Source organism: Panulirus ornatus, chromosome 17, assembly GCF_036320965.1.
Source record: "Panulirus ornatus isolate Po-2019 chromosome 17, ASM3632096v1, whole genome shotgun sequence".
NCBI lineage: Eukaryota > Metazoa > Arthropoda > Malacostraca > Decapoda > Palinuridae > Panulirus > Panulirus ornatus.
In genome coordinates, this window is record NC_092240.1 from 39,198,741 (window position 1) to 39,261,419 (window position 62,679).

The window sequence follows — 62,679 nt, forward strand, 5'->3', positions numbered from 1 at the left end:
AACTATGATACAAACACGCATACCGACAGTAAAGAAAAAAGGTAAATTTAGTCCAAAAATCAACTCCAAAGAAAATAAGTTTAATATACACAAAAGCCGGGAGCATTATTACGACGGGCGGTTGACTTTGCAAAGCGACAAAGCTTCGTATCGTCGTATATAAGAATGCTAATTGGCTGGCCGGTATGACTATGCGAGGAATTACTGAAACGTTGAAAAGGTGACCTTCTCTAGGGGACCCCCTTGCTATGGACCCCCTTGCGATGAGACTTTACGACGGAAAAAAATCGTTGTTACATATTTTATATCTTATATTATCATTTATGCATTAAACGCATTCGAGAATATCATCATCTAATGCTAAAGAGATAGGAATTCCAATAAAAGTTACAGGAATATATTTTTTCAAGACTGGTGCGAGTCTTACTGCTACTTGAGAATAGTCTTTTCTCGAAAAGGAATATCCTTGTAAGTTAAGAATAGTCCTTAGGAATTCTTCAAATATACAAGACAAAGGAAGAGAGTACAAGAAGGAATTGGACCGTTACAAAACGAACATGACAAGGAAATGGCTACCATACTAGATAGTTACATTAACTCCGTATACACAACTCCGTATTCACAACATCTGGAATATCGAAACCAATGAAAATGTTTCAATGATCTGATGAGGAAGAGTTGAAGGTTAGAGAAATAATGAGCTCTGGAGTACTTGGATACCTGGAGCAATTAAATCTCAACAAGTCCAACGGCCCAGATAACTTAGTTCCAAGATTTTGAAAGGAGGTCATGAGACAAATGATATACCCCATAACCAAAATATTCAACAAATCTCTGTTGCCACCTGACTCATATATATAAAGAAGGAGACAAAAAGTGTACCTTGAACTACCGCCCAATTAGTCTTATGTCAGTTTTAGGCAAAATGATGGAAAGAGTGATATGAGATGAAATTGTCACGTTTTTAGAAAACTTGATTATATCGGACAACAAACACGGTTTCCACTATAGAAGATCCTGTCTGACGAATTTACTGGATTATTTTGATGTTGTTTATTGAAATTGGGACGAAAAAGTACCATCTAAAGTAGTATATTTAGATCTTCAAAAATACTTTCGCTAAAGTACCTCTATAGACTTTTACATAGATTCAAAGCTCACGGAATCAGTGAAGAACTCCATACATGGATCAGAGACTGGCCTACTGGAAGAAAGGCTAATTCTTTCCATAATACATATGAATGACCCAAAACTCGGTCTCATATCTAAGATCTCCAAATTTGATGACGATACTAAACTAGGAGGTAGAGCTGTAAACAGGTGGGACTGCGAAATAAGTCATAGAGATCTCAATTTACTAGCAGAGTGGTCAGACAGATGATAAATTGAATTTAATGTAAACTAGTGTAAAGTTGTGCACTTTGGAGCCAAGAATATACCTTACAACTACAAGCTATTCGGAAACTCTCTAACTAAAGAAAATGAAGAAAAGGATCTTGGAGTTGTCATTAGCCAATATCTGATGCACACAAAACAGTGTCAAGCAGCAAGTTAAAAAGGTAGCCAAATGTTAGATTTCATAGAGGAACATAGACTACAAGACACCAGAAACAATCCACACACTTTAAAATTCTCTAGTAAGACCACACTTTCGATATGCAGTTAGGTTCTGGTCCCCAAACCATTAAAAAGACGAGGAAAAATCATAGCAAGCAACAAGACACACGACAAAATTGATCCCATCCTTTAGAAATCTAGCATACGAAGAGAGGATAAAACGATTCGATCTCTTCTCCCTTGAAACACGTAGACTTCGAGGTGACTTAATCCAAGTGCTCAAAATTCTGAACAAGTTTAATAAAGTAAATCCGAACATCTTTTCGAAATATAAGAAAATACAATTATCAGGACAAATGAAATAAAAGTCAAAGCTAAAAGATGTAGTACGAAAGTGGGATAAAGCTTCTTTTCCTGTAGGTGTGCTGAGCACTGGAGTAAGTTACCGCGAGACGTAGAGAATGGTAAAACTATAAATACCTTTAAAAGTCGTTCAGACAAATATCTTATAGATTCAGGTATACTTTGAGAAAACGTCAAAAATAAACGTATAAATGACAGCGATAATAGGGACACTAGAAGGCCAACGTGCGGCAGCGGGGAGTCGGTGATAGCGTACTAAAGTACTGAGTTGAATTACTTTTCTTATGTCAAGTTAATTTTTCTTTTTTGTCAGACAACCCAGTCGTGCTCCAATCAGGCCTCCTGTTGTCTGTCTTTCTCATGTAAATTCAGGTAAACTCCCAAGAATACAATTACACAGAAGTAGATTGGACCCCAAATCCCCTGGCATCCGGGTCTGGTTAACTTCGAGGGAGCATAAACTGCAGAGGCTAACAGCGGTAACTAACACACTCACAGCACAACAATGTTCTCTCTGTTATCTGCTTAACGAATAATAAATGTTCTGTGAATTTTTTTTTTCCTTTCTCTATCATACCTTTTATGCGTAGTATTATTATGCTTTAAAGTTGTTTGCGGCAGGGGTGTGTAATGCTTCCTTGGGTAATTTCCTTATGGATGGGGTGATTACGGAGGGAAATGCAAGAGCTTTGGAGAGATGGGCGAGTATGCAGTCATTGGGGATGAAAGGGCCTGGGAACTGAGTCAGTTGTTGTTCGCCGATGATTCAGCTCTGGTGGCTGATTCGAGTGAGAAACTGCAAAAGTTGGTGACTGACTTCGGAAAAGTGCGTGAAAGGAGAAAGTTGGGAGTATATGTAAATAAGAGCAAGATTATCAGGTTCATTAGATTTGAGGGACAAGTTAATTGGGAAAGTTTGAATGGAGAAAAATTGGAGGAAGTGAAGAGTTCTAGATATCTGGGAGTGGACTTAGCAGCAGATGGAACCATGGAAGCGGAAGTGAGTCACAGGGTGGGGGAGGGGGCGAAGGTTGTGGAAGCAAGGAAGAATGTGTGGAAGGAGAGAACGTTATCTTGGGGAGGAAAAATGGGTATGTTTGAAGGAATAGTACTTCCAACAATGTTATATGATTGCGAGGGTGGATGTGTTGGAAATGAAATGTTTGAGGACAGTATGTGGTGTGAAGTTGTAGTACTTCCAACAATGTTATATGATTGCGAGAGTGGATGTGTTGGAAATGAAATGTTTGAGGACAGTATGTGGTGTGAAGTTGTTTCATCGAGAAAGTAATGATAGGGTAAGAGAGGTGTGTGGAAATAAGATGAATGTAGTTAAGAAAGCAGAAGAGGGTGTGTTGAAACGATTTGGACATATGGAGAGAATGAGCTAGGAAAGATTGACAAATGTGTACGAGTAGGAAGAGAGGGAAGTGATTGGTTCTTAGTGAATGTCTGTTTGCGGTAGGGGTGCGTGATGGCTCCATGGTTGTTTAATTTGTTTATGGATTGTGTTGTTAGGGAGGTGAATGCAAGAGTTTTGGAGAGAGGGGCAAGTATGCGGTCTGTTGTGGATGACAGGGCTCGGTAAGTGAGTCAGTTGTTGTTCGCTAATGATATAACACTGTTGGCTGATTCGGGTGAAAAGCTGCAAAAGCTGGTGACTGAGTTTGGTAAAGTGAGTGAAAGAAGAAAGGTGAGAGTAAATGTGAATAAGAGCAAGGTTATAAGGTACAGTAGGGTTGAGGAACAAGTCAATTGGGAGGTAAGTTTGAATGGAGAAAAATTGGAGGAAGTGAAGTGTTTTAGATATCTGGGAGTGGAGTGAAGGGCCATCAAAGAGCTGTATGGTGGTGGTTAAGTTTGTCTGGATGTTGATGACAGGTGCTTTCTCTCTAATGTGAATGGCTTCTGATATCTGTAGTCTCACACGATCACTGCAACTAGTAATAATGTTGGTGTTGTTCACTATAATCTCCCTTTTTAATCTCGTTTTCCATGCTTTTGTTTATGATGTTGTTTGATTACACCTTTTTGTAAGTGGAGCGAGAGGCAGCGGCTTAGGGTCCAGGATCTATATCCAATGTAGTTTATTCGGTGGGGCTGACAACGCGGTAGGTCGCTCTCAAAGTTTCAATGATACCGATGTGGTATATGATTACCGATGCAATATTGTGGACTGTCACCCCCACCAAATAAACCAGTGTTCTGTAATCTCTGTTCCTGGCTATGAAACCTAACATTTGGTTGCCTTTCTCAATTGCTGCTTGACTGTTTACTGCACTTCTGATTATTGCTAATGACAACTCCGAGGTCCTTTTCTTCATTTACTTTAGTTAGAGAGTTCCGAATAGTTTGTAGTCGTAACGTATATTCTTGTCTCCAAAGTGCATAACTTTACACTTGTCTGCTTTAAACTTCATTTGCCATCTGTCTGACCACTTTGCTAGTACCTTCAGATCTCTGAATCATTTCGCCGTCCCGCTTGTTTCCAGCTCTACCTCCTAGTTTAGTATCATCAGCAAATTTAGAGACCTTATGTATGAGACCGAATTCTTGGTCATTTATGTATACCATGAAAAGAACTGGGCTTAGGATCGACACTTGTGGCAACCCACTCGTTACGTCGAACCAGTTTTATATTACATGCTTCTTTCTTCCGGTAAGCCAGTCTCTGATCCATGTACAGAGTTCTTCACTGATTCCGTGTGCTTCAAGTTTATGTAAAAGTCTCTTGTGAGGTACTTTATCGAAAACATTTTGGAAATTTAGATATACTACATCAGACAGTAATTTTCGTACCAATTCTGATAAAAAGCATTAAAGAATTCCAGCAAATTCGTCAGGCAAGACTTCTATTGCGAAAACCGTGTTGATTCCCCGATATAATATTGTGTCCTAGAAACGTGACAATTTTATCTCGTATTATTTTTTCCATCATTTCACCTAACACTGACTTAAGGCTAATTTGATATATAGGAGTAACATTTACTGGATCCCAGTCAGTTGGCACCTGACCATCCGATAGGGATATGTTGAATGTTTTTGCTATGTGGTGTGTTAGCTGTCTCCTGATCTCCTTTAAAGGTCTTGGATCTAAGTTATCTGGGCCGTTGGATTTGTTACGATTTAATTGGTCCATGTATTTAAAGACTTCAGATCCTTGAAATATCTTCATTAGTTGTGGTATTCGAGATGTTTCTTCTATTGTGAATACGGAATTAAAAGAATGATTTAGTATGGTTGCCATTTCCTTGTCGTCAGTAGTTAGTGAATCATATTCGTTTCGTAATGGTGCAATTCCTTCTTTTACTTTCTTCCTTTGTCATATATATTTGAACAATTCCTTGGGATTATTCTTGACTTTCTAGGAATTTCTTTTTCCTTCCTCATACTCACACCGGTATATGACCTTCATGTAATCTCTTTGGATTTTGATTAATTCCTGATGTTTTTCATCGGTTCCCATTGATTTGAATTTCTTATATGTTTTCTTCTTTTGGCGAATTAGTCCTTCTATTCTCCTATTCACCCATGATGGTTTTGAAGTATTGCAAGTTCTCTTCGTTATTTGTGCATTTGTTTATTTTCAGTCTCGAGTAATATGTCTTTCGAATTATTCTATATTTCCTCTTATGTGTAAACGTCAAGAAGTTTTGTCCAATTGGTAGTTTGAATTTCGTGTCTAATATTTCAAAATTTGCTCGCCTGTAATCTGGCATCAAGATTTTGTCATTTATTTCATAATCTAAATTCATCTCTAACCTAATAAAACTATGATTGCTGTTTGAAAAACTTTCGCCTACTTCGCAAGAGTTGACTAATTTTGCGTCACTGGCGAGGAAAAGATCAAGTATGTATTTACCTCGAATTAGTTCATAAATTTACACTTCTCGAGAAACTTCTCAAATCAGTTTCGTTAATTTGTTCTCTCTCGGTCACCTGTTAACGTGTTCCAGTTTATGTTTGAACCGTTGAACTCTCCTACTATTATAACTTCTTTACTCTTTACTATAGTTCTAATTTCATTGTATAGCATCTTTACTTTTGAACTTGTCGGTAATGTCAATATAAAGAGTCGTGTATGTGTTTACTTTCCTTATCTTAATGGCACTTAGATTATCACCGTAGATCAAAACTTCACCACCCACCCTGTACAAGCGATCTTTCGTAAGTATAAGCTCCCAAGAGGCTAAACCATCTCATTTTGTGGGCACTATTTCAGATTCATTCGTACAAAACAATGAGGAGTCGTTTTAAAAAGACAAAATCCCTAAATGTAAAAGTATCCTTATAGATTAGTGAGTTTTGATGTGAAATCGATGTTCACCAACGCCCCGGTAAATAATGTTTTAACCTTCCTCCTAAACATCTTGGGAAACATCATTGAGGGCACCCCAGTAAAAACATAATTAAACTAATAAGATTATGTGTCGATAATTCATCTTTTGTGTTTGAGGGCAAACATTGCACACAACAATTACGTATTGCCAAGGGTAATCCCCTCTCCCTTGTGTTAGCAAATATTAACATAGAGCTTTTTGAAACACTATAAAGGAACGAAACATAGTTTGGCTCCGATATGTAGACGACCTACTTTACTTTTCTCCTAACAATTTACCCACTGATGACTTTCTACATAAATTAAACTCATTAGCGCCCTCCATAGAATTTACTCATGAAGTCCAAATGAATAATAAGTTTTTCCTTTTTGGATGCAGAGGTCATCAGGGATAAAGGTATCTTGAAAACTAAGCTTTACAAAAAACCTACATATATACTACTGTTTATGTCCACTATCATTCAAATCATCATATCAATGTAAAAAGATCAGCGTTCATATTCATGTGCCTGAAAGCATATAGGATTTCAGATTCTGAATTGTTAGATGATGAAGCTGAAATGATAGAGAACATTGGACAGAAGCTAAGGTACCCAATGAATATACTTAACCAACGGCAGAATATAGCAGACACTTTTCTATAATGGCCAAGATAATAAGCCAGAACGTCAAAGTAACCAAAGAACCCTTGTCCTTCCCTTCCATAATAATTTTTTCGAATGTGTTCACATTCTCAAAAAATTTAATGTGCATGTAGTATTCAAATATGACAACACCATCAAGAAAGCCCTCATCAAAAATAACCCAACAAATGATACAGGTTTTATCTATAAAATCCGATGTAAAGATTGTAAAAAATTTTACATTGGGCAATCGGAGAAAGATTTGGGAACTAGGATCTCATAAATATAGTGTTAGGACGGCCCAACAGAGCAGCGGCTTATTCCAACATAAGGCTGCTTTGGATCACCATATCGACTGAGAAGGAACTAAGACCATAGATAAATCATATTCAGTCAGTGAAAGAAATGTAACTGAATCATGTTTGATCTGTGATACATTCGATCATAATGTAAATATGTCCTTTGGCCATCTTAAATGCGACAAACTGTTAACTGAAATTAGTATCAAGAAGCATTTCCCAGAATAACCCTGTCCACACACCATGTAAGAGCAGGAGGGTCAGACACGTCCGGTCACATCAGTAGACCTCACTGCCCACCTGTATCAAATTCACCTCTACCAGCATCGTGTAGATCCATACAAGGAATTATAGTTTGTGGCTGACCCGTATACTGCGCTGTTGTACAAACTAGAGGATCCATGGCAAGGGTATTCACAATGGTCGGGTGGTTGAACACGAAGTTATGGTACTCCATGACGGTAATATCCTGACGAAAATTTGGTCTTGCTGTGGGAAACCCTCTTAGTCCGACTCTTACTAATTCATATATGGAATATTTTGAAACTGAAATTTAATTTCAAACGATAATCATCCGAAAGTCTGGTTTAGAATGTGGATGATGTGTGGTCCTTGTGGCATCCTCCCAAGATTGTGATGTTTTCTTTGAGGAATTAAATAACATCCACCCCACTATCAAATTCAAGATTGAACGGGAAACAGAAGGCAAACTGCCCTTTCTAGATGTTTTGATAACTAGAGAATCTGATCATTTGTCCTCTAAAATCTACAGGAAGCCTACCAACTCTGAGTTATATCTTTTATTTCTCAGTAAAGATTCTTCTATAAAAAATTCTGTAGTTATGCCTATGTTTTTAGGACCACTACGGATATGTGATCCCATTGGCCTGGTAGATGAATGAAGTCTTATAAAACGGATCTTTATGCAGTTATAATATCCAAATTGGTTTGTGAACAAAGCTAACTGGAAAGCTAGGAAGACATTTTATGTTTCTTGTGTGACAAATAAGGATAAGTCTAAATGTTTAGTGTTCCCCTATTCTCCCAACTTAGCTAATCTAAGACATGTTCTAAAAACAGTGCTTGTAATGTTGCTTTCCAGTACAATAACACCATTAGCAAGACCATAATAAATAGTAACGCAAATCATGCAACAATTGGGAGTGTTTAAGACGTCAAATGCAAGGCATGTAAATGTATTTACGTAGGCCAGACATAAAACTGTAACAGAAAGGTGTTATTGGCACCGACATTCAGTACGCAGGGAGGACCAAAATATGCGATCGCTAAACATTGTCATGAATATGATCACCCCCATAGATCTTGCAAATCCCGTTATTTTATACACCTCTGCTGATTAAGCCATACGCAACGTCGTTGAATCTATCTTAATTGCAAATAATAAGAATAATTTGTCCTCGTGCAATTCTAAAGTCCATCCTAACATTAACCAAATCATTACGAGAGAACTGACAAAACACAAAAACAAAAAAAAAAAAAAGAATGTCGTTCAAGACACACCAAGCTACCCACGTCAGCCCCCACTACGTGACCACCTTTAATCACTCACTCATATAACGGTTACGACCAGACAAAGCAGACAGTGTTTGGTCTTTAAAAAATGGTGTTGGACGGTGCGAAGCAAGTGTGATGTTGAGATTTAAATAACATTGTTAAGTACTGGCACCTGATGAGATGATAAATGAATAAAAAAATTTCATGTTCAATTATATATATATATATATATATATATATATATATATATATATATATATATATATATATATATATTTTCTTTTTTTTTTTCCGCTGTCTCCCGCGTTTGCGAGGTAGCGCAAGGAAACAGACGAAATAAATGGCCCAACCCACCCCCATACACATGTATATACATACGTCCACACACGCAAATATACATACCTACACAGCTTTCCATGGTTTACCCCAGACGCTACACATGCCTTGATTCAATCCACTGACAGCACGTCAACCCCGGTATACCACATCGCTCCAATTCACTCTATTCCTTGCACTCCTTTCACCCTCCTGCATGTTCAGGCCCCGATCACACAAAATCTTTTTCACTCCATCTTTCCACCTCCAATTTGGTCTCCCACTTCTCCTCGTTCCCTCCACCTCCGACACATATATCCTCTTGGTCAATCTTTCCTCACTCATTCTCTCCATGTGACCAAACCATTTCAAAACACCCTCTTCTGCTCTCTCAACCACGCTCTTTTTATTTCCACACATCTCTCTTACCCTTACGTTACTTACTCGATCAAACCACCTCACACCACACATTGTCCTCAAACATCTCATTTCCAGCACATCCATCCTCCTGCGCACAACTCTATCCATAGTCCACGCCTCGCAACCATACACCATTGTTGGAACCACTATTCCTTCAAACATACCCATTTTTGCTCTCCGAGATAATGTTCTCGACTTCCACACATTCTTCAAGGCTCCAGAATTTTCGCCCCCTCCCCCACCCTATGATCCACTTCCGCTTCCATGGTTCCATCCGCTGCCAGATCCACTCACAGATATCTAAAACACTTCACTTCCTCCAGTTTTTCTCCATTCAAACTCACCTCCCAATTGACTTGACCCTCAACCCTACTGTACCTAATAACCTTGCTCTTATTCACATTTACTCTTAACTTTCTTCTTTCACACACTTTACCAAACTCAGTCACCAGCTTCTGTAGTTTCTCACATGAATCAGCCACCAGCGCTGTATCATCAGCGAACAACAACTGACTCACTTCCCAAGCTCTCTCATCCCCAACAGACTTCATACTTGCCCCTCTTTCCAAAACTCTTGCATTCACCTCCCTAACAACCCCATCCATAAACAAATTAAACAACCATGGAGACATCACACACCCCTGCCGCAAACCTACATTCACTGAGAACCAATCACTTTCCTCTCTTCCTACACGTACACATGCCTTACATCCTCGATAAAAACTTTTCACTGCTTCTAACAACTTACCTCACACACCATATATTCTTAATACCTTCCACAGAGCATCTCTATCAACTCTATCATATGCCTTCTCCAGATCCATAAATGCTACATACAAATCCATTTGCTTTTCTAAGAATTTCTCACATACATTCTTCAAAGCAAACACCTGATCCACACATCCTCTACCACTTCTGAAACCACACTGCTCTTCCCCAATCTGCTGCTCTGTACATGCCTTCACCCTCTCAATCAATACCCTCCCATATAATTTGCCAGGAATACTCAACAAACTTATACCTCTGTAATTTGAGCACTCACTCTTATCCCCTTTGCCTTTGTACAATAGCACTATGCACGCATTCCGCCAATCCTCAGGCACCTCACCATGAGTCATACATACATTAAATAAACTTACCAACCAGTCAACAATACAGTCACACCCTTTTTTAATAAATTTAATATATATATATATATATATATATATATATATATATATATATATATATATATATATGTATATATATATATATATATATATATATATATATATATATATATATATATATATATATATATATATATATATATATATATATATATATATATATATATAAATATATATATATATTTATATATATATATATATATATATATATATATATATATATCTATATATATATATATATATATATATATATATATATATACATATATATATATATATATATATATGTATAACTAATGGTGAGGTGCCTGAGGATTGGCGAAATGTTTGCATTTTGCCATTGTACAAAGGCAAAGGGGATAAAAGTGAGAGCTCAAATTAGAGGTATAGGTTTGTTGAGTATTCCTGGGAAATCATACGGGAGGGTATTGATTGAGAGGGTGAAGGTATATACAGAGCATCAGATTGGGGAAGAGCAGTGTCTTTTTAGAAGTGGTAGAGAATGTGTGGATCAGGTGTTTGCTTTGAAGAATGTATGTGAGAAATACTTAGAAAAGCAAATGGATTTGTATATAGCCTTTATGGATCTGGAGAGGGCATATGATAGAGTTGGTAGAGATGCTCTGTAGAAGGTATTAAGAATTTATGGTGTGGGAGGCAAGAGGCAAGTTGCTAGAAGCAGTGGAAAGTTTTTATCGAAGGTGTCAGGAAGTGGTTGATTTTCAGTGAATGTTGGTTTGCGGCAGGGGTGCGTGATGTCTCCATGGTTGTTTAATTTGTTTATGGATGGGGTTGTTAGGGAGGTGAATGCAAGGGTTTTGGAGAGAGGGGCGAGTATGCAGTCTGTTGTGGATGAGAGAGCTTGGGAAGTGAGTCAGTTGTTGTTCGCTGATGATACAGCGCTGGTGGCTGATTCATGTGAGAAACTGCAGAAGCTTGTGACTGAGTTTGGTAAAGTGTGCGAAAGAAGAGAGCTGAGAGTAAATGTGAATAAGAGCAAGGCTATTAGGTACAGTAAGGCTGAGGGGCAAGTCAATTGGGAGGTATGTTTGAGTGGAGAAATACTGGGGGAAGTGAAGTGTTTTAGATATCTGGGAGTGGATTTGGCAGCGGATGGAACCATGGAAGCGGAAGTGAATCATAGGGTGGGGGAGGGGGCGATGATAGTGGTTCCAGCAATGATATATGGTTGCGAGGCGTGTCCTATAGATAGAGTTGTGCGAAGGAGAGTGGATGTGCTGGAAATGAGATGTTTGAGGACAATATGTGGTGTGATGATTTGATCGAGTAAGTAATGAAAGGGTAAGAGAGATATGTGGTAATAAAAAGAGTGTGGTTGAGAGAGCAGAAGAGGGTGTTTTGAAATGGTTTGGTCACATAGAGAGAATGAGTGAGGAAAGATTGATAAAGAGGATATATGTGCCAGAGGTGGAGGGAACGAGGAGAAGTGGGAAACCAAATTGAAGGTGGAAAGATGGAGTGAAAAAGATTTTGAGTGATCGGAGCCTGAACATGTAGGAGGGTGAAAGGCGTTCAAGGAATAGAGTAAATTGGAGCGATGTGGCATACCGGAGTCGACGTGCTGTCAATGGATTGAACTAGGGCATGTGAAGTGTCAGGATAAACCATGGAAAGTTTTGTGGGGCCTGGATGTGAAAGGGAGGTGTGGTTTCGGTGCATTATACATGACAGCTAGAGACTGAGTGTGAACGAATGTGGCTTTTGTTGTCTTTTCCTAGCGCTACCTAGCGCACATGCGGAGAGAGGCGGTTGTCATTTCATGTGTGGCGGGATGGCGACGGGAATGTATAAGGGCAGACTGTATGAATTAGGTACATGTGTATATACATATATATATATATATATATATATATATATATATATATATATATATATATATATATATATATATATATATATATATATATATATATATATATATATATATATTCTGAGTGCAGAATGGAAAAAGGTGAGAACAATGGAAGTAAGGGGAGTGGGGGAGGAATGGGATGTATTTAGGGAATCAGTGATGGATTGCGCAAAAGATGCTTGTGGCATGAGAAGAGTGGGAGGTGGGTTGATTAGAAAGGGTAGTGAGTGGTGGGATGAAGAAGTAAGAGTATTAGTGAAAGAGAAGAGAGAGGCATTTGGACGATTTTTGCAGGGAAAAAATGCAATTGAGTGGGAGACGTATAAAAGAAAGAGACAGGAGGTCAAGAGAAAGGTGCAAGAGGTGAAAAAAAGGGCAAATGAGAGTTGGGGTGAGAGAGTATCATTAAATTTTAGGGAGAATAAAAAGATGTTCTGGAAGGAGGTAAATAAAGTGCGTAAGACAAGGGAGCAAATGGGAACTTCAGTGAAGGGCGCAAATGGGGAGGTGATAACAAGTAGTGGTGATGTGAGAAGGAGATGGAGTGAGTATTTTGAAGGTTTGTTGAATGTGTTTGATGATAGAGTGGCAGATATAGGGTGTTTTGGTCGAGGTGGTGTGCAAAGTGCGAGGGTTAGGGAAAATGATTTGGTAAACAGAGAAGAGGTAGTAAAAGCTTTGCGGAAGATGAAAGCCGGCAAGGCAGCAGGTTTGGATGGTATTGCAGTGGAATTTATTAAAAAATAGGGTGACTGTATTGTTGACTGGTTGGTAAGGCTATTTAATGTATGTATGACTCATGGTGAGGTGCCAGAGGATTGGCAGAATGCGTGCATAGTGCCATTGTACAAAGGCAAAGGGGATAAGAGTGAGTGCTCAAATTACAGAGGTATAAGTTTGTTGAGCATTCCAGGCAAATTATATGGGAGGGTATTGATTGAGAGGGTGAAGGCATGTACAGAGCATCAGATTGGGGAAGAGCAGTGTGGTTTCAGAAGTGGTAGAGGATGTGTGGATCAGGTGTTTGCTTTGAAGAATGTATGTGAGAAATACTTAGAAAAGCAAATGGATTTGTATTTAGCATTTATGGATCTGGAGAAGGCATATGATAGAGTTGATAGAGATGCTCTGTGGAAGGTATTAAGAATATATGGTGTGGGAGGCAAGTTGTTAGAAGCAGTGAAAAGTTTTTATCGAGGATGTAAGGCATGTGTACGTGTAGGAAGAGAGGAAAGTGATTGGTTCTCAGTGAATGTAGGTTTGCGGCAGGGGTGTGTGATGTCTCCATGGTTGTTTAATTTGTTTATGGATGGGGTTGTTAGGGAGGTGAATGCAAGAGTTTTGGAAAGAGGGGCAAGTATGAAGTCTGTTGGGGATGAGAGAGCTTGGGAAGTGAGTCAGTTGTTGTTCGCTGATGATACAGCGCTGGTGGCTGATTCATGTGAGAAACTACAGAAGCTGGTGACTGAGTTTGGTAAAGTCTGTGAAAGAAGAAAGTTAAGAGTAAATGTGAATAAGAGCAAGGTTATTAGGTACAGTAGGGTTGAGGGTCAAGTCAGTTGGGAGGTGAGTTTGAATGGAGAAAAACTGGAGGAAGTAAAGTGTTTTAGATATCTGGGAGTGGATCTGGCAGCGGATGGAACCATGGAAGCGGAAGTGGATCATAGGGTGGGGGAGGGGGCGAAAATTCTGGGAGCCTTGAAGAATGTGTGGAAGTCGAGAACATTATCTCGGAGAGCAAAAATGGGTATGTTTGAAGGAATAGTGGTTCCAACAATGTTGTATGGTTGCGAGGCGTGGACTATGGATAGAGTTGTGCGCAGGAGGATGGATGTGCTGGAAATGAGATGTTTGAGGACAATGTGTGGTGTGAGGTGGTTTGATCGAGTAAGTAACGTAAGGGTAAGAGAGATGTGTGGAAATAAAAAGAGCGTGGTTGAGAGAGCAGAAGAGGGTGTTTTGAAATGGTTTGGGCACATGGAGAGAATGAGTGAGGAAAGATTGACCAAGAGGATATATGTGTCGGAGGTGGAGGGAACGAGGAGAAGAGGGAGACCAAATTGGAGGTGGAAAGATGGAGTGAAAAAGATTTTGTGTGATCGGGGCCTGAACATGCAGGAGGGTGAAAGGAGGGCAAGGAATAGAGTGAATTGGAGCGATGTGGTATACCGGGGTTGACGTGCTGTCAGTGGATTGAATCAAGGCATGTGAAGCGTCTGGGGTAAACCATGGAAAGCTGTGTAGGTATGTATATTTGCGTGTGTGGACGTATGTATGTACATGTGTGTGGGGGTGGGTTGGGCCATTTCTTTCGTCTGTTTCCTTGCGCTACCTCGCAAACGCGGGAGACAGCGACAAAGCAAAAAAAAAAAAAAAAAAAAAATATATATATATATACTATATATATTATCCCTGGGGATAGGGGAGAAAGAATACTTCCCACGTATTCCCTGCGTGTCGTAGAAGGCGACTAAAAGGGAAGGGAGCGGGTGGCTGGAAATCTTCCCCTCTCGTTTTTTTTTAATTTTCCAAAGGAAGGAACAGAGAAGGGGGCCATGTGAGGATATTCCCTCTAAGGCCCAGTCCTCTGTTGATAACGCTACCTCGCTAATGCGGGAAATGGCGAATAGTACGAAAGAAAGAAAAAAGATATATATATATATATATATATATATATATATATATATATATATATATATATATATATATATATATATATATATATATATAAGTATACATATGTAAGTTATCCCTGGGGATAGGGGAGAAAGAATACTTCCCACGTATTCCCTGCGTGTTGTAGAAGGCGACTAAAAGGGGAGTGAGCGGGGGGCTGGAAATCCTCCCCTCTCGTTTTTTTTTTTTTTTTTTTTAATTTTCCAAAAGAAGAACAGAGAATTGGGCCAGGTGAGGGTAATCCCTCAAAGGCCCAGTCCTCTGTTCTTAACGCTACCTCGCTAATGCGGGAAATGGCGAATAGTTTGAAAGAAAAAGAAATATATATATATATATATATATATATATATATATATATATATATATATATATATATATATATATATATATATATATATATATATGTTTTGACAAAAATTGGAGAAAGGTTTTCAAGCAAGGTGACAGCAAGCTTGTGCTCGTGATAATTTTCGCAAGTTTGTTAATTAATGATTCCCTAGGACGTTTACGGCGTCGACCTTGAATCATTAATATGTGAGAAGTTATGTAGTGGACGGTGGTGACGACATAAACCGCACTGTGGCATTTGCTGACTGAAAACACACGGTGACCTCGACGCCTCTTGATTCCATGTTATGGAGGAGCCAGTGTCGGTGCTTTGAGAATTCAGATGATGATGCCTTGGATGATGTCGAGAACAACAGACTGAAAGCAAAGCTCGTCAGTAACCGTGATCCGAGGACAGCTGAAGGAATTCTGTACCAGGAAACCTTCACACTGTAAGCGTTTTGCAGATGTCAGGGTAACTAATGTTGCTGATGCTGTAAAAGAGGTGGCCATGGTGAGCATGTGTACCAGTCAACTGTGCTGTGGTTCATTTGACCTTAAGTACATTGCAAGCATTGTATAGTTCCCTGCTTTACTTATGGTATGGGATTGTTTCCGTTATTATGGTGTTGTGGACCTTCAAAACGTCGCAAAAGAATGAAACCTCAAGCTATTGTGTGGCCATCTTCCAGATTCATTCAAAAAGCGCATAGCTGAATTCTTCATGCAGGATGCAACTCCCCAAGACACTGCCAAACTAGTCACTGATTGGTTTAAGGACTGTGCAGTGAAGTTTTTCAGTGACTGGCCCAGGAAGTCACCAGATTTAAATCTAATAGAAAACTAAAGAGGACATCCCTGGGGATAGGGGAGAAAGAATACTTCCCACGTCTTCCCTGCGTGTCGTAGAAGGCGACTAAAAGGGAAGGGAGCGGGGGGCTGGAAATCCTCCCCTCTTGTTTTTTTTTTTTTAATTTTCCAAAAGAAGGAACAGAGAAGGGGGCCAGATGAGGATATTCCCTCAGAGGCCCAGTCCTCTGTTCTTAACACTACCTTGCTTATGCGAGAAATGGCGAATAGTTTGAAAAAAAAAAAAAAAAATATATATATATATATATATATATATATATATATATATATATATATATATATATATATATATATGTGTGTGTGTGTGTGTGTGTGTATTGATAGATTCATAGCGAGAAAAATTTGCTTAATGCATAAGCTAAATCTTTTAGAGATTTTCTTTTTCATTGTCAACTACAACGTCGACACCTCTTCTCCCTCCACATCGCCTAAAACATAAAAATCCTGCAAACAGTATGGCGATGCAGCTGACCACTCCTCCCGTAACAGATTAAAAAATGACCAGAATGCTTTCCCTGGGAACCCATCCTTTTCCGTGTTCTCTGGCTCTGTCTGGCGACGCACTGGCTAACCCGCCCCTAACCGAAAATTCAAAAAATCTGAAAACCTTCCGTGGGAACCAAAGATCATATAACTAAAAGATGCACGACTTCAGCTTTGCCGCATGAGGAACGTCCTACCCAGTTCAGCCCTCTGCTGACGGTAATACCATGACGTCACGAAGCATTGCCATGGCGACATGGAAACCTGAGGTAAACAATGTGTCGTCTGCTACACTTTTGCCTGCTGGTGTATGAAATGTTCCAATAGTTAGTTTGACTATAAAATGTTTAGTTATTGATGATTGTCTTTAACACTGTATATTCACCATTTGGTTATTCTTAAGTTTGCAAGTGATAATGACATGGAAAGAAATGAGAAAAAAAAATCATATTCGCGTTTATCTATAAACTGTATGAAGGAAAGAAATTACAGATGTACAATTTTCTTATATTTTCTGTTCCGTAAGTGTGTGAGGTTGGTCCTTCTATTTCATTGTTTCATTAATCTATCCTTATAGTTCCGCAAATTCTAACATTGCAATAGTTTTCGACAATTAGGTCAAGGGTATTGTGGCATTCTAGAAAGATTATACTAGACGTTTGTTTTAAAATGTTTTCTTTTAGTCTTTCATTACATTCAGTCTGTGGGACACTTGCAAAGATCTGTTCAAATTTTACTTCCACAGATACAGCAAGTCAAAAACATTATCTGATGATACATTTCAACTTCCTAACCGTTCTGCATTTTCTTGTGCTCTGAAATATGTAATCAGTTTATTGCACGAAACCACAGATGAATTGATTACAGGACTATGGCAATCTTCGCAGTTTACTTTCTTTTTAACTTTTCTGACAATGAACCTCCAATATAATGGAGAATGCTCTCCTTAACAACACCAGCTGGTTCATTATTTCCTCGGGCTCATCTATTGATTCATCACAGCTATCTACAGCACAGCTAACCTCTGGACTTGCTTCGGTAATACCTTTCACTGTTTGTTGGAAAATGATGAACATGAAGACTTGGATCTATATATTTACTACTAGGCAAAAGGGAACACAACAAACGTTGCAACCGCGTACTATAGAAGACGCCATGACGACTCTGTCATTCGATTGTGTTCGAAGCGTCAAAGCGCGACCTCGACCTCGAGCTTATGCTTATAATATTGAGTTCGTGGATTTTGTCAAAAGATATATACTTGAGGGGCACGTAACATTACAATAACAACAAAAACATTTTGAAATATACTGATGATTAGGTGGGAGGTACACTATTTTGAATTTCATTATCCCAGTGAGTAGAATAATGAAGGTTTCGGTTAATGAAAAAGAAAAGCCTATGATTGGTAGTACGTCCCTATGACGTCATAGACGATTAGTATAACCACCAGAGCGCACTAGTGAGGCCAGCAGGTACGCTGAATTTGAAGGGCTCAATCATCTATTACTTAAAAGATCGTTGGTGGGAACCTATCTATTCCCGCGTTATCTGGCCCTAGATTTTGTGGCATTGCTCACTTTTCTTATCAAAACAGTAAAGTCAGCCAATATTACAGTAAAACATTATTTTCAATGTTAACTACAGGTTGGATCAAATGAACTAAATTATGTCAGGTGGTTCCCGCTCAAGCACCTCCATTTGTGACCCATGACCAAACATGACCTCGGGTCTTTCCACGGTCACCAACGCTATCCTTTACGTGTTCCTCAAGTTTGTCTCACGCTCGTACATCAGTCATTAGTGAGACAACCAGCGGGTATAGCACAGTGAGCGACAGTGTTCATTATATTACTGTCATGGAGTACCATAACTTCGTGTTCAACCAGCCGACCATTGAGCAAACGCTTGCCATGGATCGTATAGTTTGTGCAACAGCGCAATATACCGGTCAACCACAGACTGCAACTCCTTGTATGGATCTACACGACGCTGGAAGAGGTGAATCTAATACAGATCTATGTCATCCAACCGCAGTGCCTGTTACACCCGTGCAGAACGAGTTTACCGTAGCTGACTGGCTTGACAAAGTAGACAAGGTCTGTGCTGAGGCAGAGGCTGCATTCCTCGACGCAGGTATGAGCAATACCTTACTTGTTCTTTCGGGTGAGGACGTGGAGTCTGTATTACCATCACCGTACTTTGAAGAATCTCTTTTTGATTTGGACGATTTCCTCGGCAGTACATCATCTCAACCCAACTGGAACCATGTGGCACGCAATAACGACTATGGAACCCACTATCAGCACGCTCAGGATGTGACTCACACTGCAGACACTCTCCAGCAATCCACATCTGCTCAGGTACTCGCTGCCAAGCAAGAATTTTCCCCTGACACAGATTCACCTGCTCCAGCGCAAAACACTGCCATGTATACAGTGTCAGCAGACGTAGGTCCCATCACCATAAGATATAGTCTTCCGGAGAAAACATCAGCATATAAAAGCAGTAGGGCTGTGTGTCATATTTGTAACAATAGGTTCGAAAATAAGTACAAGCTGAGTTTGCACATGAACAGTCACACTGGCAATCGCCCGTTCGTTTGTGATATTTGTGGTAAGCGGTTCATGCGTAGTACCACCTTGAACGCCCACGGAAATGTCCACAAGAAAGCTGAACTCAAGTGCACACATTGTGACCGTAGTTTCAAGCGTCAGCCAGAGCTTCTGTTGCTGTTTACTTACGGAAGTGTGCCTCAGGCAAAGGGAATTTCGTCGGACCCCGACAGGGTTTATGCGTGATCTTTGCGGGGAATTCTTAGCCAGTCGTACACTCGTACAAGAACACTGTCAACAGATGCACAAGAGTCCACAGCAGGTGTGCCCCGTGTGTGGAGAGGATTTCACACATCTGAAGAGGTTTAAGCTGCTTGCCCACGCCAGGGAGGCTCATCCTGATTACGTCAAAAGTTTGCAGTTCAGAAGATAACTATGTCATGAGAGTTTGGAAAATAACGGCCAGACTTAGAAATGACCTTACTTAAGCGATAATGTCCAGAGTCTTAAGGTTTTTGACCTGTGCCCTGCATAGCAAGGAAGACTTTATTCGTTAGTGTTTAAGTCAATTTTGTTTTCTAAGAAATGCAACTTAATAAAGACATGATTTTAAACGATATTGTCAGTGTCTTATGGTTTTTTTAGCTTTACCCTGTTTAACAGGCTGGACTTGATTCTCTATGTTTTAGACAATTTCCATTTCAAAGGAAATGCAACTTAAAGAGGATGTGATACTGTCAGTGTTTCATGATATTTGTCGTGTATCCAGATTGACAGACTAAACAAAGTATGTTCATTTGTGCTGAAGTCAATTTTGATTTTAAAGCAAAGGCAACTTATGTTTTTAGTAAGTTTTACATGATTCATGTTTTACTTCCAAAGACTTATTTTGGCGCTTACTGACTTGCCTCGTAACTTCTCAACTTGGCTTATGTAGATTTCAGTTATTTCCTCTGATTGGAGACTAAAGAGGCACATTGTAACTGATGCTTCTTGCACATTTATCTTATATGATTCATGTCATTATTTTCCATTGTTTTCAAATTGCTCACTTGACCCCTTCAGGTTTTCTAGTTAAACTAGATGTATCTTATTGTCTGTCAGCTACTTGGTGAGATATTTGTCAGAAGTAAAGATGGAGATGAAAAATTCGTTTCTTGTTTACCTTTTTCGATCATATGATGTCCTTACATTACTCTTGTCTTGTTCTTGTTTGATGTGGATGAAATACTGATGCTTAGACGTAGTCAACCTTGTCAGTGAAGGATTCCTGCATAATCTTAGTGAAGGGAACGTCTTTCAACAGAAGGAGAGTAGTTAGTTCCCTCATACTACTTGTACAATACAACATTAACCAATTTTGATACTATAGTTAAGCTTTGGGTTATAGTATCAAAATTTTGAAATATCTGGATTTGGATATAGTACGACTGAATAAAGAGCTGGATATGATACGATTGAATAAAGAATTGGAACTGATACGATTAAAGAATTGGATATGATACGATTAAATAAAGAATTGGATATACGTTTAAATAAAGAATTGGAAATGATACAATTAGATAAAGAATTGGCTATGATAAGATTAGATAAAGGATAGGATCTGATACAATTAAATGAAGAATTGGATATGACACGATTAAATAAAGAATTGGATATGATAAGTTTGAATAAAAGATTGGATATGATAGGATTAAATAAAGAATTGGCTATGATACGATTAAATAAAGAATAGGATATGATACGATTAAATAAAGAATTGGAAATGATACGATTAGATAAGAATTGGGTATGATACGATTAGATAAAGAATTCATGGGTTGATCGGACTTTCCTTCCATCCACATACATTTAGACATCTCTTGACAGCTTGTTTCTTATTTTCCCTCTGTATTATGTTTCTCGTGAGCGACATTACACTACGTTTTCATTTGTACGCTGTGTTCCCTTATCAGTATGGTATACCCTCCCTTATTCCTAATTTAGCCTGGGGTGACTTTATCTATCTCTGAGACATTTCGGTCAAAGACTAATCTGGGTGTCTTTATCTATCATCCTTGCAACATAGTCACGCATAAATTCAACATAATTTCACTATACTCACATCCAGCTTTATTTTCTAATTACACACTCATAATTTTCTTGTGAAACATAAATGAATATAGATAACCCACACCTTTGCTTGATATATATATCTAATGACTAAATGAATATTACGAGAATGAACGTAAAAAGAGGATTACTTGTTATAAGATGAATGCATTAGATGTGCATAGATATGAACAACCATTCTCTCTTAATGAGCCCTTTATTCGTCTTCCTTATACATTGTTCTTATCTCTAATGTGCAAACTGTCCTGAAGTAATAAGCATTACATTATCAAGTGAATACATATATATCTATATATTTCTTTTTATATCTATCTCTTATTTGTCGTTGTCTCCAGCGTTAGCGAGGTAGCGCAAGGAAGCAGACGAAAGAATGGCCCAACCCACCCACATACACATACATATACATACACGTCCACACACGCACATATATGTACCTACACATTTCAACGTATACATGTATATACATACACAGTCATATACATATATACATCTGTATATAATTCATACTGTCTGCCCTTATTCATTCTCGTCGCCACCCCGCCACACATGAAATGACAACCCCCTCCCCCGCATGCACACGAGGTAGCGTAAGGAAAAGACAACAAAGGACACATTCGTTCACACAGTTTCTAGCTGTTATGTATGTTTTATATATATGTATATATATATATATATATATATATATATATATATATATATATATATATATATATATATATATATATATATATATATATATATATGTGTGTGTGTGTGTGTGTGTGTGTGTGTGTGTGTGTGTGTGTGTGTGTGTTTGATAGAGTAGCATATATAAGGTGTTTTGGTCGAGGTGGTGTGCAAAGTGAGAGGGTTAGGGAGAATGCTTTGGTAAACAGACAAGAGGTAGTAAAAGCTTTGCAGAAGATGAAAGCCGGCAAGGCAGCCGGTTTGGATGGTATTGCAGTGGAATTTATCAAAAAAGGGGGTGACTGTATTGTTGACTGGTTGGTAAGGTTATTTAATGTATGTATCACTCATAGTAAGGTTCCTGAGGACTGGCGGAATGCTTGCATAGTGCCAATGTACAAAGGCAAAGGGGATAAGAGTGAGTGCTCAAATTACAGAGGTATAAGTTTGTTGAGTATTCCTGGGAAATTATATGGGAGGGTATTGATTGAGAGGGTGAAGGCATGTACAGAACATCAGATTCAGGAAGAGCAGTGTGGTTTCAGAAGTGGTAGAGGATGTGTGGATCAGGTGTTTCCTTTGAAAAATGTATGTGAGAAATACTTAGAAAAGCAAATGGATTTGTATGTAGCATTATGGATCTGGAGAGGGCATATGATAGAGTTGATAGAGATGCTCTGTGGAAGGTATGAAGAATATATGGTGTGGGAGGCAAGTTGTTAGAAGATGTGAAAAGTTTTTATCGAAGATGTAAGGCATGTGTACGTGTAGGAAGAGAGGAAAGTGATTGGTTCTCAGTAAATGTTGTTTTGCGGCAGGGGTGCGTGATATCTCCATGATTGTTTAATTCGTTTATGGATGGGGTTGTTAGGGAGGTGAATGCAAGGGTTTTGGAAAGAGGGGCAAGTATGAAGTCTGTTGTGAATGAGAGGGTTTTGGAAGTGAGTCAGTTGTTGTTCGCTGAGGATACAACGCTGGTGGCTGATTTGGGTGAGAACCTGCAGAAGTAGGGTTGAGGGACAAGTCAACTGGGAGGTAAGTTTGAATTGAGAAAAACTGGAGGAAATAAAGTAATTTAGATATCTGGAAGTGGATTTGGCAGCGGATGGAACCATGGAAGCGGAAGTGAATCATAGGGTGGGGGAGGGGGCGAAAGTTCTGGGAGCGTTGAAGAATGTGTGGCAGTCGAAAACCTTATCTTGGAAAGCAAAAATTAGTATTTTTGAAGGAATAGCTGGTTCCAACAATGTTATATGGTTGCGAGGCGTGGGCTATAGATAGAGTTGTGCGGAGGAGGGTGGATGTGCTGGAAATGAGATGGTGTGAGATGGTTTGATCGAGTAAGTAATGAGAAGGTAAGAGAGATGTGTGGTAGTGAAAAGAGTGTGGTTGAGAGAGGAGAAGAGAGTGTTTTGAAATGGTTTGGTCATATAGAGAGAATGAGTGAGGAAAGACTGACAAAGAGGATATATGTGTTAGAGGTGGAGAGAACGATGAGAAGTGGGAGATCAAATTGAAGGTGGAAAGATGGAGTGAAAAGGATTTTGAGCGATCGGAGCCTGAACATGCAGGAGGGTGAAAGGCGTGCAAGGAATACAATGAATTGGAACGATGTGGTATACCGGGGTCGACGTGCTGTCAATGGATTGAACCAGGGCATGTGAAGCGTCTGGGGTAAACCATGGAAAGTTCTGTGGGGCCTGGATGTTAAAAGAGAGCCGTGGTTTCAGTGCATTATACATGACAGCTAGAGACTGTGTGAACGAATGTGGCCTTTGTTGTCTTTTCCTAGCGCTACCGCGCGCACATGCAGGAGGAGGGGGTTTTCATTTCATGTGTGGCGGGGTGGCGACGGAAATGAATAAGGGCAAACTATATGAATTATACACATGTGTATATATGTATATGTCTGTGTGTGTGTATATATGTATACGTTGAGATGTATAGGTATGTATATGTGCGTGTGTGCACGTGTATGTATATACATGTGTATGTGGGTGGGTTGGGCCATTCTTTCGTCTGTTTCCTTGTGCTACCTCGCTAACGCGGGAGATAGCGACAAAGCAAAATAAATAAATAAATGAATATATATATATATATATATATATATATATATATATATATATATATATATATATATATATATATATATATATATATATATATATATATATATATATATATTTATATGTATATATATATATATATATATATATATATATATATATATATATATATATATATATATATATATATATATATATATATATATATATATATATATATATATATATATATATACATATAAATATATATATATATATATATATATATATATATATATATATATATATATATATATATATATATATATATATATATATATATATATATATATTTCCTTTCATACTATTCGCCATTTCCCGCGATAGCGAGGTAGCGTTAAGAACAGAGGACTGGGCCTTTGAGGAAATATCCTCACGTGGCCCCCTTCTCTGTTCCTTCTTTTGTAAAACTGAAAAAAAAAAAAAAAAGAGAGGGGAGTATTTCCAGCCCCCCTTTTAGTTACCTTCTACGACACGCAGGGAATACGTGGGAAGTATTCTTTTATATATGTATATATATATATATATATATATATATATATATATATATATATATATATATATATATATACATATAAAATTTAAAATTTATATATATATATATATATATATATATATATATATATATATATATATATATATATATATATATATATATATATATATATATATATATATATATATATATATATATATATATATATATATATATATAAAAGAATACTTCCCACGTATTCCCTGCGTGTCGTAGAAGGTGACTAAAAGGGGGGCTGGAAATCCTCCCCTCTATCATTAAATTTTAGGGAGAATAAAAAGATGTTCTGGAAGGAGGTAAATAAAGTGCGTAAGACAAAGGAGCAAATGGGAACTTCAGTGAAGGGCGCAAATGGGGAGGTGATAACAAGTAGTGGTGATGTGAGAAGGAGATGGAGTGAGTATTTTGAAGGTTTGTTGAATGTGTTTGATGATAGAGTGGCAGATATAGGGTGTTTTGGTCGAGGTGGTGTGCAAAGTGAGAGGGTTAGGGAAAATGATTTGGTAAACAGAGAAGAGGTAGTGAAAGCTTTGCGGAAGATGAAAGCCGGCAAGGCAGCAGGTTTGGATGGTATTGCAGTGGAATTTATTAAAAAAGGGGGTGACTGTATTGTTGACTGGTTGGTAAGGTTATTTAATGTATGTATGACTCATGGTGAGGTGCCTGAGGATTGGCGGAATGCGTGCATAGTGCCATTGTACAAAGGCAAAGGGGATAAGAGTGAGTGCTCAAATTACAGAGGTATAAGTTTGTTGAGTATTCCTGGTAAATTATATGGGAGGGTATTGATTGAGAGGGTGAAGGCATGTACAGAGCATCAGATTGGGGAAGAGCAGTGTGGTTTCAGAAGTGGTAGAGGATGTGTGGATCAGGTGTTTGCTTTGAAGAATGTATGTGAGAAATACTTAGAAAAGCAAATGGATTTGTATGTAGCATTTATGGATCTGGAGAAGGCATATGATAGAGTTGATAGAGATGCTCTGTGGAAGGTATTAAGAATATATGGTGTGGGAGGAAAGTTGTTAGAAGCAGTGAAAAGTTTTTATCGAGGATGTAAGGCATGTGTACGTGTAGGAAGAGAGGAAAGTGATTGGTTCTCAGTGAATGTAGGTTTGCGGCAGGGGTGTGTGATGTCTCCATGGTTGTCTAATTTGTTTATGGATGGGGTTGTTAGGGAGGTAAATGCAAGAGTTTTGGAAAGAGGGGCAAGTATGAAGTCTGTTGGGGATGAGAGAGCTTGGGAAGTGAGTCAGTTGTTGTTCGCTGATGATACAGCGCTGGTGGCTGATTCATGTGAGAAACTGCAGAAGCTGGTGACTGAGTTTGGTAAAGTGTGTGGAAGAAGAAAGTTAAGAGTAAATGTGAATAAGAGCAAGGTTATTAGGTACAGTAGGGTTGAGGGTAAAGTAAATTGGGAGGTGAGTTTGAATGGAGAAAAACTGGAGGAAGTGAAGTGTTTTAGATATCTGGGAGTGGATCTGGCAGCGGATGGAAGCATGGAAGCGGAAGTGGATCATAGGGTGGGGGAGGGGGCGAAAATTCTGGGGGCCTTGAAGAATGTGTGGAAGTCGAGAACATTATCTCGGAAAGCAAAAATGGGTATGTTTGAAGGAATAGTGGTTCCAACAATGTTGTATGGTTGCGAGGCGTGGGCTATGGATAGAGTTGTGCGCAGGAGGTTGGATATGCTGGAAATGAGATGTTTGAGGACAATGTGTGGTGTGAGGTGGTTTGATCGAGTGAGTAACGTAAGGGTAAGAGAGATGTGTGGAAATAAAAAGAGCGTGGTTGAGAGAGCAGAAGAGGGTGTTTTGAAGTGGTTTGGGCACATGGAGAGGATGAGTGAGGAAAGATTGACCAAGAGGATATATGTGTCGGAGGTGGAGGGAGCAAGGAGAAGAGGGAGACGAAATTGGAGGTGGAAAGATGGAGTGAAAAAGATTTTGTGTGATCGGGGCCTGAACATGCAGGAGGGTGAAAGGAGGGCAAGGAATAGAGTGAATTGGAGCGATGTGGTATACCGGGGTTGACGTGCTGTCAGTGGATTGAATCAAGGCATGTGAAGCGTCTGGGTTAAACCATGGAAAGCTGTGTAGGTATGTATATTTGCGTGTGTGGACGTATGTATATACATGTATATGGGGGGGGTTGGGCCATTTCTTTCGTCTGTTTCCTTGCGCTACCTCGCAAACGCGGGAGACAGCGACAAAGTATAAAAAAAAGAGAGAGAAAAAAAATATATATATATATATATATATATATATATATATATATATATATATATATATATATATATATATATATATATATATATATATATATATATATATATATATATATATATATATATATATATATATATATATATATATGTATATATATATATATATATATATATATATATATATATATATATATATATATATATATATATATATATATATATATATATATATATAATAGTGATGGGTGATTTGAATGCAAAGGTGGGTAATGTGGCAGTTGAGGGAATAATTGGTATACATGCGGTGTTCAGTGTGTTGTAAATGGAAATGGTGAAGAGCTTGTAGATTTATGTGCTGAAAAAGGACTGGTGATTGGGAATACCTGGTTTAAAAAGCGAGATATACATAAGTATACGTATGTAAGTAGGAGAGATGGCCAGAGAGCGTTATTGTATTAAGTGTTAATTGACAGGCGCGCGAAAGAGAGACTTTTGGATGTTAATGTGCTGAGAGGTGCAACGGGAGGGATGTCTGATCATTATCTTGTGGAGGCTAAGGTGAAGATTTGTATGGGTTTTCAGAAAAAAATAGTGAACGTTGGGGTGAAGAGGGTGGTGAGAGTAAGTGAGCTTGGGAAGGAGACTTGTGTGAGGGAGTACCAGGAGAGACTGAGTACAGAATGGAAAAAGGTGAGAACAATGGAAGTAAGGGGAGTGGGGGAGGAATGGGATGTATTTAGGGAATCAGTGATGGATTGCGCAAAAGATGCTTGTGGCATGAGAAGAGTGGGAGGTGGGTTGATTAGAAAGGGTAGTGAGTGGTGGGATGAAGAAGTAAGAGTATTAGTGAAAGAGAAGAGAGAGGCATTTCGACGATTTTTGCAGGGAAAAAATGCAATTGAGTGGGAGATGTATAAAGGAAAGAGACAGGAGGTCAAGAGAAAGGTGTAAGAGGTGAAAAAGAGGGCAAATGAGAGTTGGGGTGAGAGAGTATCATTAAATTTTAGGGAGAATAAAAAGATGTTCTGGAAGGAGGTAAATAAAGTGCGTAAGACAAGTGAGCAAATGGGAACTTCAGTGAAGGGCGCAAATGGGGAGGTGATAACAAGTAGTGGTGATGTGAGAAGGAGATGGAGTGAGTATTTTGAAGGTTTGTTGAATGTGTTTGATGATAGAGTGGCAGATATAGGGTGTTTTGGCCGAGATGGTGTGCAAAGTGAGAGGGTTAGGGAAAATGATTTGGTAAACAGAGAAGAGGTAGTAAAAGCTTTGCGGAAGATGAAAGCCGGCAAGGCAGCAGGTTTGGATGGTATTGCAGTGGAATTTATTAAAAAAGGGGGTGATTGTATTATTGACTGGTTGGTAAGGTTATTTAATGTATGTATGACTCATGGTGAGGTGCCTGAGGATTGGCGGAATGCGTGCATAGTGCCATTGTACAAAGGCAAAGGGGATAAGAGTGAGTGCTCAAATTACAGAGGTATAAGTTTGTTGAGTATTCCTGGTAAATTATATGGGAGGGTATTGATTGAGAGGGTGAAGGCATGTACAGAGCACTAGATTGGGGAAGAGCAGTGTGGTTTCAGAAGTGGTAGAGGATGTGTGGATCAGGTGTTTGCTTTGAAGAATGTATGTGAGAAATACTTAGAAAAGCAAATGGATTTGTATGTAGCATTTATGGATCTGGAGAAGGCATATGATAGAGTTGATAGAGATGCTCTGTGGAAGGTATTAAGAATATATGGTGTGGGAGGCAAGTTGTTAGAAGCAGTGAAAAGTTTTTATCGAGGATGTAAGGCATGTGTACGTGTAGGAAGAGAGGAAAGTGATTGGTTCTCAGTGAATGTAGGTTTGCGGCAGGGGTGTGTGATGTCTCCATGGTTGTTTAATTTGTTTATGGATGGGGTTGTTAGGGAGGTGAATGCAAGAGTTTTGGAAAGAGGGGTAAGTATGAAGTCTGTTGTGGATGAGAGAGCTTGGGAAGTGAGTCAGTTGTTGTTCGCTGATGATACAGCGCTGGTGGCTGATTCATGTGAGAAACTGCAGAAGCTGGTGACTGAGTTTGGTAAAGTGTGTGAAAGAAGAAAGTTAAGAGTAAATGTGAATAAGAGCAAGGTTATTAGGTACAGTAGGGTTGAGGGTCAAGTCAATTGGGAGGTAAGTTTGAATGGAGAAAAACTGGAGGAAGTGAAGTGTTTTAGATATCTGGGAGTGGATCTGGCAGCGGATGGAACCATGGAAGCGGAAGTGGATCATAGGGTGGGGGAGGGAGCGACAATTCTGGGAGCCTTGAAGAATGTGTGGAAGTCGAGAACATTATCTCGGAAAGCAAAAATGGGTATTTTTGAAGGAATAGTGGTTCCAACAATGTAATATGGTTGCGAGGCGTGGGCTATGGATAGAGTTGTGCGCAGGAGGACGGATGTGCTGGAAATGAGATGTTTGAGGACAATATGTGGTGTGAGGTGGTTTGATCGAGTAAGTAACGTAAGGGTAAGAGAGATGTGTGGAAATAAAAAGAGCGTGGTTGAGAGAGCAGAGAGGGTGTTTTGAAATGGTTTGGGCACATGGAGAGAATGAGTGAGGAAAGATTGACCAAGAGGATATATGTGTCGGAGGTGGAGGGAACGAGGAGAAGTGGGAGACCAAATTGGAGGTGGAAAGATGGAGTGAAAAAGATTTTGAGTGATCGGGGCCTGAACATGCAGGAGGGTGAAAGGAGGGCAAGGAATAGAGTGAATTGGATCGATGTGGTATACCGGGGTTGACGTGCTGTCAGTGGATTGAATCAGGGCATGTGAAGCATCTGGGGTAAACCATGGAAAGCTGTGTAGGTATGTATATTTGCGTATGTGGACGTATGTATATACATGTGTATGGGGGTGGGTTGGGCAATTTCTTTCGTCTGTTTCCTTGCGCTACCTCGCAAACGCGGGAGACAGCGACAAAGCAAAAATAAAAAGAAAAAAAAAGATATATATATATATATATATATATATATATATATATATATATATATATATATATATATATATAGATAGATAGATATACAGATAGATAGATTGATAGATAGATAGATGAAACGTAGCTAGATACATTACCTTGATACTTAATGTAAATGTTTTAGAGATTTTCTTTTATATTGTCAACTACAACGATTTAGATAGTCATATGTTAAAATGATTGTAAGGAGACTTTAAGTCGAAGATATAAAGGGTTAATGTCCTACTGACCTTCCATTGGTCGCTGCCCGTTAGAATTCAACATTCGTCTTCGTCTTACTAACAAGGTCATATATGCAGTGAGAGCGTGCATGGTCTTAGATTTATTCTGAACCCCTGGGAAAACGTTCACAATGACCTGTGTGGCGTTAACCAACTGTCGTTTACCACATCTTTGACCCTGTTAGTCGATAGGGCTGAAACACCAAAACACCAATCAACCGCACATTTATATGGGCCAGATAATTAGTGAGTGTGTATGGCCCTGCAGTTATCGCTAAAACATGGTGTTCATGAATATTCTAGTGGTGTTTATAGCTAACATATTTGCCTTATTGACTCTGGCAGTCGAAAAGTCCAGGGTGCAAATATCCAATCAAACTCACGATTATTCTGGATATCTTGATCTATTGACCATTGAGCACCTGGGATGAGCCCCAGGACTTGTTATCCTCATCCGTTCTCTTTTTTATCTTTTTTTCCTCATGACTTTCCTGAAATCCTCCAAAATGCACCTCCCGACTTCATTGTCATTTTCTCCCGAAACCCTTCCCTGTAGTCAGTAATCAAGAAAGACATTTATAGCTTTATATGCAGCTACCTGCTGGACCTGGACGATCATTTTATGTTGAACTTAAGGTTCACATTCTGGCTTCATGACCTTTAGCTGATGCTCCTTATATCCAACAACATATATACATCCTGTTATACATTTGATGTTACTGTGAGTGTCTGATGTATGTATGGTGTGGATTATGGTTTGATGAACTTAGCTGGTAATGGTTATTGAGTAAAACATATCATCATGTTGCAAAAATTTTGTGATTTGTATGTTTTGTCGTATGGTACAGACTTTGGTTTCATGAACATTACCTGTTAAAAACCAGTAAATTCAACGATAGATGTACGTATTTACATGTTACAGAGCCGGTGTGATAAGGACCCGTGCCAGTCAAAGGCCTGACGAATCTAAACGAAAATTTGTCAGTTGGTCGAGATCAGAGGACGAGCCGTCTAAACTCTAGAGGGAGGAGGTGAACCTAGAACATTTAGCAACGACAACAAATAACTGTTAGGTGAAGACCTAGCTGATCTGGCAGTGACAATAAGTAACTAACAATAACATAATTATACAGAAAAAAGGACTTTCTGAGAATGGGCTCTCGTCTTCCAATCATTGCCCTTTTGATCCAATAATTGGTGGTCAGTGACGGTCGGTGTACTAGACTGGTTGAGGCCAGTGTGACCAGGTGGGGCTTGTGACTGGGGCGTTGACGTGTTGTGGTCGGCGTCCTCCAGGTCGTTATCTTAGTATTTTGGTAACGGAGAAAGATCCACAGTGGACGTTTTACAAACATATTGCTGAATCAACACAACTTTTACAGAATCTAATTGAAGTCATTACGTTAAACATTTCAAATGTTAAGAAAAGAGTAAGACAAAAGAAAAAGAGTGTTTATTAATTTTTTTCATTCTTTCTCACGAATATCTGAATTAATTACCTGATACTCAAACCTTAGTCACAGTTTCTCTTTGTCTCATGTAGTCATAACCTGTCTTTACCATGAATGGAAATGATCTATGAGGCATTACATTTAGTTTGGATCCAATTGGTTCTTTCATTCTTTATATATAATGAAACTTGTCAATAGAAATTAAAGGGCAGAGGAGGAGAAACAGTTCTACTTTTTCATTACTAATGGTGTTGTTCTTCGACAATATACTGTACATACCTAAGTTTATACGTGTTAAAGTAGTTGTGCGAGAAGTTGATCATATTCAAGCTAGAATCTAATAAACATCACAAAACATACCTCTTACATATCACCCCTAACCCTGCGCCCTGTGAGGGAAAGAAACTCTCAAATGTTAATGTGTTCATTTGGAAGGACTCTAATGCCCGGTATCAAGGAAATGATATGCATACTGTATTATGGTGACCAATATTGGACAATATAATGTGTGTGACTGAAGCTACCTATAACTGTAATATTACCTTTACATTCTTGCTACTAACGCTCATAGACATGACACGAAGTTCCCTGTTAGTCTTATTATCTAATCATTATATCTTTTTATTTCATTATACTCAATTGCCGTCTCCCACGTTAGCGAGGTAGCGCAAGGAAACAGACATATACGCATGTATATGTATAAACGCCCACACACGTACACATACATCCCTATACACTTCAACGTATACATACATATACATACACAGACATATACATATATACACATGCACATATTCATACTTGCTGCCTTCATCCATTCTCGTCGCCACCCCGTCATACATAAAATAACACACACCTTATTACGTACATTAATACACTGCTGTCTTGGCTTTAGATCTCTTCTAATAATGACACCTAAATCCCCCTCCTTCCTTGATAGTTCTATTCCCACACCTTAAGATGGTACTGTAGTTTGCTTGTTATGTAAACCCAGTCTAAACATGCTGCATATGTCTCCGGTGAATATCACTGGTCATTGTACACTGACGTTGTTCAGCGATGTAAACCCTAGAGTGAACCTTAGACAGCATTACGGTATTTTGTGATGGACGAAGGCTTTATTCAAAAACAAAAACAAAAGAAAAACGAATTACACACTTACTGTAAGAACCTATCATTGATTACCATAGAATACAGATGTAAAAGTGCATTTTGCTAGTGGATTTCTATTGAAATTATTTCATACGATAATGAATAAAATCTCATGACTGTTCTGAAGCACAGAATACAGAAATGTATGAACCGTGAAACCGGTAGCACTAACATATCTAACACAAAGATTTCTATTCTGCAGATAACGTAAATGTTTTGCATGTAGAAATCAGTAATATCTTCAACAACATAAACGTAATACCATCAAATCTCATGTTACAGGCCCTTTATCTACATTTTGCAAATCATGAAAGAGATATTGCATAACGAAAAGTAATATAATTATTATCAACATAAGGTTTCAAAGATCTTAAACAAGTTATGAATTTCTACTCTTCAAAACTTTAGTAAGATCCAGCGAATATACTTTGAAAAATAGACTTGTTTATTATGTGGTGATGAACACTTACGAAAAAATAATCAATTTTCTCCCTATGAGTATTCTTTATGAACTGAATTAAGATATCTTTATAAGGAAAATGTATATCAATATCAACAAGACAAAACCAATTGAGTTCTATAAACTAAAGTTCGTTGAATGATAGATAAGGAATATGATATATGAATTTCAACAATCTTACCAATATCATATAACCAAATATGATACCAAAATTTTTCAAATCATCAAAAGTAATAAAATGAGAAGCCTTCCGGAGGTGGCTTCTTACTCCCGACGTAAACACCTATAGGCGGAATCCGGTAACACCTCTTGCATAGCATGTGGCAAGCAGAGTGGCTAGGCTCAGAAGCATGTTCTCCACTTCAGCTGACTAATGATATGTTAAGGACAAAGAGAACATAAATCACATACATCGATTGTGAGGGTCGAATCAGGGATGAAGCATCACTAACTAGAAATTCTAGGTCAAGGAAACAATGATGGCACAATACCTTTACCTGGGATCACTAGCACCTGTGGGAATGAACACAGCTTTGTGATACTTGATAAGTTACAAGAGAAAAACGTTGATACGAAAGTCTTAAGTATTGTCCCTCAGGAGAGCGTTTTGCAAATATTTATGAAATACATAACTGTCAGGTATCCGTTATTTCTAGAGTATATATTTACACGGAACGTGTGACACTTGTTTGGATAGAAACAACTTTGTAATGCATGATCCATTACACGAAATGAGCTTCACTAACGAAGAGTTATGCAACGCGTCGTTGGAGAACATTAATCATATAACTATATCAAATTTTTATGTTAGATAAATGGCATTTCCTGGAAGTAAACACAAAAAATGACAATGAAAGAAAAAGACGTAGAAGTGAATATTTTGTTAAAAGATGAAGTACTCCTGCCTTGAATTAGCTCTTTTATTGGACTTTTCGATACCCGAAGGAAAATATATATTGTGATTCATAATTATGAATATTTACGTTTTTGATGAATATATCTCTGTTTCTTATAATATCTTACGGATTCTAGCTAAATTTCATAATTCTAAACAACCATTATAATGCAACACAATACTTATTTATCATAAACAAATCCTTTATCACTGTAACCATCACGGTTGTACCAGATTCTTTCAGTCGTCAGTCACCTTTGTTGATATGTAAGGAATTTTCCCCCACATCTCGATGTATGCACATATATCCACACGTATGTAAATATATGTATATGTTTTCAGTTTCTCTTCTTGTCTATTTGAATTAAAGTGAAAGATATCTGTCTAAATAAAATACTAGATTAGAACATAGGTTAGGTTATGACAGGGTGATAGTTGTCAGGCTGAGGTCCTAAACATAAACGTTATACATAATACTAAATCTATAATTCTCTCTGTTCTCTGGAAAATATGTTCATCCACCAAAGGATTTGTATCAATAATCAACTGACAAATGCTTCCTACCAAATCTAATATTTCTGTTGCATGAGTTCATCATTTGATTTCGTAGGTAACGTCTCCCAAATGATTCTCAATACAGAACTTTAGGTGAATAACATTATGTTCCAGAGAACAGAGCGAATGGTTGGAACAGTGTGTGGATGAGGGATGTTCACACAGACAAATGATTCTTCCACTCCCGTGTGGTCTAGTGGCTAGGATACCTGGCTTTCACCCAGGAGGCCCGGGTTCGATTCCCGGCACGGGAAGGATTTTATTCTTAGAGAGAGAGAGAGAGAGAGAGAGAGAGAGAGAGAGAGAGAGAGAGAGAGAGAGAGAGAGAGAGTCCAAAAGGTCTGATACATCAATTGTCCAGTACGTAACATCACCAACGAAACATATGCATGTTCACAGCAAATACTTGTTGTGTTGTAGTGATTTCTCATTACTCCTAGTGAGGGAGTCCGAGAAACCCTGTCACGAGGCCTAAAAGAGTGAGTGGAACAGTAAGTGAGTGAGGAGTAAGTGAAGGAATCAATACAGCTTCAAGGTTAAGATATCTGGCTTCCAGTCAGGAGGAACCTGCAGAGCGAGATCAATGTTTAGTGAGGCCCAAGACCAGGCCATATTTGCCCTTCCCATATACTCCATAAAATGATAAAATAGTCATAACACTATGACAAATTTCATGACCATTTTGGATATTGTACAACAAAGACTCTATTCTACCAGTTTTACCAACAGCATTCTGTTTACCCTTGAGTGACCAGCGGGGCTCCTGTTAGGCCGGAGGCCAAGACGCTCGTCCAGGACCCCTGTATGGCTGGAGGCCAAGACCCTGGTCCAGAGCCCCTATAAGGCCAGGGCGCAAGGCCCAGACCAAGGTGGGCCATGCGTTAATCCGGTACCGGGAATCTGGGTTCCTTTTCTGTGGCTGGAGTGATCAGTTACGTAAGAACAACACAACAACATGATGATTATGATATTAACGTGTAGGGGTAAGAGACAATATGGTTCCAACAGTTAAAGTAAAACAATACTTGCATCTTGTTCAGCCGTCATGAACGTCAGAAAAAAAGACTGCCCCGGGTGAGGGTCGAACTCACGACCTTGAGATTATGAGACTCACGCGCTGCCTACTGCGCCACCGAGGCTTCTAAACCTATTTACCATATCTAGATTAATTGGTTCATACAAGAGTAGTACTCCTGACCTGTCCTTCAGTGTGCACGTACGTTCTTTTAAAGTTTTATGATCCGCTAATTTGGTAATTCTGTGCAAGTATGGAACACAGCAGGCAAATTCAAGCCTCCTCTTGATCACCCTTGATCTACCCTTGCATGAGCCCATCCCACAACCAAACCAAGAGCCTAAGGTTGCTGCTATTTTTCCTTTAGTGGCGTTGGGGTGCAGTTCAGTGACTTTGTGTCCACTGACATTCACAATTACTAAAAGGCGTACACACACCGGTCAGGGAAACATATCTATTAGACTTTCAGAGACACTGGTAGTGAGTTCTTTGACGAGACTGCAGTCTATTGTTCAAGGTAAACTTGGAAATAAAAAAAGACTTTGAATCCTGCAAGGGGGGTGTGAGCAGTCAGAGAGATAAGTTCGGTCGGGAGCTGAACTTGTCATGTCCCCGTTCGTTCATCTCCCCCACCTCTACTCCTGTACAAGCAATAGCAACTGAACGCGTCTTGTACCCATCTGTTCATCCTTCCCACTCATATATACGGGTTGTGCCAGCAATGACTCCAGGACGAATCGTGTTGCTGCCACGGTGGTGAACACTGCGTCTTGCAGCCAGGTATTAGCTATTCCTCCCGTGCGAGTGCTTACCCTTGCTTTGTTTATAAGGCTTGATATCTGTTGTGTGTAACCTTCATTCATAAAGTTGGCTCTGCAGGATTGAATTTTCACTGACCGGGTGTCCGCAGGAGAACTCAGCCTGGCCTTTGTGCGACCGGCCCCACCCTGAGAACCTTACTGCTCGACCAACTGCCTCATCCTTTTTGGGGGGTAAGGTAGTTCTTTTTCCCCGCTGTCTGGGGTGGCTTGCCACTCCAGTTCGGGACTAGGTCCCTGTTAGGATGGATAACGGGAAACCATCCACTGCCCCCGTAAGGGGTAGTGGTGGTGAACGACTCAACATCAAAGCTAGGAAAGCTCAATTTGTTAACATACATGCGACTGGTTCAACGACCCTGGCCTCCCTCAGTTCCTTCTTGATCAGGAAGGTCATTGATGGCTGGCCAGGGCCCGTTGACATGGTCAGTAAACTGGCAAGTGGTGATCTGGTCAAAGCCAAGTCGGCGAATCAGGTAGCAGATTTGCTCAAGTTGACCCAGTTCCATACTCACAAGGTCGTGGTCACAATTCCAGTAGCCATGAACTCTTGCAAGGAAATCATCTACTGTCCGGAACTCATGGATATGTCGGAGGACGAAAGTCTGAAGGACTTGGCAAACGTTGATGTCGTGGCTGCCCGGTTCATCACCAGATTCGTAAATGGCGAACAACGTAGGACCCCCTTGACAAATTTGACATTTGGAAAATCAAAGCTCCCGAATGAAATCTTCGTTGGTTGCTTACGTTGCCAAGTAAGACCTTACATCCCGAACCCTTTGCGTTGCTTCAAATGCCAGCAATATGGTCACCCAGAAATATGTTGTTCGCTTTCTGTTAAATGTGGGAAGTGCGCTACAGAGGGTCACACTGCTGACAGCTATACAAATGGTAGGATGTTGTGTGTCAATTGCAAAGGCAACCATCCGAGCTCGGACCGGGAATATCCCCGCTTTAAGTTCGAGAGGGAAGTCTGTGAGGTGAAGACACGTAACAACATTTTGTATGGCGAGGCTAGGAAGAGGGTCAAGGAGTCTTGTGAGACTCCCAAACCCAATGAATCCTATGCTTCGGCATTGACAAACAAGCCTGTTATGTGTACAGTTGTGACACAGACTCCTTCCGTCACAGAGAACATCGCCACCGAAAAACCCACACCTTCTCCTCGAACAAAACCCAAAGTTCAAACATCCTCTTACGCCCAAGCCACGTCCTCCATCCAAGCCAAGTCCTCTGTCCGACCCAAACACAAGAAAGAGGACAAAGTTAACTGGACAAAATTTAAAAAAGATAATGCGTCGCACCTTAAAGTTCCGGTGGCTCCGTCGAGGGTGCCTGCATTTCACGGCCTCGTCGACGGAGTCACTCAACTCGATGGAGACCAGTTTCTCCACTTGCAGGGGCGGATCACGCTCCCATGGGGACTCGCCCAAATCCCGAAAATAACGGGCTGAGAAAGTTGCTCGGTTAAATAGCCCTTAAACCAACACATTCATTGTCATCCAATGGAATTGTAGAGGCCTTAGGTATAAACAAGCATAACTACAAATGTTGCTTGCAATGTATAGGCCATCCGTTATCTGTCTACAAGAGACTAATCTAAATATCACAATCGAAGACTGTTACAGAAAAACTGTTATAGATAGCTACCATTCGTGTAGAAGAGATGAAGATCATGGGGTAGCTATCTCCGTCTACTCTAGAAGCCGTCGCATGTAGAGTAAAATTTGATAACACGTACCTGGCCATTTGTTAGTTATACTGCCAAGGCGCCAATGAACTTGATGGTGAGCTGAATTCAATTACTAATCAGTTACTCCACAGGAAATCAATTTTAGCAGACTTCAATGATCATCGTCAGTGGGGAAGTACTCGGACAGACTGTAGAGAGAGACAAATGGTTAACTTTATACTCAACTCAAACCTCACTCTTTTGAACGATGGTAGTGGAACTCCGGTAGACGACCGGACTGGCAATATCTCAGCAATTAATTTATCCTTGTTATCACCAGACGTACTGAGTAATATCACTTGGGGTACTTACGACGACTCCCTAGGGAGTAACCATTTCCCGATCTGTCTTTCCTATACATGCGACACCACCACGAATCCGTCTCCACCAAAACTCAATTATACGAAAACAGATTGGTTGTAATTTGTTAGTCAAGCTGTCCTAGATATGTCTGGTGATAACATTGGTACAAAAGTCGTCAATGTAACTACTACTGCTGAGAATTCTATACCTAAGCTTTCTACAATTTCCAGTAAGCATAGAGTTCCTTGGTGGACACCAGATTGCTAAAATGCACTACGTGATCGCAATAGGAGATACAGGATTTTCGATAAAAAGCCTCAAATAACAACTTTATAGCCTACAAACATGCGAGGGCTCAGGCAAAAGACTCCAGGCGTGGCTATGCCTCAACTGTAAACAAGGACACACCCATCAGTCAGGTCTGGTCCACAATCAAAAGAATCGATAAAAATACAAACCATCTCTACCTCCGCACCTCACCACCGAAGAAGGCTACATAGACGACCCAGTTGACATAGCCAACGCTCTCGCTAGATTCTCAGAAATCAGTAGCTCGGCCAATTACGACCAACGTTTTCTCCACCACAAACGCCAAGCTGAGGTAAATGAAATTGACTTTGCCACAGAACATCCCGAGAGAACATCCATACAATAAACCATTTATAATGCAAGAACTTCTTGCCCTGAAATCCTGTAAAGATTCTAGCCCGGGACCCAGCGGGGTCACTTACGGGATGATTCAGCATCTTAGTCAGGCCAACCTGACTAAGGTGTTAGCATTGTACAATGAGATTTGGACGTCTTAAACGTTTCCAAACTCATGGCACTTTGCGCACGTCATCCCCATCCCAAAAGGCTCCGCACGCCTTACGAATATTAATTCGTTACGACCTATTGCGCTAATGAGCTGCATTTGTAAGGTCATGGAAAGAATAATAAAGAGAAGGCTACTTTTTTTGTAGAATCGAAAAATCTACTAAATGATCTGCAGTGTGCTTTCCGTAGCAACAGAAGGACAATGGATCATTTAGTAAATATTGAAAATTCTATTTTAGATTCATTTAGTAAAAAACATTATCTAATTGCAGCATTTTTGGATTTAGAAAATGCCTTCGACATGATATGGCGAAATGGAATCTTAAGGAAACTTTATGCTTTTGGTTTGAGAGGCTATTTACCCATTTTGTTAAGATTTTTTAAAGTAATAGAACATTTGCTGTCAAAATTGCTGCACTCAACGTCACTTCGGACATATTTGTTCAAGAATGTGGTGCCGCAAGGCAGTGTTCTTATCCCAACACTTTTTTGTATAATCATTAATGATATTCTGACTCCAGCTTCTGTCCCGCGAAATCTTAAATGCTCAATTTATGCTGATGATTGTGCACTATGGCATTCATCGCCTTCTGCACAATTTTCGGCTGAGCGGGTTGAAGCTGCGCTTGAATCCGTTCATCGTTGGGCGCTACAATAGGGATTAAAGTTTTCACCCAACAAAAGTATTAAGGTTGTTTTTTCCCGGAAAAATATTATCCCGAATTTGCAGTTAACGTTAGATAACATCCTGATCCCTTTTCACAATAATGTTAAATTCCTTGGACTGTATTTTGATAAAAGATTGAACTGGAAAAGTCATATTGGCTACTTAGTGGTAAAACACTTACTCAGCGAGAACTCAGGCATCAAAGTGAATGAAGTAGACTCGCTGGTCAAGAGGAAATTACCTCCATGGGAGGTTAAAAGAACAAAAATTATGACAAGTTTCGTGACATCTTCATCAATCATCTGTCATGTTATCACTTCTACATTGACGGGTTGAAGATGAACGAATGTGTGGGTGCAGCAAGTGTATGGATGTTGGAGTGTGCCCTCAGGTACCGTTTGCCAGACCAGACATCTATTTTTGGCGCGGATTTATTTGCTACTGATCGAGCCATAGAGTGCATAACCAAGTCAAATTATGACAAAGCAATTATCTTTTCTGATTCACTCTTGGCCCTTAAGGCAATTAACTCTGGCCATACAGGGTCAACTGATATTCAGGGCAATATCATTAATAAACTTAATACATGTAATAAAGATATTATCTTGATGTAGGTACCTGGGTCATTGCAATATATACGGCAATTAGCAGGCAGACAAACTGGCTAAGTCGATCTCAGAACTCGAGGAGGTCGTTCCGATCCCTCAGGAGCTGGGGTCTTGCCTCTCGTTGGGAAAGAATTCAAAGTTTCTTCTGTGGCAAAGTCAGTGGACCAGCCTGACTATACCAAGAAAATATAAACCACAAGTAGCGGACTGGACGACCTCGTACAAGAAGAATAGAAGAGAGGAAGTCGTTCTGGCCCGTCTACATCTCAACTGTACCTACAGCACCCACCTACAACCATATGTAAACAGAAACCTTCCAGCAAGATGCGAAACTTGCCAATCCAATTTGACAATAGACCATCTCCTCACACTGTGTACGAAACATTGTGAAAACAGGAAGAAGCTGATAAATCATTTGAAAAAAAAAAAAACATTTCACCATCTACAATCTACTTGGTGATGATAACAACATTATTAACCAATTGTTTATCTTTCTCAAGTAAAAGGAAATAATCAAGATGATATAAGGTGGTTCGTTGGTTCGACTCTGTGCCGTGTGGCTTCGGAGCGTGGCTACTTTCGCTCTGGGCTGGTTGTGTGTTGGGCTGAGCAATTTGCTCATTATGCTGCTGGCCAGGATCGGGGGAGGTTCGGCCTAGGGTTGCTTCCGTTATGGTGTCCGGCTGACGAGTTGCCGAAGCCATTATGTTATATATTTCATATATACGTTCCATGTTTTGGTGAAGGACTATCTCTAATCTGTCCTATCTTTTCGCAGTCCTTCTGGCAGCTGCACCAATGTATGTTGTGCCGACTGGCTGGTGTTTGCTGCCACGTCGACACAATAACCATTTACCAACATTTTTTCTCTTTTTTTTAGGACTAGGTAGTACTTATAGGTGTTGATATAATCATTATGTAGGGACTTTACACAGTCAAAAATCAAACAAGGTGAAAGGCTTAATGACCTTACTTATAGGTCACTGGCCGTTAAACACAACAACATAACTCCAGTTACGTCAACACAGCAGCAGAGGTTTGTGGTATGTCGTAAAATTATTTCAACTGCTAGTACGTAAACCGAGTATTGCAGTTTTATCATTTTTTCTGCAAGCTTGTTGTTTGCTAAACTTGAAATATATTGTCTTTTGTTTGTTCATTAAAAATGTTAATTCCAGTCTAGCCTACAAAACTTATTAGCAAACCCCTCTTCATTGTTGATGTTGCGCATCTAAGCTCGTGTGTGACGTATATGAACAGCAAAAGCTCTTAAGATCATAGAATAAGTTATCAGCCATGTGTGTGTGTGTGTGTGTGTGTGTGTGTGTGTGTGTATGTATGTGTGTGTGTGTGTGTGTATGTATGTGTGTGTGTGTGTGTGTGTGTGTGTACAGTATATCTAGTTCTTCTCGTATATAGATTCGATTGATGTATTGGGGATTAGGACTGAGTTTTTGTCTGTAATGGTTGAACTCATTATTTGGGGAGTTTATTTATGAAGCATGAAATATTATTCATGAGCATCTTCGATCCGTCAATACTCAAAAGTACAGCTTGAACTTATCTTTAATTAAGATTTTTGTCCATAATCTATTTATATTCGCTATGATGGGTTTTGAATGCAATAGTATCAGTTACAGATAAGGTACCATATGTTTTACTTTTTTGCTATTTACAGAACACCCGAAAAAAACTGGCTCAGCAAAGGAAAACTCGGAAATACGTTGAAAACTATCTGAAATTTGGTTTCACATCGCTAAGTAAGGGAGATTTTGATGTACCTGAGTGTGTTATATGCCTTAAAATCTTGAGCAATGGTGCCATGCGTCCAACAAGAATGAAACATCACCTCAGTGGCAACCATCCAGACTTAGTTGACAAGCCAGAAGACTATTTTCCAGCTAAGAGAGAAAGTCTTAAAAGATAAAGACTGACAGGTCAGGAACATTTTGACAATAGTCAAGAAAAATGTTAGAGACGTCACATGAATTATCACTCATGATAGCTAAAGCTAAAAAGCCTCATAGCATTTGTCAAACACTTGTGAAACTATTATTCTACCTGCTGCAAAACTACTACATCCAGATGAGAGCAACCAGAAATTGGCTATGATTTTATTATCTGATTCTACAGTAAAACTTTGGCTTGCTGAAATGGCAGAGGATATAAAACTCACAGGCTGGAGAAGGTAAAAATCTTCCCCAGACCTTGCAATACAATGTGGCGAGACCACAGATGTAGCCCAATGCTCTCATTTGGTGGTTTACACACGATTCCTGTGGAAAGAATATGTGGAGGAGGAAATGTTCCGCTACCCTTTAGAGACCAGAACAACAGCTGATGATATTTTCAATGCTGTATCTAACTTTATTTTTTTCAAGATCATGACGTATCCTAGGAAATTCTAATTGTCGTGTGCACATACGGAGCTCCACCCATGTTGGGATCTTGCTCAGGTTTCATTAGCAAGGTGAAAAAGAAGAGTCCATTTGCAGTTTCCCAAAACTGCTTCATACATCGTCAAGCTTTGGCACCAAAGACTTTACCTTCACATCTCCAGGAACGTTTGAACATCATGATCAAGATCGTTGATTACATAAAGAACAATGCCATCAATACACAACTGTTTGCACAACTTTGTCACGATTTAGGAACAGCATAAGACATTGTTTTTTCACATGAACGTACGCTGGCTCTCAAAGGGCAATATGTTGGCGCGCTCGTTTGGACTTCGAAAAGTAAAAACGTTTCAGGAAATTGAGGAAAAACAGTGCTTCGCCACTTTTAATTCTGATCAAGTTAACTTTTCCCTGGCTTACCTAGCAGATGTTTATCAAGTCTTAAATGACATGAACCTGAAGCTACAAGGAAGAGACACAACTATGGTTGGTCTCTGTGATGCAATTATGACATTCATTGGGAAGTTGCAACTGTGGAGGTGTGGCATACAGAAGAATACAGCATCCTTTCCTCGTCTGGATGAAGTCGTGAAGCTTTGTAGTGCATGATCCATTACACGAAATGAACTTCATTAACGAAGAGTTATGCAACGCGTCGTGGGAGAACATTAATCAGATACCTTTATCAATTATTTATATTAGATAAAAGGTATTTCCTGGAAGTAAATAGGAAATGGCGACGAATGAAAGGACGTAGAAGTAAATATTTTGTTAAAAGATGAAATACTCCTGTCTTGAAATAGTTTTCTTGCATTGGACTTTACGATACCCTGAGGAAAACACATATGTCGTTTATGATTATGAATGTTTACGTTTTTGATATATTTTTTCTCTTCATTATAATATCTTACGGATTCTAGCTTAAATATCTTAATTCTAAACAACCTTTATAATGCAACTCAATACTTATTTATCATAAACAAATCCTTCATCACAATGACCATCACGGTTGTACCAGATTATTCAAGTTCTCAATCACGTTTCATAATATATGAGGAATTTTCTCCACATCTCGTTGCATACACATATATCCACACGAATGCAAATATATATATATGGTTTCAGTTTTTCTTCTTGTCTTTTTAAATCAAAGAGTAAGGTATCTGTCTAAAAAAAAAAATACTAAATGAAAACATAGGTTATAACACGGTGATGGTTGTAAAGATGAGATCCTAAATGTAAACATTATACAAAATACTAAATCTATAATTCTCTGTTCTCTGGAGCGTATGGTTATCCAGAAAAGGATTTGAATCAATAATCAGCTGGCAAATTCTGTTGCAGGAATTTATCATTTGATTTGGTAGTTAACGACTGCTAAGTGATTCTCGATACAGACCTTTAGGTGAATAACACTATGCTCCAGAGAACAGAGTGAATGTCTGGAGCATTGTGTGGGTGAGGGATGTTCATATACATAGACTGGTAACCTTACCAGTCCCGTGTGGTCTAGTGGCTAGGATACCTGGCTTTCACCCAGGAGGCCCGGGTTCGATTCCCGGCACGGGAAAGATTTTATTCTGAGAGAGAGAGAGAGAGAGAGAGAGAGAGAGAGAGAGAGAGAGAGAGAGAGAGACGCACACGCAGACAGTGTCCAAAAAATCTGCTTCATCAGTTGTCCAATACGTAACATCACTAACGAAACATATGCATCTTCATAGGAAATACTTGTTGTGTTGTAGCGATTTTTGATAACTCTTAGTGAGGGAGTCCGAGAAACCCTGTCACGAGGAAGAAATGAGAGAAACTGAATGAGTGAGTGGGTCAGTAAGTGAGCGAGGAGTAAGTGAAGGAATCAATACAGCTTCAAGGTTAAGATATCTGGCTTCCAGTCAGGAGGAACCTGCAGAGCGAGATCAAGGTTTAGTGAGGACCAAGACCAGGCCACATTTGCCCTTCCCATATACTCCATAACATGATAGAATAGTCATAACATTATGACAAATTTTATTACCATTTTGGATATTGTATAACAACGTCTCTACTCTATTAGTTTTACCATCAGCATTTTCTTTACCCTTGAGTGACCAGCGGGCTTCTGTTAGGCCGGAGGCCAAGACCTTGGTCCAGAGCCCCTATAAGGTCGAGGCCCAAGGCCCAGACCGAGGTGTGCCATGCTTTAACCCGGTACTGGGAATCTGGGTTCCTTTTCTGTGGCTGGAGTCTCCAGTTACGTAAGAACAACACAACAACATGATGCTAACTTGTTGGGTAAGAGACAGTATGGTTCCAACAGTTAAAGTAAAACAATACATGCATCTTGTTCAGCTGTCTAGAGACATTCACAATTACTAAATGGCGTATACACACTGTTCAGGGAAACATATTTATTAGACTTTCAGTAGACACTGGTAGTGAGTTCTTTGACGAGACTGTAATCTATTGTTCAAAGTAAACTTGGAAATGAAAAAAGACACAACTTTAAATCCTCCAAGGGGGGTGTGAGCAGTCAGAGAGATAAGTTCGGTCGGGAGCTGAACTTGTCATCTACCCGTTTGTTCATCACCCCCACCTCTACCCCAGTACAAGCAATAGCAACTGAACGCGCCTTGTACCCATCTGCTCATCCCTCCCACTCATATATAAGGGTTGTGCCAGCAGTGACTCCAGTCACGTCAACACAGCAGCAGAGTTTGTAGTAAGTCTTAGAATTATTTCAACCGCTAGTGTGTAAGCTGGGCATTACAGGTTTATCAATTTTCTGAATTTTTTGTTTGCTTAATTTGAAATATATTGTGTTTCGTTTGTTCATTAAATATCTTAATTCCAGCTTACAATATGTACTAGCAAACCCTTCTTCATTGTTGATGTTGGGCAGACAAAAGTTAATCACGTGTAATTTTGTGCATCTAAGCTCGTGTGTGACGCATATGATCATGATATGAGCTATCAGCAATGTGTGTGTGTGTGTGTGTGTGTGTGTGTGTGTGTGTGTGTGTGTGTGTGTATGTACAGTATGTCTATTTCTTCTCGTATGTATAGTAGTTTGATTTATTTAGGGTTTGGACTGAATTTTGTCCGTAATGGTTGAACTCATTACTTGGGAATTTATTTGTGGGGCTTATGATATTCATAATTATCTTGAATATATGATTACTCAAAGTTATAGCTTGACCATATCTTCTATCAATATTTTTGTCAATAATCTATCTATATTCGCTATGATGGATTATGAATGTAATAAAATGACAGTTACAGATAAGGTACCATATGTTTTACTTTTTATTATTTCAGAACGAGCAAAAAGAAAAAAAAAGAAAAAAGGCTCAACAAAGGTAGATTCGGAAATACATTGAAAACTACCTGAAATATGGTTTCGCATCACTAAGTAAGGGAGATAATGATGTACCTAAGTGTGTTATGTGCCTCAAAATCTTGAGCAATGGTGCCATGCGCCCAACAAGAATGAAACATCACCTCAGTGGCAACCATCCAGACTTAGTTGACAAGCCAGAAGGCTATTTTCCAGCTAAGAGAGAAAGTCTTAAAATATAAAGACGTGACAAGTCAGGAACATTTCGACAGTAGTCAGCAAAGATTATAGAGACGTCACATGAATTATCACTCATGATAGCTAAAGCTAAAAAGACCCATAGCATTTGTCAAACCCTTTTGAAACTAGGCATTCTACCTGCTGCAAAACTACTACTTCCAGATGAGAGCAACCAGAAATTGGCAATGATCTTATTATCTGATTCCACAGTAAAACTTCGGCTTGCTGAATTGGCACAGCATATAAAACTCACATGCCGAAGCTGAAAATCTCCCCCAGAATTTGCAGTATAATGTGGCGAGACCACAGATGTAGCCCAATGCTCTAAGTTGTTGGTTTACACACGATTTCTGTGGAAAGAATATGTGGAAGAGGAAATGTTCCGCTACCCTTTTGAGACCATAAGCTGATGACATCTTCAATGCTGTTTCTAATTTTCTTTTTCAATAGCATGACGTTTCCTGGGAGACCTAAATTGGCGTGTGCACTTATGGAGATCCACCCATATTAGGATCTCGCTCATGTTTCATAAGCAAGGTGAAAATAAAGAGTCCAATTGCAATTTCCATACACTTCTTCATACATCGTCAAGCTCTGACACCAAAGAATTTACCTTCACATCTCCAGGAACGTTTGAACATCATGATCAAAGATCGTTAATTACATAAAGAACAGTGCCATCAATACACGACTCTTTGCACAACTTTGTCACGATTTAGGAACAGCATAAGACATTGCTTTTTCACATGAACGTACGCTGGCTCTCAAAGGGCAATATGTGGGCGCGCTCGTATGGACCTAGAGAATTAAAAACTTTTCAGAAATCGAGGGAAAACAGTGCTCATACAGAAGAATACAGCATCCTTTCCTCGTCTGGATGAAGTCGTGAAACTTTGTAGTGCATGATCCATTACACGAAATGAACTTCATTAACGAAGAGTTATGCAATCCGTCGTTGGAGAACATTAGTCGGATACCTTTATCAATTTTTTGTTAGATAAATGGGATTTCCTGGAAGTAAACAGGAAAAGGCGATGAATAAAAAGGACATAAAGTAAATATTTTGTTAAAAGATGAAATACTCCTGCCTTGAATTAGCTCTCTTTTATTGAACTTTTCGACACCCAGAGGAAAATATATTATGTGGTTTATGATTATGAATATTTACGTTTCTAACCTCTTTTATCTATTTCTTATAATATCTTGTGGATTCTAGCTTAAATATTGTAATTCTAAACAACCATTATAATGCAACACAATACTTATTTATCATATAGAAATCATTTGTCACAATAACCATCACGGTTGTACCAGATTCTTTCAGTCGTTAGTCACCTTTGTTAATATATAAGGAATTTTCCCCCACATCTTGATGCAACCATATATCCACACGTATGTAAATATATGTATATGTTTTCAGTTTTTCTTCCTGTCTTTATAGATTAAAGTGTAAGGTATCTGACTAAAGAAAATATGCTGGCGCGCTCGTATGGACATACAAAAGTAAAAACTATTCAGGAAATCGAGGGAAAACAGTGTGATAGTTGTCAGGCTAAGGTCCTAAACATAAACGTTATACAAAATACTAAATCTATAATTCTCTCTGTCTCTGGAGCGTATGGTTATCCACCAAAGGATTTCCATCAATAAATAACTGGCAAACGTTACATACCGAATCTAATAATTCTACTGTATGAGTTTATCATTTGATTTGGTGGGTAACGTCTGCCAAATAATTCTCAGTAGAGAACTTTAGGTAAATAACACTATGCTCCAGAGAGCAGAGCGAATGGATGGAACAGTGAGTGGGTGAAGGATGTTCACATACATAGACTGATGACCTTCCCAGTCCCGTGTGGTCTAGTGGCTAGGATACCTGGCTTTCACCCAGGAGGCCCGGGTTCGATTCCCGGCACGGGAATAATTATAATCTTAGAGAGAGAGAGAGAGAGAGAGAGAGAGAGAGAGTCCAAAAGATTTGATGCATCAGTTATCCTGTACGTAACATCACTACGAAACATATGCATCTTCACAGCCAATACTTGGGTTGTAGTGATTTCCGATTACTCTTAGTGAGGGCGTCCGAGAAACCCTGTCACGAGGCCTAAATGAGAGAAACTGAATGAGTGAGTGAGTCAGTAAGTAAACGAGGAGTAAGGAAAGGAATCAATACAGCTTCAAGGTTAAGATATCTGGCTTCCAGTCAGAAGGAACCTGCAGAGCGAGATCAAGGTTTAGTGAGGCCCAACAAGACCAGGCCATATTTGCCCTTCCCATATACTCCACAACATGATAGAATAGTCATAACATTATGACAAATTTTATTACCATTTTGGATATTGTATAACAACGTCTCTATTAGTTTTACCATCAGCATTTTCTTTACCCTTGAGTGACCAGCGGGCTTCTGTTAGGCCGGAGGCCAAGACTCTGGTCCAGGACCCCTGTATGGCCGGAGGCCAAGACCTTGGTCCAAAGCCCCTATAAGGTCGAGGCCCAAGGCCCAGACCGAGGTGTGCCATGCGTTAACCCGGTACTGGGAATCTGGGTTCCTTTTCTGTGGCTGGAGTCCCCAGTTACGTAAGAACAACACAACAACATGATGCTAACTTGTTGGGTAAGAGACAGTATGGTTCCAACAATAAAAGTAAAAGAATACATGCATCTTGTTCAGCTGTCTAGAGACATTCACAATTACTAGATGGCGTATACACACTGTTCAGGGAAACATATTTATTAGACTTTCAGTAGACACTGGTAGTGAGTTCTTTGACGAGACTGTAATCTATTGTTCAAAGTAAACTTGGAAATGAAAAAAGACACAACTTTAAATCCTCCAAGGGGGGTGTGAGCAGTCAGAGAGATAAGTTCGGTCGGGAGCTGAACTTGTCATCTACCCGTTTGTTCATCACCCCAACCTCTACCCCAGTACAAGCAATAGCAACTGAACGCGCCTTGTACCCATCTGCTCATCCCTCCTACTCATATATAAGGGTTGTGCCAGCAGTGACTCCAGTCACGTCAACACAGCAGCAGAGTTTGTAGTAAGTCTTAGAATTATTTCAACCGCTAGTGTGTAAGCTGGGCATTGCAGGTTTATCAATTTTCTGAATTTTTTGTTTGCTTAATTTGAAATATATTGTGTTTCGTTTGTTCATTAAATATCTTAATTCCAGCTTACAATATGTACTAGCAAACCCTTCTTCATTGTTGATGTTGGGCAGACAAAAGTTAATCACGTGTAATTTTGTGCATCTAAGCTCGTGTGTGACGCATATGATTATGATATGAGCTATCAGCAATGTGTGTGTGTGTGTGTGTGTGTGTGTGTGTGTGTGTGTGTGTGTGTGTGTATGTACAGTATGTCTATTTCTTCTCGTATGTATAGTAGTTTGATTTATTTAGGGTTTGGACTGAATTTTGTCCGTGATGGTTGAACTCATTACTTGGGAATTTATTTGTGGGGCTTATGATATTCATAATTATCTTGAATATATGATTACTCAAAGCTATAGCTTGACCATATCTTCTATCAATATTTTTGTCAATAATCTATCTATATTCGCTATGATGGATTATGAATGTAATAAAATGACAGTTACAGATAAGGTACCATATGTTTTACTTTTTATCATTTCAGAACGAGCAAAAAGAAAAAAAAAAGAAAAAAGGCTCAACAATGGTAGATTCGGAAATACATTGAAAACTACCTGAAATATGGTTTCGCATCGCTAAGTAAGGGAGATAATGATGTACCTGAGTGTGTTATGTGCCTCAAAATCTTGAGCAATGGTGCCATGCGCCCAACAAGAATGAAACATCACCTCAGTGGCAACCATCCAGACTTAGTTGACAAGCCAGAAGACCATTTTCCAGCTAAGAGAGAAAGTCTTAAAATATAAAGATCTGACAACTCAGGAACATTTCGACAGTAGTCAGCAAAGATTATAGAGACGTCACATGGATTATCACTCATGATAGCTAAAGCTAAAAAGCCTCACAGCATTTGTCAAACACTTGTGAAACTAGGCATTCTACCTGCTGCAAAACTACTACTTCCAGATGAGAGCAACCAGAAATTGGCAATGATCTTATTATCTGATTCCACAGTAAAACTTCGGCTTGCTGAATTGGCACAGCATATAAAACTTACCTGCCGGAGAAGGTAAAAATCTTCCCCAGACTTTGCCATACAATGTGGCGAGACCACAGATGTAGCCCAATGCTCTGAGTTGTTGGTTTACACACGATTCCTGTGGAAAGAATATATGGAAGAGGAAATGTTCCTCTACCCTTTAGAGACCAGAACAACAGCTGATGATATCTTTAATGTTGTTTCTATCTTTCTTTTTCAAGAGCATGACACATCCTGGGAAAATTTAATTGGCGTGTGCACATATGGAGATCCCCTCAAGGTAGGATCTCGCTCATGTTTCGTTAGCAAGGTAAAAAAGAAGAGTCCATTTGCAATTTCTATATACTTCTTCATACATCGTCAAGCTTTGGCAGCAAAGACTTTATCTTCACAACTACAAGAACGTTTGAACATCATGATCAAGATCATTAATTACATAAAGAACAGTGCCATCAATACACGACTGTTTGTACAACTTTGTCACGATTTAGGAACAGCATAAGACGTTGCTTTTTTTCACATGAACGTACGCTGGCTCTCAAAGGGCAATATGTTGGCGCGCTCGTATGAACTTAGAGAAGTAAAAACGTTTCAGGAAATCGAGGGAAAACAGTGCCTCACTACCTTTAATTCTGATGAAGATAACTTTTCCCTGGCTTACCTAGCAAATGTTTATCAAGTCTTAAATGACTTGAGCCTGAAGCTACAAGGAAGAGACACAAGGAAGAGTTATGCAACGCGTCGTTGGAGAATATTAATCGGATACCTTTATCAATTTTTTATGTTAGATAAATGGCATTTCCTGGAAGTAAATAGGAAATGGCGATGAATGAAAGGACGTAGAATAAATAATTTGTTAAAAGATGAAATACTCCTGCCTTAAATTAGCTCTCTTTTATTGAACTTTTCGATACCCAGAGGAAAATATATTATGTGGTTTATGATTATGAATATCTACGTTTCTAACCTCTTTTATCTATTTCTTATAATATCTTGTGGATTCTAGCTTAAATATTGTAATTCTAAACAACCATTATAATGCAACACAATACTTATTTATCATATAGAAATCATTTGTCACAATAACCATCACGGTTGTACCAGATTCTTTCAGTCGTTAGTCACCTTTGTTGATATATAAGGAATTTTCCCCCACATCTTGATGCAACCATATATCCACATGTATGTAAATATATGTATATGTTTTCAGTTTTTCTTCCTGTCTTTATAGATTAAAGTGTAAGGTATCTGACTAAAGAAAATATGCTGGCGCGCTCGTATGGACATACAAAAGTAAAAACTATTCAGGAAATCGAGGGAAAACAGTGTGATAGTTGTCAGGCTAAGGTCCTAAACATAAACGTTATACAAAATACTAAATCTATAATTCTCTCTGTCTCTGGAGTGTATGGTTATCCACCAAAGGATTTCCATCAATGAATAACTGGCAAACGTTACATACCGAATCTAATAATTCTACTGTATGAGTTTATCATTCAATTCGGTGGGTAACGTCTGCCAAATGATTCTCAGTACAGAACTTTAGGTAAATAACACTATGCTCCAGAGAGCAGAGCGAATGGATGGAACAGTGAGTGGGTGAAGGATGTTCACATACATAGACTGATGACCTTCCCAGTCCCGTGTGGTCTAGTGGCTAGGATACCTGGCTTTCACCCAGGAGGCCCGGGTTCGATTCCCGGCACGGGAAGGATTTTATTCTTAAAGAGAGAGAGAGAGAGAGAGAGAGAGAGAGTCCAAAAGATTTGATGCATCAGTTGTCCCGTACGTAACATCACTACGAAACATATGCATCTTCACAGCAAATACTTGGGTTGTAGTGATTTCCGATTACTCTTAGTGAGGGCGTCCGAGAAACCCTGTCACGAGGCCTAAAAGAGAGAAACTGAATGAGTGAGTGGGTCAGTAAGTAAACGAGGAGTAAGTGAAGGAATCAATACAGCTTCAAGGTTAAGATATCTGGCTTCCAGTCAGGAGGAACCTGCAGAGCGAGATCAAGGTTTAGTGAGGACCAGGACCAGGCCATATTTGCCCTTCCCATATACTCCATAAAATGATTAAATATTGATAACATTATGACAAATTTCATTACCATTTTTGACATTGTATGACAATCTCTATTCTCCCAGTTTTACCAACAACATTTTGTTTACCCTTGAGTGACCAGCGGGGCTCCTGTTAGGCCAGAGGCCATGATCCTGGTCCAGGACTTTTGTATGGCCGGAGGCCAAGACCCTGGTCCAGAGTCCCTATAAGTCCGGTGCCCAAGTCCCAGACCGAGGTGGGCCATGCGTTAATCCGGTACTAGGGATCTGGGTTCCTATTTTGTGGCTGGAGTCATCAGTTACGTAAGAACAACACAACAACATGATAATGATAATGATATTATCTTGTAGGGTAAGAGACAATATTGTTCCTACAGTTAAAGTAAAACAATACTTGCATCTTGTTCAGCCGTCAATGAAAGTCCGAAAAAAAAAAGACGACCTTAAGATTGTAAGACTCACGCGCTGCCTATTGCGCCACCAAGGCTTCTAAAACTACTTACCATATCTAGACAAATTGGTTCATACAAGAGTTGTACTCTTGATCTGTTCTTCAGTGTGCACGTACGTTGTTTTAAAGTTTTATGATCCGCTAATTTGGTAATTCTGGTCAAGTATGGAACACAGCCATCAAATTCAACCTCGTGTTAATCTTCCCTGATCTACCCTTGCATGAGCCCATCCCACAACCAAACCGAGAGCCTAAGGCTGCTGCTATGTTTCCTCTAGTGATGCTGGGGTGCAGTTCAGTGGCCTTGTGTCCAGTGACATTCACAATTACCAAATATGTTTTACCATATGTTTTACTTTCTTATCATTTACAAAACGCCCGAAAAAAGAAATGGCTCAGCAAAGGAAGACTCGCAAATACGTTGACAAGTACCTGAAATATGGTTTCACATCGCTAAGTAAGGAAAATGTTGATGTACCTGAGTGTATTATATGCCTCAAAATCTTGAGCAATGGTGCCATGCGTCCAACAAGAATGAAACATCACCTCAGTGGCAACCATGCAGACTTAGTTGACAAGCCAGAAGACTATTTTCCAGCTAAGAGAGAAAGTCTTAAAATATAAAGACGTGACAACTCAGGAACATTTCGACAGTAGTCAGCAAAGATTTTAGAGACGTCACATGAATTATCACTCATGATAGCTAAAGCTAAAATTCCTCACAGCATTTGTCAAACACTTGTGAAACTATGCATTCTGCCTGCTGCAAAACTATTACTTCCAGATGAGAGCAACGAGAAACTGGCTATGATCTTATTATCTGATTCCACAGTAGAACTTCGGCTTGCTGAATTGGCAGAGGATATAAAACTCACATGCCGGAGAAGGTAAAAATCTCCCCCAGAATTTGCAATATAATGTGGCGAGACCACAGATGTAGCCCAATGCTCTGAGTTGTTGGTTTACACACGATTCCTGTGGAAAGAATATGTGGAAGAGGAAATGTTCCGCTACCCTTTAGAGACCAGAACAACAGCTGATGATATCTTTAATGCTGTTTCTATTTCTTCTTTTTTTTTTCAAGAGCATGACGTCTCCTGGGAAAATTTAATTGGCGTGTACACATATGGAGATCCACTCAAGCTGGGATCTCGCTCATGTTTCATTAGCAAGGTGAAAAAGAAGAGTCAAATTGCAATTTCCATATACTTCTTCATACATCGTCAAGCTTTGGCAACAAAGACTTTATCTTCACAACTACAAGAACGTTTGAACATCATGATCAAGATCATTAATTACATAAAGAACAGTGCCATCAATACACGACTGTTTGTACAACTTTGTCACGATTTAGGAACAACATAAGACATTGCTTTTTTCACATGAACGGACGCTGGCTCTCAAAGGGCAATATGTTGTGGTGCTTGTATGAACTTCGAGAAGAAAAAACGTTTCTGGAAGCTGAGGAAAAACAGTGCCTCACCACCTTTAATTTTGATGAAGTTAACTTTTCCCTGGCTTACCTAGCAGATGTTTATCAAGTCTTAAATGACTTGAACCTGAAGCTACAAGGAAAAGACACAACTATGGTTGGTCTCTGTGATGCAATTATAACATTCATTGGGAAGTTGCAACTGTGGAGGTTTGGCATACAGAACACAACATGCTCTCCTCGTCTGGATGAAGTTGTGAAAGAGAAGAAATATTTCAGTGACAAAATAAGAACAGAAACTGAGGATCACTGTGAAAGACTGACAACGAATTTCATCACTATTTTCTCAACATTAGCAACAGCAGTTTTGAATTTAACCTTGCCAGGAAATTCTATTCTGTAGCAAACAATGATTTGACTTGTCTTGGTTTAGAGAAGTTTTGGCTGAAGTATCACTGAGTGTACCAGAAAGTAAGTCTGTCAGTCCTAAAAGTCTGTCCCGTTTTCATCTACTTTCCTGAGTCACCATCTCATTGATGAGTACTATCCAGCCACCCCACTTAGGTCAACATATGTAATTTACCGTCTCGTTTATGACCTACTGATTTAAGCAGTAGCGGTGGGGGAAGTATGTGAAAGTTTGGTTTTATTGTAATTACATTCTTCTGTTTTCCAATGACTTTTCATTTGATTGCATTATGATCATGAAACATATGGACAGAATATGCATAAAAATCATTACTCTTGTACTAATGCACACAGTAACTGTCTTAAATGTAAGAATTTCTTTGATTTCCGTGTAATGAATAATTTCTCATTTCTATTGATCACTGCTATGGAAATAAGAGTAATATTTGTTTATTTACTATTTCCAGTTAATGATATAATTTTCATTGAAACTAGGAGCATAAAGATGATAAGATAGACCTAAGATAAAGAAGCAGAAAAACTTTCATGCATCCAAAAACTTAAACTCAAGTAAGCAATAAGTTTATTAGTATAAAGATCCACTGCAGGTAATCCCGCCTAAGCAATTAAGTACTGTATACTGGTATAAAAATCACTTATTATTATTCAGTAAAACTCAATTACTTTATTGAGTCATTTTACGCTGTCAGTCGAACAATGTCAAACTAAAAATGTTTCCAAGAAAGCAAAATTGTTTTCATGGAATACTTTTTGGTGCTAATTATTTTTATGTGTTTGTAGTTGATGTCTAACTTTTCCTCAATAGTTATTGTAATTCTACTCATCTCTGATTATTAATTTTCTCTCATTATGAAATCATTCAATTTTGTATCTAGCTCATTTTCATTTTTGTTCTCTTTTTGCAGGTCTGAGTAAATGCCGGAACATTACTAATTAGCCCAGAACTGTTCTTATTCTCAAAAGACCTCGAAAAGAAAATGAAACAGAATCAAATTTACGTACTGGAGAAGCTCACCTATGAGTATTTTTTGTTTTTATTCTATTTTCTTCCCATTCCGGCCAAGAAGAAAAACTTGGTAGTAATAGAAGGTCAGGCAATACCTGTTTTGAAGGTCTCAGCTCAGTCAAATGAACGTCATCTTTGTAGTCAAGAGAATACAAAAGAAAATCAACCTTTACAATTACGTTCCGGTATCCGAAGAACGAAACTGTCAAATCATCCGAAATACTAGGTTAGAATCTTTTAGCTCATCCGGAATGACATATAGATTAAATGAGTGTGATCTATACAGCCATAAGAAATAACCAGACCTTTCAAATTCTGTCCCGTTTTCTATTAAGCATTACTGACGAATCGTCCCAGAACTACCAGCTCAGAAAGTCTCAGTTCGGTCAGCTCAGTCACTACAAATATTGCTTAAATGAATATAATCCACACAGTTATATATAGACTAACAAAACACATATCAGGGTTCTAAAGAGTATGATTGACAAATTCAATAACGAAACGTTCCGAAACATAGTTGAGAAAGCCTCAACACAGCAAAATTGAGACATTACTTTGATCACTGTCATGTAGTCAACCCTAAAGCAAAGAATGCTTTTTAGGACTGTTCTGGACTCTGAAGGTCATCATCGACCAATCCAGTAATAAAAGGTCCCGGAACACACGGTTCTGTAGGTCTCAGCTTACCCAGCTTAGGTGACCGTGATCGATGCAGCCATTACTCGCTCAGGTAATGTGTGTGTGTCACTCTGGGTGTAACGTGTGGCCACCGGAGGCGGATGATCCAGAAACCTTTAAAATTGGAAGCAAAGAATTTCGGATGGAACAGGTCAAAACAAAGTCAGAATTAAAGTAAAAGCATTGGCATTATAGACTTTTTCATGTACCTTTCTTTTTTTAAGTGCAGCCCCGGGTTATTCCATGCTGTTCCTGAATTTACCAAAGCCTTAAGATATATGCCTAACACTCCTCCAAGAACTCTCTTGTTTCCAATCACTTTCGTATGGCTGATGGTTTCCCACTAGAATAAATGGGAGACAGTTGAAATATGGACACTGCATAACATCATGAATGGTAGTGTCCCAATATATATCTATATGAGATGTAACGTTAGAATGGCACATGATCAGCACAACCATGGAACAAGAGTTAGTGTATTCATCATGCGTCGCACCTTGAGTAAACGTTTGGCGTGAGATCCTTTGTATTTTAAGATCAATTTTTCAATTAATTAAAGTAGGCACTAATGATCTTAATGTGCATGTAACTAATTCTAAATTCTTCTACAATAGTGCCGGTAACTGCGTTCAGCTCTTTGACATCAGATTTTAGCTGTGAAGTCATTGCAAAATGAGCGCATAGATTCGAATCCTGGTCGCAGCATTCGGTACACAGTCAACCCAGCTGTTCACCCACCTTTAGGGGTTGGTCGATAAGATAGGTACCTGACTCAATCTAGGATACAAGTAAATATAGCATTAATGGGATGACCTCGATTAGGGCTGCAGTTGCTCGTGCCGTCTCAACTAACGTAGAAAAAAGAGAAAGAAGGATTCTGTTACCTGTATATACTGTACTTGGTAAAATATCTATACATGTACGTTGTATATTCTTTTTCATGCTTGACTGCAGTTTCTGGCATTATTTAGGGAGTAGTGGAAACAGTCAAAGAAAGGCCACATTCGCTCACATCCATTTTCTAGTTGTCATGTGTAATGCACCGAAACCACAGCTCCCTATCCACAGACCTTTCCTTGGTTTATCCCAAATGCTTCATATCCCCATGCTCAGTCCAATAATACATGTAGACCTCTGTGTACATCTGTCCAATTCATTTCAAATTCTCCGATTTGCCTCGTATCTATTGTGTCAAATAAACTCAAATTCAAATAAAATCTCTTTTCTCATATGAATAGAGGAGTTAGTCATTATTGCTCGTTTTCTGAGACAAACTACCACAAGAAACTCAACATTTATAGATGACTAATATATTATTAGATTTTATCTAGTTTTCTTTAGACCAGGGGTTTTCAATTTTTAATCTACCACGTACCCTTTGTACATTATCTGTGATATTTATATAACCCTTAGAAGAGTGAGTGTCTTGAAAAACCATAACATATAGTGATGTGTATTAACGTTCAAAACACTGTATGTATAATGGTAATTTCTTTGGTTCATATTTCGTTATGTCAGCATATTTCAGGGTTTTGTTATACTGCCAAGACCATAATTATCATAACTTTATGGAACGGCATTGCTCATCCGTCTTTCAATACTATAAAACTAAAAGATGAATGAAAGTTATTGTTGAGCATGTCAACAAAACGTGATTTTCAAAATTTTTGAAATCATTATTTCTGATTCCTGAACTTTACAGGACATATTAACATTAGTGAGAGGCCTACTGAAGTGTTTCCTTTACTCAGTGTGCGAGTCGTGGAGCAGGTTTTCCTAAGTCACAAGGCACGTCTGCTTCACAGACAATCGATATATTATCTCAGATTTCCTGAAGAGTAAGCGTGAAAAACTGATTCACATTCGTATGTTGATGGCGAGAGAACTAGAAAGCTAAGAAACTTCCCCTGCAACATGTGTATTCGACATCAGAATCGAATTCACACTTCTTTAAATCGGTCTCCCCCATTCGGTCATTTCATTAACAGAGCAACATTTGTGTTGAAAGGTTTTCTAAAAAGTTGAAAATTAACTTTCGACAGATCAGAAAAAGAATCTCTTTATATCTCGTTGAAATAAGTGAGGATTTTTTTTTTATTATTATGTTGCTCTACTGTTGTTCATTTTTTCAGCGTGCGTCAGACTTATAAGAAAAACAAAAGGATTTGTATGTAGCATTTATGGATCTGGAGAAGGCATATGATAGAGTTTATAGAGATGCTCTGTGGAAGGTTTTAAGAATATATGGTGTGGGAGGCAAGTTGTTAGAAGCAGTGACCAACGTGAGACGAAGGGTATTCGAGTACATATTGTTCGAATAGTTATTTCTTATTAGTCAGGCCCATAGCCTTGCGGTAGCATTCCCACCTGTTGAACAGGGGTCTCGGGTTCGATCCAGGCTGTTGGAGGTTTGTATGTTCTATGAAGGTGCGCGTTCATATGCACTTTCTCTCTCTCTATATATATATATATATGATGTTGGAAAGGATCACAATTTTGCGCGTGATCAAGATGTTCCTGTGCGTCCAGGGGGAAAATGAAACACGATAAATTCCCAAGTGCACTTTCGTGTAATAATCACATCATCAGGGGAGACACAAGATAGAAATATAAGTCAGTTGATATACATCGAAGAGACGAAGCTAGGACGCCATTTGGTAAACATGCGATTGTCCAAGACGTACAACTAGCGTTCAGAAACTTATCATTTTACAATTCTTATCAACAATAAAGTTATCTAATTTGTATAGACCATCTCTGATATTAAGATTAAAATTCTTTGTGTATTTGATGATAGAAGATTCAATGATATTTCTCGTGGTAATCAAGTTAAGAGTTAATAACTGAGATGGCATCACTCTAGTCAATACAATGATCATAGTTTTTAACGTGATTAAACAAGGCATTTGATTCTTGTCCCGTTCTTATACTACATTTATTCATGTTGCTTAAGTCTAACAGAAAGATCCTTACCAGTCTGACCAACATAAAATTTTTCACAATTTCCACATGGCACTTTATAGATGCATCAAAGGGAATTTTCTGGTGAATTCCCGATTAAGATATTCTTTATAGTATTACTGTTGCTAAAGGCATCATTTACATTAAAGGATTTAAGCTACATTGGAAGAAAAGTAAAATTATTATTAAAGGGGGAACTAAAAGATTCTTGGTGTCAATGGGAGGTTTGGGCTCAACTCTATAAAATGATTTCTTTGCTAACTTAAGGGATTTATCTATGAAAGATCTAGAGTACTTTAACTTAGATCCAATGGAATGTATCTTCTCAAACTCATCATCAATAAACTCTGAACTGCAAAATACGTAATGCCCTAAGGAACATAGATTGAAATGATGATGATTTAACGCTGTCATGTTGAGATGAGTAATAATGGCTATATGAGCATACATTGGTAGGTTTTATGTATATCCTAAACTTAAATTTGTTTCCTTGTCTATGGATCATGTAATCTAGAAATAGTAACATACCATTATTTTCATTTTCTACAGCAAATTTGATAGAAGGTACTAAATTGTTAAGTAAGGGGAGAAATATTGGTAAATTTTCATTTGTTGGCCAAACACAAACAATATCATCTGCATACCTAAACCAAATTGCATTAGAAGGTAGGATATCCTTTAGTAATTTTGTTTCAAAAAGTTTCATCAAGATCAATTAGTACTGGTGAAAGAGGATTACCCATTGCCATACCAAATTTTTGAGCATAATAATCTCCATTAAATAGAAATACACAGTATTTTATACACAATTTTATCAGCTCAATAAAAACAGACTTTGAAATAGGTAAATGAATATCATCCAAGACATCAAATAAATATTCTAAAAGGTCATCAACTGGAACTTTAGTGAAAAGTGAGGAAACATCAAAGCTAACTAGTTTGAAATCAAAATTAACATTGATATTGTTTAGCTTGTTGACTAAATCTACATTGTTCATGATATTAGAAATTCATACCTTACCCACTAAAGGGCTTAATAAAGAAACTAACCATTTTGACAATTTATATGTGATGGAGCCTACTGAACTCACTATAGGTCTTGCTGGAAAATTCTGTTTATGTGTTTTGATAAGTCCATACATATATGGTAATGAAGGGGACAAAGATGACAAACTTTTGATAAGAGAACTATTACTTTTCGACAACTTCATTTCTTTATTGAAATGGGAATTAACTGCTTCTAGGGGATTTTTACTAAGTTTAGAATATGTTGTGTCATCATTTAAAAGATCATTCATTTTAGATAAATAGTTACTTTGTCTAAAATCACAACAGTGTTAGCCTTACCTGCTTTAGTAATATGTATATCTTTGTCTTTTTTTAAGGTGCTAACAGCTCTTATAAATCTTTTATGGCAATTAGGTTCCACTGGTTTTGATATACTGGCATACACTAAGCCCTTACAGATATTAATTTCATCATTACTTAAAATACTGTATTTCTCTAAATTACAACTAGACTTTGTGACATCAACACAGCTGGCTTCACTGTTAGTGCGCACAAAACTTAAACCATAGCCTAATGCACACAAGGAATCCTTATCTAGTTGTTTATTAGACAGGTTTATTATGAAAGAAGGGTTTGTGTTCTTGGTCCAGTCGTTGTTGTTAATAAGATGGTCCAACTTACAATTTAGTGTCATTTGTAGCCTGTTGCGTTCTATCCTTAATCTATCATAGCAATAATCAAACATGCGGTTCTTCCAGTATGCCTGTATTGCCATTTGAAAGGCACGTTTCTTCTCTCTTGTAATGCGAAAAGCCTCCTCCATTTCAAGCTTCTTTAATTCAATGTGTTTCTTTAAAATAATGTTTTGGAATTGGTCAAATGGTCGACCAGAAAGTGGAAATAATGGTATGTTACCATTTTTAGATTGCATGATCCATAGGCAAGGAAACAAGTTTTTGTTTAGCATATGCAGAAAACCTACCAATGTATGCTCATATATCCATTATTACTCATCTCAATATGACAGAGTTAAATTATCATCAATTCAATCAATGTTCCTTAGAGCATAACGTATTTGCAGTCCAGAGTTTATTGATGATGAGTTTGAGAAGTTTGGATGGTATTGCAGTATTGCAGTGGAATTTATTAAAAAAGGGTGTGACTGTATTGTTGACTGGTTGGTAAGGTTATTTAATGTATGTATGACTCATGGTGAGGTGCCTGAGGATTGGCGGAATGCGTGCATAGTGCCATTGTACAAAGGCAAAGGGGATAAGAGTGAGTGCTCAAATTACAGAGGTATAAGTTTGTTGAGTATTCCTGGTAAATTATATGGGAGGGTATTGATTGAGAGGGTGAAGGCATGTACAGAGCATCAGATTGGGGAAGAGCAGTGTGGTTTCAGAAGTGGTAGAGGATGTGTGGATCAGGTGTTTGCTTTGAAGAATGTATGTGAGAAATACTTAGAAAAGCAAATGGATTTGTATGTAGCATTTATGGATCTGGAGAAGGCATATGATAGAGTTGATAGAGATGCTCTGTGGAAGGTATAAAGAATATATGGTGTGGGAGGCAAGTTGTTAGAAGCAGTGAAAAGTTTTTATCGAGGATGTAAGGCATGTGTACGTGTAGGAAGAGAGGAAAGTGATTGGTTCTCAGTGAATGTAGGTTTGCGGCAGGGGTGTGTGATGTCTCCATGGTTGTTTAATTTGTTTATGGATGGGGTTGTTAGGGAGGTAAATGCAAGAGTTTTGGAAAGAGGGGCAAGTATGAAGTCTGTTGGGGATGAGAGAGCTTGGGAAGTGAGTCAGTTGTTGTTCGCTGATGATACAGCGCTGG

At 38.8% G+C, this 62,679-nt stretch overlaps 1 protein-coding gene and 5 non-coding genes across 6 annotated transcripts; 5 read left to right on the forward strand and 1 right to left on the reverse strand.

The window, feature by feature from the left end:
• The first annotated feature begins 34,945 nt into the window (after window positions 1-34,945).
• On the forward strand, window positions 34,946-35,017 carry TRNAE-UUC (transfer RNA glutamic acid (anticodon UUC)). The gene has a single exon. It is a non-coding gene; the product is annotated as a tRNA-Glu (tRNA).
• Window positions 35,018-35,829: 812 nt separating this feature from the next.
• TRNAM-CAU (transfer RNA methionine (anticodon CAU)) lies at window positions 35,830-35,902 on the reverse strand. Its single transcript has one exon. It is a non-coding gene; the product is annotated as a tRNA-Met (tRNA).
• Window positions 35,903-44,619: 8,717 nt separating this feature from the next.
• Window positions 44,620-44,691, forward strand: TRNAE-UUC (transfer RNA glutamic acid (anticodon UUC)). Its single transcript has one exon. It is a non-coding gene; the product is annotated as a tRNA-Glu (tRNA).
• A 3,832-nt stretch (window positions 44,692-48,523) lies between these two features.
• Window positions 48,524-48,595, forward strand: TRNAE-UUC (transfer RNA glutamic acid (anticodon UUC)). The gene has a single exon. It is a non-coding gene; the product is annotated as a tRNA-Glu (tRNA).
• A 3,853-nt stretch (window positions 48,596-52,448) lies between these two features.
• TRNAE-UUC (transfer RNA glutamic acid (anticodon UUC)) lies at window positions 52,449-52,520 on the forward strand. The gene has a single exon. It is a non-coding gene; the product is annotated as a tRNA-Glu (tRNA).
• A 2,218-nt stretch (window positions 52,521-54,738) lies between these two features.
• LOC139754427 (zinc finger BED domain-containing protein 5-like) lies at window positions 54,739-55,161 on the forward strand. The gene has a single exon (XM_071671704.1). It carries the CDS (start codon window positions 54,739-54,741, stop codon window positions 55,159-55,161), a length of 423 nt encoding a protein of 140 aa, XP_071527805.1.
• Window positions 55,162-62,679: the final 7,518 nt, after the last annotated feature.

Coding starts and splice junctions, on each gene's coding strand:
- LOC139754427 (XM_071671704.1), top strand. CDS start 54,739: ATGTTGTGGTGCTTGTATGAACTTCGAGAAGAAAAAACGTTTCTGGAA.